The 72,089-nt window shown below is 43.4% G+C and overlaps 1 protein-coding gene across 1 annotated transcript; it reads right to left on the reverse strand.

Annotated features, from left to right (window-relative positions):
- Window positions 1-1,748: 1,748 nt before the first annotated feature.
- On the reverse strand, window positions 1,749-55,830 carry NFATC4 (nuclear factor of activated T cells 4). The gene is made up of 10 exons (XM_060780116.2): window positions 55,471-55,830; window positions 37,712-38,687; window positions 27,415-27,577; window positions 17,522-17,721; window positions 14,776-14,948; window positions 12,773-12,913; window positions 11,981-12,036; window positions 11,073-11,199; window positions 9,397-9,906; window positions 1,749-7,719 (listed from the first exon to the last, which is right to left on the reverse strand). The coding sequence occupies exons 1-10, from the start codon at window positions 55,568-55,570 to the stop codon at window positions 7,652-7,654; spliced, it is 2,514 nt and encodes an 837-aa protein (XP_060636099.2). The 5' UTR covers window positions 55,571-55,830; the 3' UTR covers window positions 1,749-7,651.
- Window positions 55,831-72,089: the final 16,259 nt, after the last annotated feature.

Consider the following 72,089-nt stretch of genomic DNA (forward strand, 5'->3'; position numbering starts at 1 on the left):
GTTTCCTTCACCAGGTGTATTCCAAGATGGTTTGTTGTTGCCTTCCTCTGAGGCTGAGAGAGTATGACGTTCCTATATCCCCCCTCCCTCTCACCCTTTTCCCACTCCTTTCCAGTTCTCCCAGTACCTTTCACTGCACATATCTTATTTGTAGTGCATTTTTTAAATCAATACGATAATTAAAATGAAGAGCAATTTTAACAAATATAAACTTATTAGTATTTCAATGAGAAATGTGGGCCTGCTTTTTGGCTGATAAGACTGTTGTTGTTGTTATTGTTGTTGTGTGCTTTCAAGTAATTTCAGACTTAGGTTGACCCTGAGTGAGGGCCAGGTAAATGACCTTGGAGGGCCGTATCTAGCCCCCGGGCCTTAGTTTGAGGACCCCTGCTCTAGAACATGGTCATACAGCCCGAAAAAACCTAGAACAACCCACTGTTTATAAAGATTTTGCCAGGGGCTGTGAGTGCATCAACACTGCAGATTTAATGCAGTTTGACACCACTTTAACTTCTATGTCTCAAAGCAATGCAATCTTGGGAGCTGTAGTAGGGGGAGGTACCAGCATTCTTTGGCAAAGAAGATGAATAAATACCTGGTAAATATACATCTCCTATGATTCCATAGCCTTGAGCCATGTCGGTTTACGTGACGTGAAATTGCATTAACTCTATAGTGTAGCTGAAGACTTAGACAGCATTCCATAGGGCAGTGTTTCTCAACCTTCCTAATGCCATCACCCCTTAATACAGTTCCTCATGCTGTGGTGACCCCCAACCATAAGATTATTTTCATTGATACTTCATAACTGTCATTTTGCTACTGTTTTGAATTGGAGTTGTAGTTCACCTACATCCAGAGAGCACTGTGGACTCAAACAATGATGGATCTGGATCAAACTTGGCACGAATCTTCAATATGCCCAAATGTGAACACTGGTGGAGTTTGGGGAAAATAGACCTTGACATCTGGGAGTTGTAGTTGCTGGTATTTATAGTTCACCTACAATCAAATAGCATTCTGAACCCTACCAATGAGAGAATTGGGCCAAATTTCCTACACTCCATTGCAGGCATGTAGCCGGGGGGGGGGGGGGGGGGGGCTTGGGGGTCTTCAGCTCCCCCCCCCCCCCAAATTCTGATGGTAGTCCGCGAGAAGGCCTTACTGGTACATTATTTAAACTGCTATGTTTATTCATATCATGATCTGATCACTATACTCAATATATCCCATATGTATGGGGGTATTTGGGGTAATGATACAAAAGGTTTGCTAGGGTAGACCTTCTTTCACTCAGACTCCCCCCCCCCCCCAAACCAAACTCAGCCCCCCAAACCGAACTCACCCCCCCCCCCCCCCGAAACAAAATCCTGGCTACGAGCCTGCTCCATTGTGAACATAAAATACTGTGTTTTCTGATAGTGTTTGACAATCCCTCTGACACCACTTTGCAACACAGACAGACACACACCCTGTGGACCCACCCCCCCCCCCCCCCCACGTTGAGAAACACTGCCATATGGATTCATCTTGGGTTTCTTCTCAAGCTTGGAGCGACTTTTTTCAATGTTGTTTGGGCAGCAAAAACATTGTTTGCGCTTGAATATCGTCAAAAGAGGGACGATCAACCAACTTCCACATTTTCTTCCTTGCTCTGTTTCTGTGAACTTCCCTTTCTTTCAGCTGCCTCCAGCAACCAGAAATGGACATGTACGCACACATAAATACACACACAGTTGCACAAGATGTGCCATTTCCTTTACGTCTTTAATTACAAAAGAACATTCCCACCGCTCCTCGAAATACATATAAAAATATACATATACACATATATATATATTCAAAAATACAACCACCAACTGTACCTCCCTTTGAGAAAACATTGGCACATTTGGTTAAGCTACTTCCTCAGCCCTATGGCTTAAGTCTAGATAGAACTTGGGGCGAGCGGGGGGGGGGGGAGTACTACAAATCCCAAAATCCCCCACCACCACCCCATAAGACACAGGTAGAAATTCTGGTATGTGTAGGAAGCACTGATTGGAAGCACTGATTTACAACTAACGGTATTACCTTTGTAGCAATGTTACGTTTCAAAAGTATTGGTTATTATTACATTCCCAGTACTTTGTTATTACTTTGGATTGAACTGCAAAAACTTTGTCCTTGTGGGACATCCTGCAGCACATTTTGCTATAGTTTTTCAATGACTATCTCATAGAGTCTCAACCAATTCAATATAGTTTGTGGCAGCCACAAAAATGAAGTTTCTGGAGTTGAACAACTACTTTCAAAGTAAGTACTCCACAATAAAACAGGAATGACACTTTCTAACCAGGAACAGATTTTGTTCTTCAAATTTTGTTACATAGTGTTACTGCAACAAGTAATAGAAATGAATCCCTTTTGAAAAGTAACTTTCCAAGTTCTGTTGTTGCTGTTTTTTCTAAGATCTGTTCCTGACACCATGCTAAGGGCCAGGATTCTGGGAAACGGATGGGGAAAACATCTTTTTGCATATTCCCAAGCCTCAAAGCACCCTTTTTGCGCTGTGTGGCACATTTCATTCCCTTCTTCCGGGTTCCCCATCTTTGCCAGTCTCAGCCCTAGACATCCATTTCAAAAGAGAAAGCAATATAAATAATTTTATCCCAGTATCTAGTTTTGATATTCTGGAAAGTTAGCAGTTGTAGTTACTAAGTGCAAAACATTCCATGAATTTCCTCTTCCCTAATTCCTCTGCATCTATACTTGGGAATGAATACAGTTTGACATCTGTTTAACTGCTATAGTTCAATGCTATGGAATCCTGGGAGATGTAGTTTTACAAGGTCTTTAGCTGTCTCTGCCAATAAATTCCGGTGCCATATCAAACTACAACTCCCAGGATTCCATAGAATTGAGCCATGGCAGTTCAAGTGCTGTTGAACTGCATTAATTCTACTGCGTAAATGCACCTCCTCCAAAGTAACTTCTATAGTCAACTTCTGCCAGTTTTAAAGTGAACACAAATGAAAACAATTTTTTTTACCATGTGGAGATAAAATGTCACCCATTTCCTTGCAAAAATACTGATCTGGCCATCTGCAAGGAAACCAAGGTGATTGTTTATAAAGCTACTGCCCTCCCAACCCTTCTATATGCCTGTGAAACATGGACTGTCTACAGACACCACACTCAACTCCTGGAATGATTCCATCAGTGTTGCCTTCGAAAAATCCTGCAAATCTCTTGGGAAGAAAGGCGGACAAATGTCAGCGTGCTGGAAGAAGCAAAGACCACCAGCACTGAAGCAAAGCTCCTACGCCATCAACTCCACTGGACTGGCCACATTGTCTGAATGCCCGATCACTGTCTCCCAAAGTATAGTAACTTACTCCCAGTTCAAGAAAGGGAAACATAATGTTTATGGACAGGAAAAGAGATTTAAAGATTGGCTTGAAGCCAACCTTAAAAACTGGCATAAACGCCGAGAACTGGGAAGCCCTGGCCCTTGAGTGCTCTAACTGGAGGCCAACTGTGACCAGCAGTGCTGCAGAATTCAAAGAGGAATGAATGGAGGGTGAAAGGGAGAAACATGCCAAGAGGAAGGCACGTCAAGCCAACCCTAACTGGGACTGCCTCCCACCTGGAAACTGATGTCCTCACTGCAGGAGAACATGCGGATCAAGAATAGGGCTCCACAGTCACCGACAGACCCACCACCAAGATACTACACTTGGAGGACCATTATCCTTGGGCTACAAGGGATTGTGTAAGTAAGTAAGTACTGACACATAAAGGCAAAAAACGTTGGCCCTATTCCTTTCCTTCGTGTGTCAATCCTTCTTGTACCTGGCCACCAATTTATTTTAGAAAGGATAGTATGCCATTGCAAACCCAAACCCATCTGGAGCAGAGAGACTGGCAGATTGGGGGAAAACAGCAATACTTTTTCAGAAGGTTCATTGCACCACAAAAAGATGGCCCAGAGGTAGAGATTTGTGGGGTTAAACATGCCGGAAGAAGTGAGGAACAGAGGTTCAAGCCATCATTTCCTAACAGAGTCAATAGCTAGGGGTCTCAAGATATCAGCCAAGGAACACATGCAAGGAAAGAAAGTGTGTTCCAGTGTGTACGCTTCGTCAACATAAGGTACGTAATGGGAAATGGAAGAAAAATGGGGGTTGTCTTCCATTACATATTTTAGTCCAACATTTAAGGAGCTTTCTAAGGAGTCCCCGGTTCCATTTAGTATCTGGACTCAGTCTAGTTTATGCTAACCCAGTAACCATCACTGGCTACACAACCAACCTGCACAACTTGATGAATAATAGTTGGCTTCTATAAATCCAGGTGAATGTTTTTATGTTCAGATTTTATGCCATTACACAATTTTTGTTTGATTACATTGGGTTTAATTTATTGATGTTAGGTTCTTATGCTGTTTTGGTAGGTGGGCTTCCTCTGGGATTATTATGTTGGCGATATTTGTCTGTTAATGGAGGTGTTGTATGTTATATGTTGGAATCCACCCTGAGTCCTCCTTAGGGAGATAGGGCAGAATATTAATAAATTATGATTATGATTATGATTATTGCAGGTTAAACAATGAGCTGCTGACCGAAAGGTTGGTGGTTCAAATGGGGGAGTAGAGTGAGCTCCCACTGTTAGCCCCAGCTTCTGTCAACCTAGCACTTTGAAAACATGAAAATGTGAGTAGATCAATAAGTACCACTCTGGTGGGAAGGTAATGCCAACCACATGACCTAGGAGACATCTAGGAGACTTCTCGGCTTAGAAATGGAGATGAGTACCACCCCCCAGAGTCAGACATGACTAGACTTAATGTCAAGGGGAAACCTTTACCAAGGGGTTGAGTCAAAAACCCCTGAATAGATTCAGCAATGGGGTAGTACCTTTACAATTTGGACTAAAACTTAGAGCAAATTTAATGTCACATTGCCATAGAGACACTGTTTTCTGAAGCCACTCACTCAGTTTGTATCACTTAATATCATCTATCAATCAGGTTTGGAACAACGTGATAGTAGGCAAGCCTCTCGGTTTTCAAAAAAGATAGTCCATGCACTACCTCATATACTTAGGTAGAAGTCTAGACATATTAACAAAACAAAAAAATCAACCCCAAAAAACTGGGTCAACTTATCCACATGTCAATGTGAGGATTATACCTGGACTCTTACCAAAAAAGGGACCATCCCCTTCTCTGAATGGCAGAAGTCAAGAGCTAGTCCATTCTAGGAGAACCCAAAAGAAGTACCAATTCCCTCTATTCTCAAAAAAAGTGCCACTTCTGGCCTTTGTGAATGTATGAGTGGGGAAATGGGGAGAGGTTCCCCCTGGCCGTTGGTGCAAATGGCATCATTTTTGAAAACCATCCACAATCTAAAACTACTGTATTCCTTCAGTTCTAAGACACACTTTTTTCCCTATGTAAACACTTCTAAGGACTTCATCACATTGAAGTAGGGAAGTGTTTGGTAGAGTAGAGCTCAGTCACACTCAGTTTGAAATGAAACAGATGATTTCCCTACCTTCATCACACTGTTAAATGTATCAGTGTTACTCAGTTGTACTCAGCATTCTTTCAGTTGATTTTTGCTATCACACTGTAATTGCTATTGTCAACTTCAAAAGGCCACCTACTCGGATCTGCATACATTATTCGGTGATACATCACATAGTCCAACGTATGATCGAATACAAAAGCCAGCATAGTGATCTTGTTTGCTGTGAACCTATCTTGGTGTGTATCAAATAATAATAATGGCATTTCAAATGGGTCCCGACTGTATTTATTCTCCAGTGGAGATGCACCCAGAAAAGGATATGGACCTTAGGAATTATAACTCCAAGGATCGCATAGTATGGAGCTAAGGTATTTAAAGTGGGGTTGCAAAGGCGTTCATTCCATATTATAAATGCATCAAAGAAGAGTATGGACCTTGGGAAACTATTACTCCCATGACCGCATAGAATGGAGCTATAGTATTTAAAGTGGGGTGCAAGGGCATTTGTTCCATATTGTAAATGCACCAAGAGAAGGGTATGGACCTTGGAAAACTATGACTCCCATGATTGCATAGTATGGAGATATGGTATTTAAAGTTGAGTGCAAAGGCATTCATTCCATATTGTAAATTCATCTAGAAAAGGGTATGGACCTTGGAAAACTATGACTCCCAGGACTGCACAGCATGGACACATCGCTTAATAATAACAATAATAATACTGATATTTAAAGTAAAAACTCAGTGAGCAAAAGGTAATGGCAGAACTTTCCCTAACAAGGGTGCTTTGGCTCCTCCCACAATTTCCCCTCCCACAAATTGGGGGGATGTTTAATTTTAAACCTGAGAGGAACAAATGCCATCACATTACAGAACTGGCCAAATATCCGGATCATTATCAAAAATACACTTCCCCAGGACCTCCTGAAATGTTTGAAAAGAATGCTGCCCCTTACGCTTAAAGTATGCAAAGAATGCTCTACCCTAAACTTGACCCCAACCTAATGTGATGAACACAGTAGCTTACCACATTTTAAGTGTAGTACTCAGTGGAATTCAGTAAATGTGACGGTGCATCTTAGAATCACAGGTATATCCCATGTATTTCTGTTGGTAACTGAAATTAGAGTTTGTCTTTCAATCGATGGTGTCTTACAATGGAAGGAATACAGTACTTTTGTACAAAATTAGCACATAGCATTCTTGCATAGAAAGAAAAAATTAGTTTGGGGCAAATTATTGCATGGAGAACAGAACTGTCCCTGAAAAAAATAATATTTTTGTGCAGAATTCTGTGCAGAAAATATTACGATATCACGCAAAATTCATAATTTTCCTTAAAATGAAGTCTTATTTTCTGCAGAGTATGCTATTACCCGCTCAGAAAAGCTATTTTCTGTCCCAAACCCCCACATACATCAATTTCGCACAGAATAAACCTCATTGCAGTTGGTGATTTTGTCAAATAAGCATCTTGATATGTCAAAGCACCTTTCAACTCCATAGTTTAGGACAGTCATTCTCAAACTGAGCTCCTCCAGATGTTTTGGACTTCAGCTCCCACAATTCCTAACAGCTGGTAAACTGGCTGGGATTTCAGGAAACTGAAGTCTCCAAAATACCTGAAAGAGCACAGTTTGAGAAACACTGCCCTAGAAAATTTGCAAATATGCTATGCATCCTTATCAAGGAACCTTAAGCGGCTGAGGGGGAAAAGAAAGGGCCTGAGGTTGTTAGGAATGGTGGGAGTTGAAGTCCAAAACACCTGGAGGGCCCAAGTTTGCCCATGCCTGCTATAAAGTGACAGCAATGGAGCAGACCAATAGTGACAAGAGACCCGTTGATCCAAGGAACTCCCCCTGGACATCATTGGAGGACAGAAAACTTGGCCAGGGGAGTCTCTTCTTTTTCTGGCCCTTTTGAGCTACGCTACATCTTACATAAGCACCAGCAGAAACAAAAGGATGGAGGAACACATAAAACAGTAAGTAAAAAAAAAACCCTCAACAATAAATGTATAAATATCAGGGTCCCCCAAAACCAGCATGATAGTTGCTTATGGCAATCTTTCGATGTCACTGAATGTCCTCCAAGTCAAGCTTCGGATTCCTTTGGAAAGTCCTGGGATATGTTTTCTCTCAACTCCGGCCTCCTTCGCAAGGTGGTTCGGGGAAGTCGCTCAAGTCCCTGCCGATGATCTCAGTTACTGTGTGGAAAATACAAGGCAAACCAACCATGAGATGGAGGATCTAGAAGAAAATTTATCACGTTGGCGCAAAGCATGACAGTTCAAGGCTCAATGTTTTGGAGTCAAACTGCACCTGAGATGCGAATTTTCTAGGTGGTCTTAGATAAACAGTAAATAATATTTTAAAACCTTGCTCTTAGTAGTAGGATTTTAGTCCTGGAGGCCAGGCATTCTCAAAGCTTGCTAACACATAATGAGTTAATTATAATTTATTCCATTCTCTTATCACAAAGGTATAAGCCACGTTAACAATGAGGAACTTGCTAACTCCTTTTGTGATATACATGGATTTTGATGGTGTTGTTGAATTTTACTTACTTCTGCCTCAAAGGTAGGTCCTAGTGAAGAACCTTCTTGTGCTCCAAATTAGAGCTTAACTAACATGGAGCATGCCATAAACCAGCAAATATCAAGGTGATGCATGCCATATGCCAGCAAAAGATGAAAAACACAATAATGGCCATCAGATTGGAAAAAATCAACTTATATCCCCATACCAAAAAAGGGAAATGCTAAAGAATGCTCAAACTTTCATACAGTGGCACTTACTTCACATACCAGTAAGGTAATGCTCAAGATCCTGCAAGGAAGACTCCAGCAATATATGGGGAGAGAGTTGCCAGATGTACAAGCTGGGTTTAGAAAAGGCAGAGGAACAAGAGACCAAATTGTCCATATCTACTGGATAATGGTGGAAGGTAGAGAGTTTCAGAAAAACATCTCTTTCTGTTTTATTGACTATTCTAAAGGCTTTGGCTGTTGCAAGTTCTTGGTGGTATAGGGATACCAAGCCACCTGTCTGTCCCCTGAGGAAGCTGTACAAGGACCAAGTAGCAACAGCAAGAACATGGAACAACAGACTGGTTCAAGATTGGGAAAGGCGTATGGCAGGGCTGTATACTCTCCCCTCCCTATTCAACTTGTATGCAGAACATATTATGTGAAGTGCAGGGCTTGGCAAATCCAAGGCTGTAGTTAAAATTGCTGGACGAAACATTTAACAACCTTAGATATGCAGATGATACCACTTTGATGGCCAAAAGCGAGGAGGAACTGAGGAGCCTTCTAACAAAGGTGAAAGAAGACCTCACTACCTCTGAGGATGCTTGCCACAGATGCAGGCGAAATGTCAGGAGGGAATGCCTCTAGAACATGGCCATATAGCCCAAAAAAACCTACAACACCCCAGTGATTCTGGCCATGAAAGCCTTCAACAATACGTGAAAGAAGATAGTGCAAAAGCTGGGTTGCAGTTAAACATCAAAAATCCCAAGATAATGGCAACCAGACTGATTGCTAACTGGCAAATGGAGCGAGAAAATGTGGAGGCAGTGACAGACTTTGTATTTCTAGGCGCGAATATGCCTGTAGATGCAAACTGCAGTCAGGAAATCAGAAGTCTTCTTGGGAGGAGAGCAAAGGCCAATCTCAATTAAATATGCAGAAACACACTATCCAAGCATTCCAACAGATGCCCTACTTGTGTTTGGAGAGTATGTTCCATATTTTCCAAATACTTTGACTTTATCCCATTTCAAACTTGGAAAATATGGAAAGGTGGTGGATATTTTCCTTTCCTCAAAATGAAGCTCACAGAGAAAGAAGGTTTGGAAATCTTCACACCGCTAGCATTACCTTCCTCCAGCGTGATCCCATGGATGGGCATGTTCTCCTGGAAGCCACCGCCAAACCCCGACTTCCCCTTGGTGCTGTGCTCCTCAGACCCCGGTTCTGGATCTGCCCACTCTGGGGTTCTCTCCCTGCCGCACGTTTCCGCCTGCCCTGGAGGTGGAGGGGCAAGCGGTGAGCTGGGGGGCTGGAAGTGGGGCGGGCGGCATTCCAGAGCGTGGAAGTGGGGCAAGGCCGGTGGGGCGAGCAGCGGGACAGAAAGGTTAGCCCCCCTGTAGGGCTCGTTGGATGGGAACCGGAAAGTGGGGCTGTAGTGCGGTGGGGCTGGGAATGAACACGGATTCCACTCTGGACCATAAGGAGAACAGGGGGGAGAATGGTCGTAAGGGAAGGGTGGCCTTGAGGGGGAGAAATCCATGGTTCCTGGGGATGTTTGTTGTGGGAAATGACTGCTTTGAGAGACATGAGGGAAGTTGTGATGTGGGGAGTCTTGCAGTGGTTCTTCCTTGAAGATCACTGGGGAAGAGAGATAAAATAAGGGGGATGAAAGAAGACATCAGCAATGTGACTCTAGCACAGACATGGGCAAACGTCAGCCCTCCAGGTGTTTTGGACTTCAACTCCCACAATTCCTAGCAGCCAGTAGGCTGCTAGGAATTGTGAGAGTTGAAGTCCAAAACACCTGGAGGGCTGACGTTTGCCATGCCTGCTCTAGAATCTGCCTCTCGTAACAACAACAACAACAACAATAAGATTTATAATCTGCCCTCTTTCTCCGAAGGGAATCATCACATCCTTCTTTTTTTTTCCCCTTTGGCTTACTCATTTTTATCCAGATATAAAGAATACATAGTCACCGTCTACACTGATCATTTAATACAATTGGAAGGTAGCTTCAAATTGCAGTGGGTAGACAACAAACTCCCACAAGAGTGAGTGAAAGAAAACTCTCAATGCGCATCAATGCTTTGTGGCTTCAAACTGTTTCCAGGAGTTCCTATGCACAGGACTGGTTTGAAACTGCATTAAATTGTCAGTGCAGATGGGGACATAGTAAGAGAAGAAAAACTATACAAAAATGGCAGATTTGTATGATATAGTTATCACTATAACTATGGAACAATCTTGCAACATACAACAAAACTAAATTATAGCCAAGCCCTCAAACCAAACATATATCTATATTAACAAGCACACATAAACTATAGGTAAAAGTAAAGGTTTCCCCTTGACGTTAAGTCTAGTCGTGTCTGACTCTGGCGGGTGGTGCTCATCTAAATTTCTAAGCCAAAGAGCCAGCATTGTCCATAGACACCTCCAAGGTCATGTGGCCAGCATGACTGCATGGAACGCCATTACCTTCCCGCCAGAGTGGTACCTATTGATTGACTCACATTTGCATGTTTTTGAACTGCCAGTTTGGCAGAAGCTGGGGCTAACAGCAGGAGCTCACCCCACTCCCTGGATTCAAACCACTGACCTTTTGGTCAACAAGTTTGGCAGTTCAGCGGTTTAACCCGCTGCACCATCGGGGGGTTAAAATATACTAACCTACAAATATAGAGACAATATTATTCACTGCATTTATTATTTCACTCTCTTTTTTAGACAGTACTGTATATCCATACTTCTACTTTTCATAACCTCTTCCTTCATCTTCCACTTGCGTGTGTTCTACCTACCAGGTAAGTATTTGAATGCCTGAGCAGGGCTTCTTTTCCGGCGGCCGTTGGAAACATAAAAATAGGTCTGAACAGGTCGTGATATTCTCTTGTTGTTGTATTCTGGGACTGTGAGAGTTATTGAAGCCTGTGAGAGCAGAGAAAATTGATAAAGACGAGATCATTTCCCTTGTTGGGGTGTTTCTGTTAGCCAGGCATTTTGCAGTTAAGCAGCTTCCCCCTGGCTGTAGTCATAGGCTAGCAGCCTGCTTATCATCGTTGGGGCTTTTGGAACCACCCTTTTCCCCAGGTTCAGGAGGGAAAAGGGGACAGTTTGTTCTGTATTACAGTTTGAAGCCCAACTACAGGACGTGTGAGTTTTTCCCTCCCGTAGAAAAGCTTCGTTTTTTACAAGCTTGGCTGGGGAAGACAATTCTCATAGCTTTACTAAGAAATACAGCACAGCCCTTGTTGGGGTTAAAGAAACAGATCCACAGCATTCGTGGAAAAAATCCAAAGGACTCCAGCTGGAAAATCTTCAGAGTTTTAGCCGGTAAGGTCTACTCGGGTACCCATAAAGCAAAGTGGAACCGGGAGTAGAGCCCCATGCCAGCTAAGCCTAAATGACGGATTGCCCAGGGAGTGGTCGAAAGGATTTCCCTCATAGAAGAAAGAAACAGTTCATGAAGCTAGTTGCCTGTCCATTGTGGACAAGTTAAGAAATATTTGGTTGATTTGTTGAAGATCTAAGAAGTATTTGACTGATTTGTTGCACCAATAAAGAACTTTGTTAAACTTTCCAAGCTTCTAAAGACTTTGTATAGGGAAATTCATAGGGCCTCCCAGCCAAGGCACCCCAGCATCCTGCTGGGCACATAAAGATCTTAATAGACAATTGCTACAGGCCCAGCGTGTGACAGCACACTTACCTCTGTGCTTTTCAACCGATTTACATTTGCCTCTTCTTCCCATTGGAGTTTTCCATCTAAAACAAACATGCAAAGAAATACAATTTATTCACAGTCACAGGAGCTAAAGGACTAGAAATTAGATATCAGACATATAGAGTTACTTTCAGGTTATGTGTAGAAGGTGTATATAAAAATAATTTGAAATTTATGTTTAGGCTTGGGTCCCACATCCATGATATCACGTGATGATACAGAAATATTGCAATAATATTAAACAAATATTATATTTATTTTTATCCCACTTTTTCTCTCCGTAAGGAGACTCAAAGCGGCTAATATTAAAAACATTACAATACAATTTCAAATATACAAATATTAAAACAGTATTAGACATCATTAGTATTAAAAACAATTCTGATCTTAATATTTCTGATAATATTTCTGATACTCAACCCATATTGTAATCTACTGACTTCAAAGTGAGAAGTTTAAAATTACAAAAGATAGTAGTGCATATACATGGTTTGTTTGTTTTGTTCTAGCATGTGAAATCAAATGACATTGATAATCCAGGAACAAAAATCGTGTTACACAGAGTAATGTGCAATAAGGCTATGCAAAATTCTCATTTTTGTATTATTCCTCCCTGTTGTGTTCCCAGAGTGTTGGAGAACCCATTTTTCAGTTGGGAAATGAACTGTGAATATTCCTAATAGCTACTAGCAGGGAACATGCCCCCAGTTTGAAAGCAATCCAGGGCTCCAAAGTGAGCCAAGGGCAAGCAGGAAGGTTACATTATAGGCTGCGTACCAGGGCCTCGCTCAATGAAGACAACCTTGGATTCGGGCAGGAAGTTGGCTCCGGTGATCACCATTTCTTCACTGCCGTGGACGGAGCAGGCACTGAGGCTGTAGTTTTCCACTTGGGGGAGCTCCTGAGCTGAGCGCTGGGCTATATGGAAAAACAAGGAAAGCAGGTGAGAACAAAGAAGGCCTTAGGGATGGAAGGTGAGAGATAAACCGAGCTCATAGTCAATCATGTAATATAGACAAATGGTATAGCAAGTATTTAACTGTTCCATCCACTTCTATCAATGGGACTTGATATAGTGAGGATGGAGTCACAGGTATAGGATGCATAACATCTGGCTTGAGAACAGTCTATGTGAAAAAGATTTAGGAGTTTTAGTAGACCGCAAGTCAAACATGAGCCAACAGTGTGATAAGGCAGCTTAAAAAGCCAATGCGATTCTAGGCTGCATCTATAGGAACATACTGTCTAGATCAGTGGTTCTCAACCTGGGGGTCGCAGCCCCCAGAGGGGTCAATTGGCCATTTGAGAGGGGTTGCATCGCCGCCTCCTTCGGACCCACCCCCTCCACCTCATTGGAATGGCTGCTGGGCCCCCTCTACAAGTTGGCTCCTCCTCCTCCCCCTCCTCCTCCTGCTCCCTCCATGGGGCGGCGGGGAGTCAGAGGAGGTGCTTGGAGACAGAGGCTCATGAGGGAGAAGGTGCCCAAACCTGCTGTGGTGCCTCTGGTGCCCGGCTCTCGTCGCCTGTCAGGCTTGGCAGAGGCACTGAGCTTTCCCGCTGAGGTGCAGCAAAGGCCCAGGAAATCACGGCAGCCTCAGAAGCCACCTCTGCCTATTGCCCAGCAGCCCAGCTAGCATGGCATCCAGGACTCAAAGTCGGCTTGGCCCTGCAAGTCAGGAAGAGGCACCTGCGGCTTGCTCTCCCTGGCCAGCCCTGCCCCTTGTCCTGGCTGTCCTTCCTTTCCTCCTGTTGCTTCCAGTCCTGGGCTCCAGTATGACTTCCTCTTCCTTCCTGGAGCTGCCCTTGGCCCTCCTGGATTTGGGCTGGGCTACCGCATACGGTGCTTGAGAGAGAGAAAGAGTAAGAGAAAGAGAGATGGCAGGCAGAGCGAGAGAAGGAGGAAGAGAGGGATGGAGAGAGGGAGAGAAAGACAAAGGCTGGCTGGCTTTGCCTTCTCCTCCTCCTCCTTTATTTACTGTCTTGATTCTGGTGTTTTTTAATATTGGTAACCAGATTTTGTTCATTTCCATGGTTAGTATCAGATATTTACATTACGATTCATAACAAAATTACAGTTATGAAGTAGCAACAAAAATAATTTTATGGTTGGGGGTCAGCACAACATGAGGAACTATATTAAGGGGTTACAGCATTAGGAAGGTTGAGAACCACTGGTCTAGATCGAGGGAAATCATAGTCCTGACTCTATTCTGCTTTAGTCAGGTCTTACTTGGAATAACCTTGTGCCCAAAACTCAGGGAGGAGATTGACAAGCTGGAACGTGACATGAGAAGGTCAACCACAATGATCAATGGTTTGGAAGCCAAAACCTATGAGGGATGGCTTAGGAAGCTGGGTGTTTTAAGCTTGGAAAAAAGAAGACGAAGAGGGGACATGATAGCCATATTTAAATTATTTGAAAGGCTATCACATTGAGGAGGGAACAAGCTTGTTTTGTGCTGCTCTAGAAGCTAGGACATGGAGCAATGGGTTTTAATTTCAGGATAAGATATTGCACCTAAACATTAGGAAAAACTTCTTAACTGTAAGAGCTGTTTGGCAGTGGAATATGTTGCCTTGGAGTGTGGTGGCATATCCTTCTCTAGAGCTTTTGAAGCAGTGGCTGCAGGGCCATCTGTTGGGAGTGCTTTGATTGAATGTTTCTGCATTGCAGAAGGATATTGGAGTGGATGGCCGTTATGGTCTTCTCCAACTCTATGATACTATCGTTGATTCAGGCAGTTGTCAACCTCACTGTTTTGCCCCCAATGACTACTCACAGCACTCGATGGGTACCGAAGCCACCTGGATGGAAACCACCTTGCCATTCCCTTGCGGCACATGGACCCGGAAGACCAGGCGCACCCGCGTGTTCTTGCGCCCAATGTCCGTCTCGCCCTTGCGCAGCTCAATGTCCGAATTCCGCAGCTTCAAGATCCCAGCACAGTCAATGCTGCAAAGGAAAGGCCAAAGGACTTGCCAAAAAGGGAAGACTAAAACTAGGAAGGAAGATTTTGTCGAGGTAGATTTGCGAGACTGAGGCTGCATCTACATGGCAGAATTAATGCAGATTGACACCACTTGAACTAATAATAATAATAATAATAATAATAATAATAATATACTTTATTTATATTCCGCCCTATCTCCCCAAGGGGACTCAGGGGGGATTACAGTATACATATATGGCAAACATTCAATGCTGTTATACAATTAACAAAGACAGACAGTACATAACCAGAGGTACAGGCTTCCCTTCTTTTTCCACTACCGTGGCTCAACGCTATGGAATCATAGGAGTTCCAGTTGTACAAGAAACTTAGTCTTGTATTCCAAAGAGTGCTAATGTCTCACAAAACTTCAATTCCCAGAATTCCATAGAAAGGAGCCATCACACTTGAAGCAGCGTCAAACTGCATTCATTCTATAGCGTGGATGCAACCTGGGACACGTGAACCTCCTTCCCTGCAATGGGAAAAGCTCTTAATCCTATCCATTTTATTCTCTTACAAACATGTATACTTGGCTCTGATTACAGAATATTACCCTCTACTTTAATACTTCAGTTAGTGTTTTCTCCCCTCTATTCTTTCACCTTTCTATCATTACACTATGTTATTTCTTGTTTAATTGTGTGGTATTTACTTTGAAACTAGTTATTTTACTCTGGCAACTTCATTTTTGTTGCTACCACGAACTACATTGAATTGGTTGAGATTCTATGAGAGATTCATTAGAATAATAATAATAATAATAATAATAATAATAATAATAATAATAATGGTATTGATTAGCACTTAGGCCATATCACAATACCAAACCAAACAACAAGGCTTGATCAGACTTGATTGCTCTCTATGTTGTAAGTTAAAATAGGACACTTTTAACAATACAGTAAATAAATATGATAAGATTTTTTTTTTCATGTCAGGAACAACTTGAGAAACTGCAAGTTGCTTCTGGTGTGAGAGAATTGGCCACCTCAAGGACATTGCCAGGGGACGCCCAGATGTTTGAGGTTTTACCATCCTTGTGGGAGGCTTCTCTCATGTCCCCACATGGGGAGCTGGAGCTGACAGAGGGAGCTCATCTACGCTCTCCCTGGATTTGAATCTACAACCTGTCGGTCTTCAGTCCTACCAGCACAAGGGTTTAATCCATTGCACCACTGGGGGCTCCATAAGATACAATAAAACTAAAAAAATTGAGTATATAGATCATATTTCCTTATCACCCCTACAATTTACCCCAATCAGCCCCACATATGTGGTTCTCAAACGTATTGTTCTGCTCAAATACAGAGCTGTTTATATGATATTTTTGGGTCTTGGCAACACATAAAATATGTTGTTCTGATGTGATATTCCCAATACATTGTCCATTTGATATATGGACCAAAGTAGAAGTCTCTCACCTTCTGATACAATTTGCAATCAAATAATATGTGTGCTATATCCTCAATTTCAGGTGCTCTGTAGATACAAATCCATCCATTATAAAGACTGATGTTAAATCTCCATTATCTGACCATTGCATCAAGCTGATCCAATCTAGCTTGAGAGATTAATTGGAAAACTATTGCAAAATGTAGTGCAGGATGTTATGGCATGGCCTGACTTACCAGGCCGTGGAGGTTGCGGTGTGGGGTGTTCCCCCCCCCCCGCCATTTGGCCTGAGGGGGGCTTCTTCTTCCCAGAAGCCCCCTCACCCAGCGGGAAAGTTCCCGCTGTTTTGATAAGGTGGCCCTATCAGCTGCCGGCCACGCCTCCTGGCAGGAGAGCCCCAGCTGGCCTCTCCTCCCTCGTGGGCACCCTACTTAAGGCTGCCCTTGTGCCCACCATCAGTCTCTGGGCCGGCAGCAGCTGATCCACCCACCCACCCTGCATGGTTCCGGGAAATGTTTATTGTTAGTTTGTTTTGTCAGTTGTCACAGTTACCTGTTCTTGCTGTTGTTCATGCGTTTCGTCACAACTCTGGTTGGCGTGGGCATGGGCCCTGGATCCGGTTTGGTATCCCCCCCTCAGCGGTGAAGGGGGAACGCCTGGTGTCTCAGGGGTGCCGAGTGCATTGGGCCCGGTATTGTGCCGGTGGCACCCCTGTGTGGCTTGCGGTATCGGACAGCAGTGGGCTGCCCGATCTTGATCCAGGACCCATGCATGGCTGCCAACCCTTGTTCCTGTTATCAATAAATGAGTTGTGGCCATTATTTATCCCAATACCTTGTGTGAGTGGTTTTTCTTGGGTTGGCGGGGGGAGGTGTATCGCCCGTGCACACGCAACTGTAAAAACAGGTTTTGCAGTTTAATAATTTTTCCATGTTTTTGTGAAAGAACCAATTGGGTAACGACATTTATAACCCAGAGACAATATTTTTGTATTATATAATCTTATCAGCCTCTTTTTGCCATCCTGGTCAGAGGGTATTTTACCTTCATACTGAATTAGTCTTGCTTAAAGGATCCCTTAAGCAAGGAGGGCCTGGGAAAGATATCTTCACCCTATTGTGTTTGCAAAAGAAGGACTCACTTTGCAGCCATGTTGTTCTCTGGGAGTAGCGACATCTCAAGGACTTTTGTGCCGCTGATGATGGATTCGTAACTGGTGGTGGCCACCATCTTCCCTGTGATGCGGTGGACTTGGTAGAAAGCGTGTGGGCGCAGGTTGCGCTCATCTGCTGTGCCGATGAACATTTGCAGGGTGAGAGGTTTCTCGTCGTAACCTATAAGCTTGGGTCGGAGAAGAAAGGATAACAATATATGTTCAGTCCTTCATATTTTAAAATCCTTTTATCACTCGGTTTCAACCACAGTCTGATTCTCAAGGTTATTCGTAACATAATCATTTCTGTGTTTGGGGATTTCTTGTTTCAAATCTGTCCTTGTCGTGTTGCCAATGCTGAATGAGTTAATGCTTCCAAAATCGTACAGACGAGAGCTTTGTAAGCATTTCAAACTGATGACACACTTTTTAGACATGCATCATTTCTGACACACACAAGAAATCAGTTTTACTAGCAAACCAGAGGTTAAACCAATCCCTTATCAGAGATACAAAGGTAAAGGTAAAGGTTTTCCCCTGACATTAAGTCCAGTCGTGTCTGACTCTGGAGGGTGGTGCTCATCTCCATTTCTAAGCCAAAGAGCCAGCGTTGTCCGTAGGCAACTCCAAGGTCATGTGGCCGGCATGACTGCATAGAGCGCCATTACCTTCCCGCTGGAGCAGTACCTATTGATCTACTCACATTTGCATGTTTTCAAACTGCTAGTTTGGCAGAAGCTGGGGCTAACAGTGGGAGCTCACGCCGCTCCCCAGATTCAAACCTGCGACCTTTTGGTCAAGTTCAGCAGCTTTAATCTGCTGCGCCACTGGCGGCTCTCAGAGATACATACATAAATTACAATAATGAAATGTTTGGGGTCACAACATAATTCACAAAAAACTTTCATTTACATTTCTAAAAATATGTGATTTGTAAGATATCGCTATGGAACACGCTTTTTGTTCCTGGGTTATACATGTCATTTCCTAATTGGTCCTATCATTAAAACATGGAAAAGTTTATTAAACTGTAAAAAAAACCTTTGTTTTTGCAGGCCATCCTGCAGCATATTTTGCTATAGTTTTTAAATGATTGACTATCTCATAGAGTCTCAACAAATTCAACACAGTTTGTGGCAGCCATGAAAACAAAGTTTCTGGAGTATAACAACTACTTTCAAAGTAAATGCTGCACAATTAAACAGGAAATAACACTTTCAAACCAGGAACAGAAAAATCTCTAGGTCCTCCAGCATGAGTTTTGTTAGGCGAGTGGGCTTATTAACTAAAGTCCCTCCCCATTAATGTATAGCAGAGTAACATATCAGCAGCAGCGTGACCCAGCACCAATAGCCCAAAGTGATAAAAAGAACAAAACACAGAGACCAGTGTTATCTCTTTATAGATAAATAATATGGTTGCACTATTTACAAAAACAAGGTTTCCATAACACAAATAAAGATCTTTATGCTTCCTTCTTTGCTTCCATGCTGGGCTTCTTTCTCATGCAGATAAAAAGCTTTGCTCTCACAGGGCATCCTCTCACACCGAAGTTACACAGGAGCTTTACACAGTAGCCTGTCACACACAGCAGCCTTCACACACTGAAGCTTCACACACAATGGTCTTCAACCTGGGGCTTCTCTCACCAAAGCTCACACCAGGCCTTCCTCATACTGACACCTACCTCATACTGAGGCCTTTCTCCCACTGAGGCCTTCTCAGTCTGAGGGCTCCCTCAGACTGAGGCTTTTCTCACTCTGCAGTGAACTAATACTGAGGCCTTCTCATACTGAGGACTACTAACACATTGAGGCACTTCTCCCACAGAGAGCTCTTACACTGAGGCCTAATAACACTTAGTTTTATCTCACACAGTAGCAATTTACACACAGCAGCCTTCACACTGGAGTTTTAGACACAAGGCCATCAACCTGGGCTTCTCTCACTGGAGCCTTCTCACACCAAGCCTCTCACACACTGAGGCCTACTAACTCTGAGGCCTACCTCACACTGAGGCCTACTAACACTTAGGTTTACCTCACACTGAAGCCTCTCTCAGACTGAGGCCTCTCTCATATTGAAGCCTCTTTGTACTGCGGGCAACTAACACTGAGGCATACTAAGCTATAGGCACACCTACTTATATTGAACTGCAGCTTTTGCTGAGTCATTGCATCCACTTAACCCTTTGAGTGCTTGACTCACATTTTTGCAATTAAAAATACCTAGTTAATTTTAAATATTTCTGACAAGTTTATGGACAACCTCTGTTCAAAGTTTTCCACAGAATTACATTAGAAGACTCAGAGATTCCTAGACAGAACATATGCACAAAAACAACAAACTTCACAAAAGTCAAACTCGCAAATGTAGAGAGATAAGCAAACTTTAATTTTGCAACATGATATAAGGGACAACATGTTACATATGTGTATGTCTCCAATTATATAACACTGTATAGAATGAGACTTGAGCAGCCATCTAGAACCAAACCCAACAGGTATCAAGTGCCAACTTTACAGCCATTGCTCTATGTACGACAAAAGTATGTTCAAACTCTTCCAATCACAGATAGAACCAGGACACTGTAAAGTTATCTTTGTTGGACTCTAATATGGGCATTGCAATTCTCACCAGCCAGCATAGCCACTGAATTACAACGCTGAGGATCCAAAAAAGTAGCTGCTGCAAGAACTGAGCATAACACAGATCTGTGTTTTAAAAAATGTTCAATTTGTAGGCATCCTTTCAAACTTCAAAGAAATTCTTAACCATAGGACCCTTGTTTGCCCAAGGCTATACAGCATCACAAAATGGTCATAAACACTAACAGTTTAGGAGAAAGCTTTGATAGATTGGGTATTTCTTTTTTATTCCTGCCACTTGATTATCCTCATTTCAAATCCGATTCAGTGCAATTCAGATTAAGACGGACTTTGTTGTGCTAATTCTCTGCTTAGGTTAATAAACCCTTTAGTAGCAAACTAGCAAATCGGGTCTCCATTCGACGAAAGGGGTCGTTTTATAGCAGCGCCTCTCTTCCATCTCGAACCAGTCGCCCGCTTTGCCACTTGCCACTGCAGTGGGAGACATCCGCCGTTCGGTGGTCTTGCCGCAGGGGCTGCCCAGATGTTCTTAATAAGAAGCCAAGGTTTCCAGCTGCAGTCGATTTCAGCCTTAAAGGAAACACTCCCTTTTTACTCCTTTTCCTCCCTCCTTTTTTGGACCCATCTATGATGCCATATAATGTAGTTAGAAACTGAATAAATGGTCAGTGTAGATTCTTATAAATCAGTTGAGCTGCATGGTCAGTGTACACCAGTCATGGGCAAACTTTGGTGTCTGTTAGGAATTGTGGCCACGACTGGTGTAGACTTATGAGTTCAACATAGACCACAAATCTGTTTGGATAGCAAGACCATCTTGGATGACTTAGACCACATCTACACTGACCATATAATGCAGTTTTAAACTGCATTATATGGCAGTATGGATGTGGTCTATGTCATGCAAGATGGTCTTGCTATCCAAACAGATTTGTGCCAACTTTTCAAAACATGGAAAAGATGAGAACTTTGGGGAAAACGGTGGTTAGGAAAGAGCTTGGAAAGACACCAAGTTGTTGTATATACTCATGTATAAGCCGACCTTATGTATAAATTGATCTCACGTATAAGTGATGGACTTTGACATTGACCCATGAAAAAGTTAAGGGCAAGTTTTGGGGCCAAGTTGATGGATTTTGATATGATCCATGGATAAGTTGAGGGGAAGTTTGGGGTCCAATGTGATGGAGTTTGATACAACCCATGGAAAGACACCAAGTTGTTGTATATACTCATGTATAAATCGATCTCATGTATAAATCGACCTCATGTATAAGTGATGGACTTTGACAACTACCCATGAATAAGTTAAGGGCAAGTTTTGGGGCCATGTTGATGGGTATTGATCTGACCTATGGATAAGTTGAGGGGAGGCTTGGCATCCAGTGTGATGGAGTTTGAAATGACCCATGGAAAGACACCAAGTTGTTGTATATACTCATGTATAAGTCGATCTCATGTATAAGTTGACCTCATGTATAAGTGATGGACTTTGACAGTGACTCATGAATAAGTTAAGGGTAAGTTTTGGGACCAAGTTGATGGATTGTAATATGACTCACGGATAAGTTTAGGGGAGGTTTGGCGTCCAGTGTGATGGAGTTTGATATGACTCAGGGAAAGACACCAAGTTGTTGTATATACTCATAAATCAGTTGACCTTATGCACAAGTCAACCTCATGTACAAGTGGACTTTGACAAAGACCCACAAATAAGTTATGGGTAAGTTTTGGGACCAAGTTAATGGGTTTTGATATGACCACAAATAAGTTTGGGGACCAGTGTGATGGAGTTCGATATGACCCACAGAAAAACACCAAGTTGTGGTATATACCCATGTATAAGTCGAACTTGTGTATAAGTTGACCTCATGTATAAATGATGGACTTTTGACAATGTCCCATGAATAAGTTAAGGGCAAGTTTGGAGCCAAGTTGATGGGTTTTGATATGACCCATGAATAAGTTGAGGGGAGGTTTGGGGTCCAATGTGTTGGAGTTTCATAAGACCCAAGGAAATACACCAAGTTGTTGTATACGCATGTATAAGTCAACCTCATGTATAAGTGATGGACTTTGACAGTGACCTATGGATAAGTCAAGGGGAGGTTTGGGGGCCAAAATTATGGACTTTTGATATGACCCATGGATAAATCAAAGGTCATTCCACAGAGAGGGAATGCACCAGTGCTAGTTGCCCCTGGACACCGCAACCATTTTCCTTCCCAGGCATTCAAAAAGTCAGAAGGAAAATAAGAGTTTAGTCCTTCTTTTAGCTTCTTCTGGGGTTGACTCTTGCCTTTCGCCACTCTGCTCAGAGGATATTCCCTTCTTGATAATAGTTACAGCAGTCACACTGACCCATGGATAACTTTCAAGATTTACACATGAGTACATGAGGGTATATCCTCTAAGGCAAAAGCTGGATCTGGGACACCCACCAAAGAAAAATAGAACTCGTCAAGGAAAAAAAACCCATAGGGAGGTATTTTCCTATATTCTCCCTTGCCAAACCAGCTTGTTATCCCTGTCTTCACCAAGAGTGACGCAGAGGGATGGATGCGGAGGAGACCAGCTCTGCGATTCTGGAATTAGAGCGTGGGAAAGGGCAGACCCAAGATCCCGGTTCCAGGGGAATGCGCTCGGGGAAGGGAAGACTGAAGCCTACACAAAATAAAAGTTCAAAACAGGAGGGTGGGAATAAAAGCGAAAGGGAAGAAAGATTTTTGGACTTGGGAAGAGAAGTTTCCAGACTAGGAAGTCCGAAGACCCTAATAAAAAAACATATATAAAGATCACAAAAGGGTGCAACTATACCGCAGACTTAATGCAGTTTGACAAAACTTTAATCACCATGGCTCAATGCTATGGAGAGCAAGCTAAAGACATTGTAAAACTACAACTCTAATGATTCCACAGCAGTGAGCTATAGTAGATAAAGTGATGTCAAACGGTATTAATTCTACATTTTAGGTGCACCCTATTTGGATTAAATTGAAAGCTGCAATAAACTGTAGGAGAGGTTTCAATTAAGGCAGTGTTTCTCAACCTTCCTAATGCCATGACCCCTTAATACAGTTCCTCATGTTGTGGTGACCCCTGATGATAAAATTATTTTAATTGCTACTTCACAATGGTAATTTTGCTGCTATTATGAACATTAATGTAAAAATCTAATATGCAGGATGTATTTTCATTCACAGGTCCAAATTTGGCACAAATACCCGATATGCCCAAATTTGAGTATTATTGGGGGGGGGGGGGGTTGATTTGTGAGTTGTAGTTGCTGGGATTTATAGTTCATCTACAATCAAAGCGCGTTCTGAATCCCACCAACAATGGAATTGAACCAAACCTGACACACAGAATTCCCATGACAAACAGAAAATACTAGAAGGGTTTGGTTGGCCTTGATTTTGGGTTTTGGAGTTGTAGTTCATCTACGTCCAGAGAGCACTGTGGACTCAAACAATGATGGATCTGGACCAAACTTGGCCCAAATACTCAATACGCCCAAATGTAAACACTGGTGGAGTTTGGGGAAAATAAACCTTGGCATTTGGGAGTTGTAGTTGCTGGGATTTATAGTTCACCTACAATCAAAGAGCATTCTGAACTCTACCAACAATGGAATTGAACCAAACTTGGCACACAGAACTCCCATGACCAAGAGAAAATACTGGAAGGGTTTGTAGGCATTGGCCTTGAGTTTTGGAATTGTAGTTCACCTACATCCAGAAAGTACTGTGGACTCAAACAATGATGGATCTGGACCAAACTTGGCACGAATCTTCAATATGCCCAAATGTGAACACTGGTGGAGTTTGGGGAAAATAGAGCTTGACATTTGGGAGTTGTAGATTTATAGTTCACCTACAATCAAAGGGCATTCTGAACTCCACCAACAACAGATTTGAACCAAACGTCCCACACAGAACCCCCATGCCTTGAAGGGACTCGCTGGCATGAGCCTCCGTCCAGCCTCGCACACTCTCCCTTGCCCCGCACATGTGCTTCTCTCTTTATGATAAGCAAACTCATTCTTTCCCCTCTCCCCCCAAAACCAACCTTTGCATTTACTCAACCTAAATTTAGCAGGCATCTGTTTCGCAATTCATTATAAACAAAATCTGTGCCGTTTGTTGTCCTCTTTTCGTTCTTTTTCTGGGCTTCTTGCGTGCACATGCAGTCAGGAAACACTTTGAAGTGGGAATAGTTTTCATTTTTTAAATTACTGGAGGGATGCTTTCAAAACTGTCCCACCCTGCCCATGAAAGGAAAATGAAAACAAAAAAAATGGAGAAGGAAAATAAGTGGGGAAAGGTTCTCTTTTCTGGGTTGTTGTAAGTTTTTTCGGGCTATATGGCCATGGTCTAGAGGAATTTTCTCCTGACGTTTCGCCTGCATCTATGGCAAGCCTCCTCAGAGGTAGTGAGGTCTGTTGGAAGTAGGAAAAATGGGTTTATATATCTGTGGAATGACCAGGGTGGGACAAAGGACTTTTGTCTGCTGGAGCTAGGTGTGAATGTTTCAACTGACCACCTTCAGGACTAGCTTTGCAGAAAATGTCAAATTAGAATACGGCATTTAAAAGCCTTTTGGAGATATTGCCCTTGCCTCAACTTGTGATCTCCCCAATTTTTGAAAACATTCTACTCATGCTCAGAGGTACTTTTGGCCCATGAACAGGGTTTACATTCCACTCTCTGACCACAAGGAGGCGCACCTGTCCAGTATGTAAGTAGTGAAATGAAGTTAAGGTCATTTCTGTCATTATTGTTGAGAAGTTTAAGTCATTTCCGACTTCTGGTAACCTTCTTGGCAAGACTTGCTCAAGGGGAGTTCCTCTGAGGCTGAGAGAGTGTGACTTGCTCAAGGTCACCCAATAGGTCTCCATGTCTGAGTGGCAATTTGAACCCTAGGGCCCTTCCAGGTGGGCCCCACATCCCAGGATCTAATCCCAGGTTTTCTGCTTTAAACTGGATTATATGAGTCCACACTGTCAGGAATAAACAGAAAACCCAGGTGAACGACAACTCCAAAATTCAAAGTCATTGCCCACCAAACCCTTCCAGTATTTTCTGTTGGTCATGGGAGTTCTGTGTGCCAATCTTGGTTCAAATCCATCATCGGTGGAGTTCAGAATGCTATTTGATTGTAGGTTAACTATAAATCCCAGCAACTACAACTCCCAAATGACAAAATCAATCCTCCCCCCCCCCCCCCCCCCCCCCCCCGGCCCAACCTCACCAGTATTCAATTTGGGCATATCGGGTATTTGTGCCAATTTTGGTCCAGTGAATGAAAATACACCCTGCATATCAGATATTTACATTACGATTCATAACAAGAGCAAAATTAAAGTTATGAAGTAGCAACTAAAATAATTTTATGGTTGGGTGTCACCACAACATGAAGAACTGTATTAAGGGGTCGCAGCATTAGGAAAATTGGAAAACACTGATCTAGACATTATTCTCCCACTGGCTTTTTAGCTGTTGCATCATATTATTGTCTCATGTTCAACTTGTTGACTACTAAGACTCCAAGACCTTTGTCACACAGACTGTTGTTGAGCCAGATCTCATCATCTCGGTTTGTGACATCATGGGAACATTAAAGCATCCACCAAGTTTAAGAAATATCTAGCAATCATTATATATAAACAATCAGGGTTCTCTTCTCTCTTTATTTAAGCATGGTTTACAGCAGTGGTTCCCAACCTTCTTTTGACCAGGGACCACTTTGACCAGGGACGACTCTCCAAAATTAGCACCAAAAGAGTTACGAATCAGATTCGGTTACGAATCAGATTTAGAGTTACGAGATACAAATCAGATTAAGATTCGGTTTGGTTATATGGGGTGCTGACTCCAAAAATTGCATTGGATAGACCACATCAGCTCTAGTTTCTGATACAGAACATATGCCATCCAGTAGTCACCATCAGCTCACCCACAGAAAACCAAATTTAATATTTATTTATTAATTTACTTCATTTGTATACCGCTATTCTCAGCCCTAAGGCGACTCACAGTGGTTAACAACAATCAAGCAAAGCAACACAAGGCAAGACAATTCAATGCGGCATCAACAAGGTATTTAAAAACAATTAACACAGAAGCAGACTAAACAATTAAACAGTAGCAAACATTCAAGTGGAGTCTCATAACTAGAATCATGATTCAAACTCGTCAATCGTAGTTCCATTTCCTGAATTCATTGCACTGCCTATTCAAACGCCTGTTCAAATAACCAGGTTTTGACTTTTCTCCGGAATACCATCAATGAGGGAGCCAATCTAATGTCCGTGGGAAGGGCATTCCACAGCCAAGGGGCCACCACCGAGAAGGCCCTGTCTTTCGTCCCCGCCAGCCGTGCCTGTGTTGCAGGCGGGATCGAGAGCAGGGCCTCCCCGAAGACCTCAAAGTCCTAGTGGGTTCGTACGCAGAGATGCGATCGGATAGGTAACTTGGGCCAGAACCATTTAGGGCTTTATAGGCCAAAGCCAGCACTTTGAATTGGGCCTGGTAGCAAATTGGTAGCCAATGTAGCTGGCGCAACAGAGGGGTTGTATGCTCCCTGTGTGCCGCCCCTGTTAGTATCATGGCTGCCACACGTTGGACCAATTGAAGCTTCCGAGCCGTCTTCAATGGCAACCCCACGTAGAGAGTGTTGCAGTAGTCTAAAAGGGATGTAACCAGAGCGTGGACTACCGTGGCCAAGTCAGACTTCCCAAGGTACGGGCGCAGCTGGCGCACAAGCTTTAACTGTGCAAATGCTCCCCTGGTCACCGCTGAAACCTGGGGTTCGGGGCTCAGCGATAAATCCAAGATCACACCCAAGCTGTGAACCTGCGTCTTCAGGGGGAGTGCGACCCCATCCAGCACAGGTTGTAACCCTATACCCTGTTCGGCCTTGCGACTGACCAGGAGTACCTCTGTCTTGTCTGGATTCAATTTCAATTTGTTCATCCTCATCCAGACCGTCACAGTGGCCAGACACCGGTTCAGGACCTCGACAGCCTCCTTAGTAGCAGGTGGGAAGGAGTAATAAGCCTCGGCACATGTTTATAGCCACGTTTATACCCCTGCTCCAAAAAGTAAGGTGCCCAGTACGTGGTTCTCTGAGACAATGACTGGTCCAAGGCCAGTAAGGCAACCTTGTGGCCAAGTGGAGCTATGAACCCAGTCCTCCCAGTCAGCACTGCAACCACTACACTACACAGTCCCTTATGCCAGGTCTTCTCCTCATACTGCTTCCCGATATTACCTTCACCACAGGATGTCCTCCCGGTGCAGCCTTCACAGCTCCCCTGCTGCCTTCCGTTTCATAATGGGCTCGGTGGTAGTTTCGAGGCTGCACTTCGATCTTCAGCTCATACTGCTCATATTGACTGGGGAGGGGCCAGTCCAGAGGTGGTAGAGTAGAAGACCTGAAGGATGTGCAAAGAGGATGTTTAGACACGAAATGTGCACTTGCTAAGCTTCCTCTTACCATTCCTACCCAAATTAACAGCATGCAAAGACAAAGGGGCTTTTGCACCTTTAATAGCAATGGTGAAGGGGACAGGAATAGAAGACGCTGCCTTATACTCAAGACTGGACAATGTACATTTGTGAATATAATTTTCTAAAATGTTTTGCAGAAAAGTTGTTTCCAAGTTCTGCCTTGGACCAATTCAGGTCAATATTTACATCGAATTGTCTCAGGTAGGAATCTTTCACACCACTTTGTATGTGAGCCTTTTAATAGAATATATTCCATGCACAAAAACCATCTTTTTGTATAAAAGATCTATATGTCTCTCTGTTTCCTCGAACTAGGACTGCCAGACTGGAAATGCAGCCAGCAATAGCACATTTTAATGGTTGTGCAAAAGAGGGGGATTTCAGCAGGTGTTGCTGGTTACCTGGTTGCATGACAACCAAGACCTGTTTTCTATATAACCATTAAAAGGACAGAAGCCAGCTCCGGTTTTCTCTTTGGCAATCCAATCTGGAATATTTCAAGACATGAGCATCTTGGGAGGAAACTGAGCAAAAGTCTCACTGCTCTTTTAGTCTTTCCAGCAGGGTTTCCCAACTGTCAGGAAACCTGCTTTTTGAATAGGAAACGGATAGTAGAGCATATTCTTTCCATCCCTACTGTTTAGCATTAAATATATAGCCCTCTTTTTCCAAAATCTAAAATGGATTTCCAGTCGTTTCCAGTTTTATTTTCTCTCTTATACTTTTGGCAGTCTGTTCAATTTCTGGATTGATGGGAAACTGGTCCCCAAACCCATTATAGTAGCCTGCCTTTAATTGTTTATTTATGTTTTGCTTGACTCTTATAGTGTTTTATTTTTATACTAGCTGTATCTGCCACGTGTTGCTGTGGCCAACCTTTCCTCCCTCTTTCTCTCCTTTTTTTCTCTCCTTCCTTCCTTCCTTCTCTTTTTTTCTTTCCTTCTCTCCTTCCTTCCTTCTCTACCTTTTTCCTCCTTCACCTCCCCTTTTCTTTCACTCCTTTCTTCCTTCTCTACCTATTATTGGATTGCAACTCCCAGCACTCCTCCTGATTGAACTATCTACCTACTATCTATCTCGATCTAATCTATATATCTTATCTATCTGGAGGATTGGAAATATGTACAGATTGGGATGCTTTCAAAGAAATCCAAGTAGAAGCTTGGAAGCAGTGCATTTCGAGCATCCTCCTCCCCTAAAGGGCCTGGTCTAGGGGATGCTGGGGGCTGTCATTTTTGTGCATGCGCTGTATCATTGTTTACCTTTTGGGGGGTTTTTAAGTCCTTTCTGCTGTTTTTAGGGAGGAGTTTATAAGTGATGGTCATTCGTTGGTATGTTAGGGATGTAGTGTCCAAATTTCACGTCAATTCATCCAGTGGATTTTAACTTATGTTAATCCCACAAATGAACATTACATTTTTATTTAAATAGACTAGCCATCCCCTGCCACGCATTGCTGTGGCCCACATGGCTGTTCTGTGTGGGAGTTTTGGCCCAATTCTATCGTTGGTGGGGTTCAGAATGCTCTGTGATTGTATGTGAACTACAAATCCCAGGAACTACAACTCCCAAATGTCAAGAATCTATTTTCCCCAAACTCCATCAGTTTTCAAATTTGGGCATATTGAGTATTCGTGTAGAGTTTGGTCCAGATTCATCATTGTTTGAGTCCACAGTGCTTTCTGGATGTAGGTGAACTACAACTCCAAAACCAAAGGACACTGCCCACCAAACCCTTCCAGTATTTTCTGTTGGTCATGGAAGCACTGTGTGCCAAGTTTGTGCCAAGTTCAATTGCATCGTTCGTGGGGTTCAGAATGCTCTTTGATTGTACATAAACAACAAATTCCAGAAACTAAAACTCCCAAATGGCAAAATCATTTTTTTGAGTGAAGGACATACATTGGACTGTTAGGTGTCTTGTGTCCAAATTTGGTGTCAATTCGTCCAGTGGTTTATGAGTTATGCTAATCCCACAAACAAACATTACATTTTTATTTATATAGATGTTGACTTTTGTTTGACTATGTACTATATTTTAATATGTTTGAAGCTAATTGCAGTGGTCAACTGCAGCATTCACGATTACCTCTGATGAACAAGAGTTATTTCTCCCACACTGGACAACCTCTGAGGATGTCTGCCATAGATGTGGGTGAAACGTCAGGAGAGAATGCTTCTGGAACATGGCCATACAGCCTGGAAAACTCACAGCAACCCAGTGATTCCGGCCATGAAATCCTTCAACATTCTCTGCATGAGAAAGAAGCCCAGCATGGAAGCAAAGAAGGAAGTATAAAGAACTTTATTTGTGTTATGGAAACCGTGTCTTTGTAAATAGTGCAACCACATTATTTTGCTATAAAGTAGGTGTGCTTGTATCTTAGTATGCCTCAGTGTTAGTTACCCTCTGTACAAAGAGACTTCAGTATGAGAGAGACCTCAGTGTGAGAGAGGCCTCAGTGTGAGGCAAACCTCAGTGTTAGTAGGCCTCAGTGTGAGGTATGCCTCAGAGTTAGTAGACCTCAAGGTGTGTGAGGCCTGGTGTGAGAAGGCTCCGGTGAGAGAAGCCCCAGGTTGAAGGCCTCGTGTGTAAAGCTCAGAAGGCTGCTGTGTGCAAAAGGCTACTGTGTGAAGCTCCTGTGTAAGTTTAGTGTGAGAGGAGGCTCTGTGAGAGTGAAGCTTTTTATCTGCATGAGAAAGAAGCCCAGCAAGGAAGCATAAAGATTTTTATCGGTGTTATGGAAACCTTGTTCTTGTAAATAGTGCAACCGTATTATTTTGCTATAAAGGAAAGCCTCCAATGGAAGAGATAACATGGTCTGTGTGTGTTTGTTCTTTTTATCACTTTGGGCTACTGAGGTTGGATAATGCTGTTGCTAATAAGTTACTCTGTTGTACATTTATGAGGAGGGTCTTTTATTAATAAGCCTACTCGCCCAACAAAACTACAACTCCCAAATGTCAAAGTATATTTTCCCCAAATTCCACCAGTGTCCACATTTGGGAATATTGAGTATTCCTGCCAAGTTTAGTCCAGATCCATCATTGTTTGAGTCCACAATGCTCTCTGGATGTGGGTGAACTACAACTCCAAAACTCAAGGTCAATGCTCACCAAACCCTTCCAGTATTTTCTGTTGTTTATGGGAGTTCTGTGTGCCAAGTTAGGTTCAATTCACTCGTTGGTGGAGTTCAGAATGCTCTTTATTGGTAGGATAACTATAAATTCCAGGAGCTACAACTCCCAAATAACAAACTCAATCCCCGCAACCCCACCAGTATTCAAATTTGGGCATATTGGCTATTAGTGCCAAATTTCGTGCAGTGACTGAAAACACATACTGCATATCAGATATTTATATCACAATTCATAACAGTAGCAAAATGACAGTTATGAAGTAGCAACAAAAATAATGTTATGGTTGGAGGTCACCTCAACATGAGGAACTGTACTAAGGGGTCACCGCATTAGGAAGGTTGAGAAACACTGCTCTATTGTTTGTAGCTTGGGGGATTTCTTATACTTCTGTTCCTTCAGATAAAGGATACTCAACCTGTATAATTCAATGCTTAGGAAGGTTTTTCAGACTCTCCTCTAGAATCCCTCGGCTTTGGCCACATTAGCTAGGGGATTTGGGAACAATAGCCCAAATGCTTTTTCCAAGTCCTGCATGTAATGGACATATCCTGCAGCAATTTTTTTTTGCATTTTCCTAAATTGAATAGGTTTCAGTGTTTTGAAAAAGATTGTAGTGGGAGTAGTAAGTTGGACGTTGTCTGTGCCAGATGGAGGCAGCTTTCCAAAGCTCCTCAAGAGCTCTTTCGGTGCCAAGCATTGGCACAGGATGCTGCCAGAAGATAAATTTCATTGGGGAGAAATGGTGCAGCTGACGACTCACAGCAGGAAAATATTACAGCCCTTTCACTGATAGTTCCACTGATGAAAGCACCAAGGCGTTGACAGCTTTGGCCCATCCTCTGTTCAAATACCAGCCAACATGCCAATGCCTTACATCAAGAAACAACTTCCTAAGATCTACAGGGATATTCGCAGGAACACCTCAGCAAACAAGAGTCCAAAAGAGGCAGGCTAAAACCCAGCACCACAATCAGTGCCTAAGACCGGATGAGAAACTCCTTCCTGGGCACACAGAAGGCTGTGCAATCTGGCTGCGCTCTGGCATCATGAGATGCAGAGCCAACCTTAAGAAATGGGCTACAAAGTGGAGTCCACGACATGTGAGTGTGGAGAAGAGCAAACCACAGACCACGACCACCTACTACAATGCAACCTGAGCCCTGCCACATGCACAATGGAGGACCTTCTCACAGCGACACCAGAGGTTCTCCAAATGGCCAGCTTCCGGTCACAGGGCATTTAACCTAATGCCAAGTTTTAAACTTTGTGTTTTTAAATGCATTTTAACTGTACCCTCCATCTCCCTTCAGACATGATAAATAAATAAATACTTATGGTTCCTACATCCCTCATAAGCAATATCCGCTGACATTTAATTCTTCCCAGACTATCCATGATTGGTGATCAGACGTCCCATTGCAAGGCTAGATGATATCCAAAGGCAGGTGATAGCCTCTCAAGGGTTATATAGTGCAGAAGCAAAGGACGAACAATCATATCGCACCAGTGTAACTCATCCTTCCCTTATGAAATTGCGAGAACACTTTTATAACGGAAGAAAACTCACCCACTTGGTCTATTCCTAGCCTCCCTATCTCTTCTAAGCCTCAAACCATCATATATATGGGAATTTTTAAATACTGTTTATATTTAATCCTGTTTTAACGCTTGTATATTTGCATATTATAAATGGTTATGCTGATGCTTTAATGCTAAGCTGCTTTGCGTTCCTTTCGAGGGAGATAAAGTGGAGTATAAATAAATAAATAAAGCTAAAGGTTTCCCCCTGACATTAAGTCCAGTCGTGTCCGACTCTGGGGGTTGGTGCTCATCTCCATTTCTAAGCCAAACAGCCAGCGTTGTCCGTAGACACCTCCACGGTCATGTGGTCAGCATGACCACATGGAGTACCGTTATCTTCCTGCCAGAACGGTACAATCATAGAATTGGAAGAGACCTCATGGGCATCCAGTCCAACCCCCTGCCAAGAAGCAGGAATATTGTATTCAAAGCACCCCTGACAGATGGCCATCTAGACTCTATGTAAAAGCTTCCAAAGTAGGAGCCTCCACCACACTCCAGTGCAGAGAGTTCCACTGCTGAACAGCTCTCACAGTCAGGAAGTTCTTCCTAATGTTCAGATGATCTACTGATCTACTCACATTTGCATGTTTTTGCACTGCTAGGTTGACAAAAGCTGGGGCTAACAGCGGGGGATCACGTCGCTCCCCGGATTCGAACCTGCAACCTTCCTGTCAGCAAGTTCAGCAACTCAGCGGTTTAACCCACTGCGCCACCGGGGGCTCAATATAATAATAATAATAATAATAATAATAATAATAATAATAATAATCTGCCTGTGACAAATAACTGGTGGGATCACAAGCCTGAAAAAGTTACAGAAAATGAACATGTCAAACTACTCTGGGACTTCCGAATTCAGACTGAAAGAGTTCTGGAGCACAATACTCCTGACTTCACGATTGTGTTAAAAAATAAAGTATGGACTGTCGATGTTGCAATCCCAGGTGACAGCAGGATTGAAGAGGAACAACAGGAAAAGCTGACATGATATGAGGATTTAAAGATCGAACTGCAACGACACTGGCACAAGCCAGTAAAGTTGGTCCCAGTGGTGATTGGTACACTGGGTACAGTGCCTAAAGACCTTGGCCTGCACTTAAACATAATTGGCACTGACAAAATCACCATCTGCCAGCTGCAGAAGGCCACCTTACTGAGATCTGCACATATTATTCGCCAATACTTCACACAGTCCTAGACACTTGGGAAGTGTCTGATAAGTGATCCAATACAAAAGCCAGCATAGTGATCTTTATTTGCTGTGTACTAATGCTATTATTTATTACATAATAATATAATAATAATAATAATAATAATAATAATATCAAGCTGCAAAGACCACCTGTAAAGGTGGTCCTAGTGGTGATCAGAACGCTGGGTGTGGTGCCTAAAGATCTTGGCCTGCACTTAAAAACAAATTACCATCTGTCAGCTGCAAAAGACCACCCTACTCAGATCTGCACGCATTATTCGCCGATACATCACACAGTCCTAGACACTTGGGAAGTGTCAGGCGTGTGATGCAATACAACAGCCAGCAGATCCTGTCTGCTGTGGACTTGTCTGCTGTGATCTTGTCTGCTGTGGACTCATATTGTTGTGTTTCAAATAATAATAATAATAATAATAATAATAATAATAATAATAATTTGACTCCTTTTCTACACTGAATAGTTGTTAGCAATTGACTAATATGCCAATGAAGGAAGTACTACAACAGGCATGGTCAAACTTGGGCTCTCGAGGTGTTTTGGACTTCAACGCCCACAATTCCTACCAGCCTCAGTCCCTTTCCTTTCCCCCTCAGCCACTTGGTGGGTTCACAATAGAATTAGCGTTCTATTGTGAAAAGTCTTCGGAAGAGTTCCATGACCTAAAAAGTTTGCGAACCGCTGGTCTAGACATTAATAACCAGTAAACAAAAATCCATCATGGAAAGAAAGACAATGAATGGGTTTTGGCATGAAAGAAACAGAGCTTGGCCAGTGGGGGAGAGTCAGGGAAGCTGCCATGATAAAGCCAATCCACTGCCATGGTGGAGGAATTCCTCCGACCCAGTTGCTTACCTTAACAGGGAAGGAGCCACGGCATGTTTATGCCAGCTCCCTCCCACCACACACCCGGGTCTGGGATGTGTAACTGGAGACACCAGCCCTTCTTCTGCCTGGGCTGGCTTGACAAGTTGTTTTTATACAACAGAACCTCTGGCAGCCAGACCAAAGCGCGGAAAGTGCAGCTGGCAAATTCAGACCGGCTGGAAGAAGTGGGTGGAAGAATGGGGATCCAAGCCTTTGCTTTCTCCTGCCTGCAACCCAATGCCTTCCCAGTTAGTTACTCCATCTCTCACCAAGGCGCGTCTGGGGGAGCTTGGGGTGCATCCACACTGTAAAATTAATGCAGTTTGACCCCACTTGAATCGCCATAGCTCAATGCTGTGGAATCAAGGGGACTGGGAGTTGGCCATAACGTTGCCAAGCAGACGTTCCCAAACTGTGTCAGCGGAACCAAAGGATTCCGCATAAAGCATCATAGTGGTTCCGTTAAGAAAAAAAATATTAAAAGCCAAATTTAAAATAAATTTGGAGAGCAGCATAGTGCAATAGGCAGCCACAAATTGTACCATGATTGGAACTGCTCCTGGATTATGACTTTGGATTTTGTGTTGTCTTAACAGTTTATTTTAATGTACTGATATGTTATTATTTTTCCGATTCTCTAGTGATTTTAATGTATGGTCTATCTTGTATTAGTATGTTTTTTGTAGGAGTTTTTCTGCATTTGTGCAGTTCTTGTGCTCCTAACTGCAGTATATGGGAAGATTGTGTGACTTATATCTTTGTATTGTGTGTTGTTCAGCTTACAAAATCTGTTGGGAGCATGTAAAAATCAGTTGGTGAGTGTGTTAAGTGGAAAATGCAAAGCACGAAGCTGATTGGTTGGGCTATGCCTGGAGAAGCTAGCTGAACCTGGGAGTTTTGGAAACAGTTACACTTTTAGGTTTTCTGTGCAGGAGTTTACCAGGTCAGTTTTGTATTTTTCCTTCTGGGTTGCTGGAAGAAGATCTTTCACATGGACATTCAAGGACCTTTTGAATCTTTCTCAAAGGACATTGTGCGAGTCAATGCAACTGTTCACATGACTATATATATATATATATATATATATATATATATATATATATTGCTCTGCATAGCAAAAAGTAAATACCTTATTCTTTACTGATAATCTGCGTGACATATCTTTTCTCTAGCAAGACAGTGTGTGGATTGGTAAAGACGTGAACTACATGTGATTTTCATTCCGCCCTCTTCGTCATCCTTCTTGCCTGACAAGGTCTCTATTAATCTCCAACCCAATATTTAATATCCTTAACACTGTTAATCAGTATCAATAGCATTCACTCATTCCTGTCTCCCACCAAGTTACAAGCTAAGAAGTTAAAAGAGCAAGAAAAAGCAATAGGGAGCCCTTGTTCGTTTTCATAGCTTCCGTCACCTTGCCAAAAATTGGCTGCAGGGTAGTTGAAAAAAAAACAACACCCACATTTTTGTGGTAGAACAAGAATTATGATTCTTGAAACCCTTTGGCTTTTTTGATGCAGGGAAGTTTCAAGACAATTTTTAAAAAACCCATTAAAGTGTTCCTTCCTGGCCCTTCTGCCACTAATGTCCACACCAGGATGTGGTGGAGACCAGTTCACATACATGGTGATGAGGCCATATAAATAAATGATGTTACTGCAAGAGTGGAATTCTCAGTATCCCTAACTACTGGTTGTAGTGCAGTGTTTATCAACCTGGTGGTCGGGACCCCTGGGGGTATTGCGAAGGGGTGCCAGAGGGATCGGAAAACACAATATTTTCTGTTGGTCATGGGGGTTCTGTGCGGGATGTTTGACCCAATTGTCTCATTGGTGGGATTCAAAATGCTCTTTGATTGTAGGTGAACTGTAAATCCCAGCAACTACAACACCTAAGTGTCAAGGTCTACTTTCCCCAAACTCCACCAGTGTTTACATTTGAGCGTTCGTGCCAAGTTTGGTCCAGATCCATCATTGTTTGAGTCCACAGTGCTCTCTGGATGTAGGTGAACTACAACTCCAAAACTCAAGGTCAATGCCCACCAGAACCTTCCAGTATTTTCTGTTGGTTATGGGAGTTCTGTGTGCCAAGTTTGGTTCAATTCCATCGTTGGTGGAGTTCAGAATGCTCTTTGATTGTAGGTGAACTATAAATCCCAGAAACTACAACTCCCAAATGACAAAATCAATCTCCCCTCCCAACCCCACCAGTATTCAAATTTGGGCGTATCGGGTATTTGTGCCAAATTTGGTCCAGTGAATGAAAGTACACCCTGCATATCAGATATTTATATTGCGATTCATAACAGTAGCAAAATTACAGTTACGAAGTAGCAACAAAAATAATTTTATGGTCGGGGGTCACTACAACATGAGGAACTGTATTAAGGGGTCATGGCATTAGGAAGATTGAGAAACACTGTTGTAGTGGCTAGGAATGATGGGAGTTCTGTCTTCCAATATCTAGAAGGCAGTATGCTCTGTTTTTCTAGTGGAACACTCTCTTCCAAGTCTGTGAGTCTATTATTTCTATGAAAATGATCAAAGGTCTGAAAGCCAAGCTCTTTGAGGAGCAGCTGAAGGAGATGGGCATTGTTTACCTCGGCAACATAAAGCTGAAAGGGGAAATAATAGCCATTTTTAAATATTTGAAAGGATGTCACATTGAGGAAGAAGCAAACTTGCTTTCTGCTGCGCTAGAGACTAGAACACAACAGGGCAATGGATACAAGTAAGAGCTGCCAACAATAGAATATGCTGTCCTGAAGTTCCCTAGCAGAAGATTGGATGACCATCTGCCAGGAGAGCTTTGATTGTGTTTTTCTGCATCACAGGTGATTGGACTGGATCACCCTTGTGGTCTCTTCCAACTGTTATATCAATCAGTCAGGGCCAGCTAACACCTCCCAACAAATGATCCCCCAGGCAGCAGCCAGGCAGGCTTTGAAGCTGCAAGGCCATTCAATGCTAATCAAGGTGGGCAATTGCAACATTCACCCTCGCCTCAAGCAGACAAGAGTCTTTCTCCCATCCTGGACAGTTCACAGATATATAAACCCCACTTGCCTCATTTCCAACAGTCCTCACAACCTCTGAGGATTTCTGCCATAGATTTGGGTGAAACGTCAGGAGAGAATGCTTCTGGAATGCTTCTGGAACATGACCATACAGCCTGGAAATCTCACAGCAATCCACTGTTCTATGATTTTATGATTAATTCTATGGTTTTATGTTTGGTGTTGCTTTTTATTACCTGAATATGGGACTGTGGCCTCCAATCCGAGCCTTAGACCAGGCCAGCGGTGATGGTACAGCGAGGTAATCCATCCCTTCTTTCCGGGCCATTCCAAGTCCAAACCCATTACCAGCATCCTCTCCATTGCAACTCCCATCCTCTTTCCGGGTCAGTGCCACCGTCTGCTCCGTTGAAGTCTTCCGAGCTTTTTGGGGAATACTTTCCACCAGCCGGGCTCCAGTAGAGTTGAAGGTGGTTCCATCTCCACTTGCTTCCACAGACTCCCCTGTGGCTTCCTCACCAAGGCTGCCCCTCCGGGACAAGCATGGAGATGCTGAGGAGTGTGTTTCCGAGCTGGAATAACGCCGCTTACCGCAAGGAGAAGCTGGGCGAGGGCCCAGAACCATCCAGCCATCCTCTGCTCCACGACTCGGGGAGTAGTTGACCCCATAACCCGGCCAAGACTCCTCGGCCGACGACCACGGCTTCGGAGAGCCCCGAGGAGAACCCAAGGGGGAATTGAGGGCAAATCGGGCAGCCGCCTCATTCAACTCATGCTCCACATCATCTCCGGCAGGGGTTTCGTCATCTGAGAAAAAGCTCCACGGCGATACACTGCCACTGCTGGCCGGACTCGGGGTAAAGAAGCCAGACGATGGAGTCGTTTCTCGGTACCCCCCAAAAGCCTCCAGAAGGAGATAATCACGGGGGGAAGAGTCCCAGTCGTCTTCCTCGCACCGTCGGCTTGGAGAAATGGTGGTGATCTGGATGCTGGGGCACTCCAGAACCCGGGAACCTCCGAGACAGACTCGTCGAGCTGGTTGGCTCTCAAAAGTGTCGCCATCTAAGTCGGCTGGACGGGGAGGAGGAGAATGCATACCTGCACGGCTGCTACTAAGATGCAATGGACATGGGATGCTTAGAGGAGAGGCATAGGGCGGCGGATCACCCAAAGCAAGGGAACAATAGACAGGGAGGTTGTCTGCATCCAGGTCTGGAAAAAAAAAGAAGAAGCACGGAATCAGCACCTATATAAATCCTACATTGGATTAAATCTAAGGTTGAGAGGGGACATGAGAGCCATATTAAAATATCTGAAAAGGTTGTCACATTGGAGTGGACAAGCTTGTTCACTACTGCTCAGAAGACAGAGCAATGGATTCAAATAGCAGTAAACGGTTCTGGCCCAGACTACCTTTCCGAACGTATCTCCTGCCATGAACCATCATGAAGTTTAAGATCTTCAGGAGAGGCCCTGCTCTCGATCCCACCACTATCGCAAACACGATTGATGGGGATGAGAGACAGGAACTTCTCAGCAGTGGCCCCCCGCCTATGGAACACCCTCCCTAGAGATATCAAATTGACCACCTCCCTTTTTGTCTTTTAGAAGGAAAATCAAGACCTGGTTATGGGACCAAGCATTTGATCACTGGAAGAAGATCACACAACTTATGGCAATGAATTGACCCGGAGTGGTTTTTGGATTTCGATTTTAATGGATGTGTCTTAATTAATTGTTTTAATTGTTGTTTAAATTTTAGGGTATATTTTTATTGTACTGTGGTTGTTTTTATGATGCTAGTATCGTATGATGCTTTTGTTAGGCCGCCCTGAGTCGCCCTTCGGGAGGAGAAGGGCGGGGTATAAATATAGGAAATAAAGAAATTCCACCTAAACATTAGGAAGAATTTCATTTGACAGTGGAATATGTTACCTTGGAGTCTCCTTCTCTCTAGAGTAGTGGTTCCCAACCTGTGGTCCATGGGCCACCAGTGGTCCGCAAGAACAAGAAGATGGTCCACCGCCTCAGTATTACTACACCATTGCCTTGAAACCACACAGCAACGAAAGTGACTGGTCTCATGTAACCCTCTTATAGTGCTGAGGCAATGGGGATGTTGGGAGGGGAGAGACTGACTAGTAATGTAAGATTACTACTACCACATCAACCAGACTTGGCACACAGAACTCCCATGACCAACAGAAAGTACTGGAAGGGCTTGGTGGGCATTGATCTTGAGTTTTGGAGTTGTAGTCCACCTACATCCAGAGAGCGCTGTGGACTCAAACAATGATAGATATGGACCAAACTTGGCACAAATACTCAATATGCCCACATATGAACACTGGTGGAGTCTGAGGAAAATAGACTTGACATTTTTACGTGAGTGAGCAAATGGCGACTACTGGATGGCACATGTTTTGTACCAGAAACTAGAGCTGATGTGGTCCATCCAATGCAATTTTCTGAATCAGCACCCCAAATAATCAAACCAAATCTAAAATTGACCAAAAAATTGATGCATAACCCTTTTGGTACTAATGTTGGAGAGTGGTCCCTGGTCAAAGTAGTCACTGTTCAAATGGTTCCTGTTTAAGTGGCCCCAGTTTAAGTGGTCCCTGGTCAAGTGGTCCCTAGAAAAAAAAGTTTGAAACCATTGCTCTAGATCAGTGTTTCTCAACCTTCTTAATACCGCAAACCCTTAATACAGTTCCTCATGTTGTGGTGACCCCAAACCATAACATTATTTTCATTGCTACTTCATAACTGTAATGTTGCTACTGTTGTGAATCGTAATTTAAATACTTGATATGCAGGATGTATTTTCATTCACTGGACCAAATTCAGCACAAATACCCGATACGCCCATATGTGAACACTGGTGGAGTTTGGTGAAAATAGACCTTGACATTTGGGAGTTGTTGTTACTGGAATTTATAGTTCACCTACAAACAAAGAGCATTCTGAATTCTGCCAACAACGGAATTGAACCGAACTTGGCACACAGAACTCCCATGACCAACAGAAAATACTGGAAGGGTTAGGTGCGCATTGACCTTGAGTTTTGGAGCTGTAGTTCACCTACATCCAGAGAGTACTGTGGACTCAAACAATGATGGATCTGGACCAAACTTGGCACAAATACTTAATATACCCAAATGTGAATACTGGTGAAGTTTGGTGAAAATAGACCTTGACATTTGGGAGTTGTAGTTGCTGGGATTTATAGTTCACCTACAATCAAAGAACATTCTGAACCTCACCAATGATAGAATTGGGCCAAATTTCCCACACAGAACCCCCATGACCAACAGAAAATATTGTTTTTTCTGATGGTCTTTGGTGACCCCTCTGACACCCCTCCGTGACCACCCCCTAGGGGTCACAACCCCCAGGTTGAGAAAAGCTGCTCTAGAGGCTTTTAAGCAGAGGCTGGACAGCCTTCTGTCGATAGTGCTTTGATTGTGTCTTCCTGCATGACAGAAAGAGGCTGGACTGGATGGTCACTGGAGTCCATTCCAACGCTATGATTGTCTAATTCACTCATTTTAGTCTCCCCTCTAACAATCAGCAGTCAAGTCGTTGAGGCCTGGCTTAATGTAATCTTGGTTAACATACAGCTCTTTTGTAAGAGAACAGACATTCTATTATAACTGTTTAAAAACATCTGTTGGTAATTTAAAGCCTCTTTTTGATTGCTTTTTTAAAAAGTAATTCATTCATCATTATCTGACCGCAAATATGTCTCTTTAAAAAAAAAGAACACTGTAATGTCCAACCTGACCTCGCACCACAGATGGAGACAGAAATTTGGATCCCTGTCATTGGGGCAGAGGGAGACAGTAGGCTCAGACGGCATATTTGGGGCAAAATGAAAAGGCTGCCAACTTTGGAGTTCCTAATTTATTATCATCACATTTTTTACTGCCAGGGAGAAAGGGAGGTGGCTGTGGGGTTTTATGACGTGGGTATCAAAATAACTTGATTGGCCTCAGGAACGATATACCTTGACCAGAGCAGGGTGGAGTGCATACCTAGTTTATTACAGACAGCAAAATCTGGAGGGTGTCCAGTGCTCGTGGCTGAGAGCAGGCAGGGGCAAACGTTCTAAGTCGGTGGCCACATGCTAGGACTCCCTGCCAGGAGGACTGGCTGCCCAGGGATGGAAGGAAGGATGAAAGGAAGGAAGGGAAGGATGGAAGGAGAAAGAGAGAGAGAGGGAAAGAGGGAGGAAAGAGGGAAGGAAGGAAAGACAAAGGGGAAGGAAGGATGGAAGGATGGAAGGGAAGAAGGAAGGAAAAAGAGAAGGGAGGAAGGATGAAAGGGAGGAAGGGAAGGATGGAAGGAGAAAGAGGGAGAGAGGGAAAGAGGGAGGAAAGAGGGAAGGAGCGAAAGACAAAAGGGAACGAAGGATGGAAGGGAAGAAGGAAGGAAAAAGAGAAGGGAAGAAGAATGAAAGGGAGGAAGGGAAGGATGGAAGGAGAAAGAGGGAGAGAGGGAAAGAGGGAGGAAAGAGGGAAGGATCGAAAGACAAGAGGGAAGGAAGAATGAAAGGGAGGAAGGGAAGGATGGAAGGAGAAAGAGGGAGAGAGGGAAAGAGGGAGGAAAGAGGGAAGGAGCGAAAGACAAGAGAGAAGGAAGGATGAAAGGATGGAAAGAAAGAAGGGAAGAAGGAAGGAAAAAGAGAAGAAAGGAAGGATGAAAGGGAGTAAGGGAAGAATGGAAGGAGAAAGAGGGAGAGAGGGAAGGAGGGAGGAGGGAAGAAGCAAAAGACAAAAGGAAAGGAAAGATGAAAGAGTGGAAGGGAAGGTTGAAGGAAAATGAGAAGGAAGGAAGGATGAAAGGGAGGAAGGATGGAAGGAGAAAGAGGGAAGGGGGAGGAAAAGAGGGGAGAAAGGAAAGACTAAAGGGAAGGAAGGACGAAAGTGTGGAAGGGAAGGATGGAAGGAGGAAGGAAAAAGAGAAGGGAGGAAGGGAAGAATGGAAGGAGAAAGAGGGAGAGAGGGAAAGAGGGAGGGAGGAGGGAGGGAAGAAGCAAAAGACAAAAGGGAAGGAAGGATGAAAGAGTGAAAGAAAAGGATGGAAGGAAAGAAGGGAAGGAGGAAGGAAAAAGAGAAGGATGGATTGATGAAAGGGAGGAAGGGAAGGATGTAAGGGGAAAGAGGGAGAGAGGTAAGGAGGAAGGAAAGAAGGAAGGAGCAAAAGACAAAAGGGAAGGAAGGATGAAAGGGTGGAAGGGAAGGATGGAAGGAAAGAAGGGAAGGAGGAAGGAAAAAGAGAAGGGAGGAAGGACAGACACATAGAGCTAGGAAGTTGAAATCTGTCAGATGGGTATAAATAGCAGGTTTTATTTGTTTAAAAACAAAAACCACCCACAGCGCACAAGTGAAATAGAGAAAGCAGGGATTCATTCTCCTTAAGCAAATAAATATTTGGAAACCACATACAAAAAAGGCTAAAGTTGCCTCCCTTCCCTCTTTCCTCCTAGTCCTCCAACCTGCTCATCCCCAGGCTCCTGCTTCTAATTTTAGGGTTGGAGGGGTTTTTTGCTTTTTCAGATTATGGTGCCTTATTTGCTTTCTCAAATGGCCAGGTGGGAAAATGTGGTCTTTTGGATGTTTTTCATCCACATTTCCCATATGCCTTTATTATCAGCTGTGGCAACAAGGATTGATGGGAGTTATAGACCAAAAAGAACTTGGAGAGTTATAGGTGTCCCCTTTTGGAGTAGGTCCATACCAGGTATGGGCAAACTTGGGCCCTCCAGATGTTTTGGACTTCAACTCTCACAATTCCTAACAGCCGGTATGTATTGACTATTCTAAAACCTTTGACTATGTGGATCATAGTAACTTGTGGCAAATTCTTGGTGGTATTGGGATACCAAGTCACCTTGTCTGTCTAATGAGGAATCTGTATAACGACCATGTAGCAACACTAAAAGGAGACCACAGAACAACAGACTGGTTCCAGATTGAGAAAGGAGTATGGCAGGGATGTATACTCTCACCCTACCTATTCAACTTGTATGCAGAACACATCATGCAACATGTGAGTCTTGATGAATCCAAGGCTGGAGTTAAAATTGCTGGAAGAAACCTTAGATATGTAGATGATACCACTTTGATGACCGAAAACAAGGAGGAGCTGAGGAGCCTTATCACCAAGGCAAAAGAAGAAAGTGCAAAAGCAAGATTGTAGTTAAACATAAAAAAACAAGATTATGGCAACGAGACTGACTGATAACTGGCAAATAGAGGGAGAAAATGTGGAGGCAGTGACAGACTTTGTATTTCTTGGTGCAAAGATTCCTGCGGACACAGACCACAGCCAGGAAATCAGAAGATGTTTCTTCTTGAGAGGAGAGCAATGATAAAATAGTGAGGAGTAGAGATATCACACTGGCAACGAAGATCCGCATAGTAAAAGCAATGGTATTCCCTTTAATAACTGATGGATGGGAGAGCTGGACAATAAGGAAAGCTGAGCGAAGAAAGAGAGATGCTTTTGAACTGTAGTGCTGGAGGAAAGTTTCGAGAGTGCCTTGGACAGCGAGAAGAGCCAACCAGTCCATTCTTCAGAAAATAATGACAGACTGCTCACTGGAGGGAAGGATAGTAGAGGCAAAGATGAAGTATTTTGGCCACATCATGAAAAGAAAGGAAAGTTTGGAGAAGATAATGATGCTTGGGAAAATGGAAAGAAAAAGGAAGAGGGGCCGACCAAGGGCAAGATGGATGGCATCCTTGAAGTGGCTGGCTTGACCTTGAAGGAGCTGGGGGTGGCCATAGCCGACAGGGAGCTCTGGCGTGGTTGGTCCATGAGGTCATGAAGAGTCAGATGCAACTGAACGAATAAACAACAACATGTACAGTTGCCTGTCTTGTCATTGTATAACGGCATTGGAAATTTGCCATGTATGTGTTCTGTGATCCGCTCTGAGTTCCCTTCGGAGTGAGAAGGGCAGAATATAAATACTGTAAACAAATAGGTTGTTGTAGGTTTTTTTGGGCTATATGGCCATGTTCTAGGCTTTACAGGCCAATGGATACTCCACCACAGACATAAGAAGAGCTACAAGACCGAGAACAAGCTATGAGAATCAAGACAAAGATCCACCCAGAGGAAAAGTGTTCTTGCCATACATCAAGGGAACCACTGACCGCATAGGGAAGCTGATGAGGAAACACAACATACAAACTATCTACAGACCCACTAAGAAAATCCAACAAATGCTACGTTCAGCAAAGGACAAGAGGGATCCTCTCACCTCTGCAGGAGTCTACCGTATACCATGCAGCTGTGGACAAGTCTACATAGGGACCACCAACTGCAGCAGCATTGCCTCAACATGAATCAAGGAACATGAAAGGCACTGCAGACAGGCCCATAGCCAGGATTTTGTTTCGGGGGGGGGGGGGCTGAGTTTGGTTCGGGGGGGGCGAGTCTGAGTGAAAGAGGGTCTGCCCTAGCAAACCTTTTGTATTGTTACCCCAATACCCCCATGCATATGGGATATATTGAGCATGGTGATCAGATCATGATATGAATGAACATAACAATTTAAATAATGCACCAATAAGGCCTTCTCGCGGACCACCATCAGAATTTCGGGGGGGGGGCTGAAGCCCCCCAAGCCCCCCCTCCCCTGGCTACATGCCTGACTGCAGACTAATTCAACTGAGAAGTCAGCCATAGCAGAGCACTTGAGGAACCAACCTGGGCACTGCATATTATCTGAGAACACAGATATGCTGGACCACTCCAACAACCACCATGTCAGGCTAGACAGAGAAATCATTGAAATCCACAAGCATGTGGACAATATCAACAGAAAGGAAAAGACCATGAAAGCAGCATATAAAGAACAACACTCAAACACAGGGGAACTCCAGACAAGAAGCAATAAGGGACATCTAATCACCTCTCAACAAAGGATTCCCCCAGGCAGTAACAAGCCACACCTAAAACCTGTCAGGCCATCAAATCAAGGTGGCTAATCAAGGTGGCCAACTGAAACATTCACACCTAACTCCAACAGACAAGAGTTCTTTCTCCCGCCCTGGACTTTCCACAGATATATAAACCCAATTTTCCAAGTTTCCAACAGACCTCACAACCTCTGAGGATGCCTGTCATAGATGCAGGCGAAACGTCAGGAGAGAATGATTCTAGAACATCATCATCATCATCATCATCATGGCCATACAGCCTGAAAAACCTACAACAACCCAGTGATTCCAGCTATGAAAGTCTTTGACAATAAACTGTAAATAAAATTAAATAAATAAGTAAATATAGTTGGGCCCCTGTATGGATAAAGCCATATAGTTTTCTTAGAGTTTGCTGGAGGGAAAGCAGGAAGTCAATGTCACGCCATAAATAGCAACAAATAATACATGTTTTGTTTCGAAGAGGGATGTTTTTGCTTTTTTGCTCCACAGGGGTGGGAGGACTTGTAACCCAGTTGCAACATCTGGCAGGTTACCATTGCCACCAGGTTGGCAGTGGCTAATGGGAGCCGGAGTCTGACATCAGGAGGAACCTAATGTGCTTCTATTCTCAATCCTGAACTTGCACTTTGCTTCCATCCAAGGAAGGGAGAGTAGAAGAAGAAAAAGTCCAAAAGCTCCCCCCTTTTCCACCTTTGAAACAAATACTTTCGGAGAACTTTTGGCAAAGGGAAAGGGGGTTTAGAAAGTTTCCCCCAGCCTTGGGCCAATCTTCTCCAGGCCTCCACCCTGTTTTGTGGACAGGAGACAAACCCCAGGATTCAGAAAGGGAGAAGGTATGAAGGCAAAGAGGGGGGTAAGACTGCCAAGGAGGGGTTGCCATCTGAACCCAATTAAAGGGCCATTTCCCAAAGCCCCAGGCTCGCTTGGCAAGGACCCCAGTTGCTGAGGAAACAAGACGAAAAGGAAAATTGCACTGTTGCAAGAAGCTAGTTGAAACCGTATGCAAGAAAGAAAGAGAAGGGGTGTGTGGGGGGAAAGGCATCTCCCCTTCCCCATTTGCTGCCATTTCTTTCCTTCTCTCGTTTCCCCCCTTTCTTTAATTCCACCTCTGCTCCCCTCCGGTGGGGATTTCAAGGCTTTGGACCAGGGCCAGTCTAGGGAGGGCTCAATGCTGTGGGATCCTGAGGCCCTTTTCGGCTCCCATCTGGATTTCATTTGAACCAGACGCTGCATGCCCAGAGACGGTTTGACCTTTCTCGCTGGGAAAGGGGGGAAAAATATCCCAGTTTCCTACCTCCGCCTTTCCTACGGGTTCTATGGGGTTGCCAGTTTCTACAGTGCCAGGGCAAAGATATTTGGGGGCACAATGCTGGCTCCAACTGAGCCCCTTTATCCTTTCCATGATCATCATATGGCCAAACCCAGAAAGAGCACAGAAACAGGCAGAAATTACAAAACATTTTACAACAACCCTATAGAATAGGAAAGGATTAAGCCACCAGACGTGCAGCAGCCAAGGGTCACCGCAATTGGTCTTATAGTTCATACAAGATTGTTAATTTCTTCAGTGCCAAGATAAGGATAATTTAGGGACACAGACTTGGCTGCAACTGAACCCCTTTATCCTCTCCATGATCATCATGTGCCCAAACCCAGAAAAGGAACAGAAACAGGCAAAAACTGCAAGATATTTTACAACAAACCTATAGAATAGGAAAGGATTAAGTCACCAGATATGCAGAGGCCAAGGGTCGCCACAAACTGTCCTATAGTTCATATAGGATTGCTAATTTCTTAAGTGCCAAGGATAATTTAGGGACACAGACTTGGCTGCAACTGAGCCCCTTTATCCTCTCCATTATCATGATGTGCCCAAACCCAAAAACGGCACAGAAACAGGCAGAAATTACAAGATATTTTACAACAACCCTGTAGAATAGGAAAGAACTCAGTCGTCAGACATGCAGTAGCCAAGGGTCACTACAAACACTCCTATAGTTCATATCATTTTTAAGTGCCAAGATAAGGATAATTTAGGGACACAGACTTGGCTGCAACTGAGCCCCATTATCCTCTCCATGATCATCATGTGCCCAAACCCAGAAAAGGCACAGTAACAGGCAAAACTTGCAAGATATTTTACAACAACCCTATAGAGTAGGCAAGGATTAAGGCACCAGACATGCAGCAGCCAAGGGTCACCACAAACTGTCCTATAGTTCATATAGGATTGTTAGTTTCTGCAGTGCCAAATTCAGGATAATTCAGGGACACAAACTTGGCTGCAACCAAGTCCCATCATTCTACCATAGTTGGTTCTACACTGCTCTATGTCCCAGAATCTGATCCCGATTATCTGCTTTGAACTGGATTATATGAGTCTACACTGTCAGATAGTCTGGGATAAGCAGATAATCTGAGATCAGAACCTGGGATATAGGGCAACATAGACCCAGCCCTTGACAATCATAGGCCCAAACTCAGAAAAGACACAAAGTCAACAGGAAATTAAAGATGTTAAAGCAGCGTTTCTCAACCTGGGGGTCAGGACCCCTGGGGGGTTCATGGGGGGGGGGTTGTCAGAGGGGTTACCATAGACCATCAAAAAACACAGTATTTTCTGTTGCTCATGGAGGTTCAGTGTGGGAAGTTTGGCCCAATTCTATCGTTTGCGGGGTTCAGAACAGTCTTTGATTGTAGGTGGACTATAAATCCCAACAACTAAAACTCCCAAATGTCAACGCCTATTTTCCCCAAACTCCACAGGGGGTTCACATTTGGGCATATTGAGTATCCATGCCAAGTTTGATCCAGATCCATCATTGTTGGAGTCCCAGTACTCTCTGCATGTAGGTGAACTACAACTCCCAAACTCAAGGTCAATGCCCACTAAATCCTTCCAGTATTTTCTGTTGGTCATGGGAGTTCTGTGTGCCGAGTTTGGTTCAATCCTATCATTGGTGGAGTTCAGAATGCTCTTTGATTGTAGGCGAACTATAAATCCCAGCAACTACAACTCCCAAATGACAAAATCAATCCCCACCCCCAACCTCACCAGTATTCAAATTTGGGCATTTTGGGTATTTGTGCCAAATTTGGTCCAGTGAATAAAAATACATCCTACATATCAGATATTTACATTACAATTCATAACAGTAGCCAAATTAGAGTTATGAAGTAGCAATGAAAATAATGTTATGGTTGGGGGTCACTACAACATGAAGAACTGTATTAAGGGGTTGTGGCATTAGGAAGGTTGAGAAACACTGCTGTAGATGAAAAGGGGGCCTCTGTCTGTGTGTTTTCTGTCATTGTTGTTAATCGTATAACTGCATTGTATGTTTGCTATATATGTATTCGGTAATCTGCTCTGAGTCCCCTTGGGGAGATAGAGCGGAATATTAATAAAGTATATTATTATTATTATTATTATTATTATTATTATTATTACCTGCAAGTAAACATGGAGCTCTGTGTGATCCAAAAGCTACCTTTTTCTGTCTCTCTAGACACATCTACATTGTAGGATTAATGCAGTTTGACCTCACTTTAACTGCCATGGCTCAATGCTATGGAATCCTATGAGTCTTAAGTTGGTGAGGCATCAACACTCTTCAGCAGAGGAGGCTAAAGACCTTGCAAAACTACAGCTCACATGATTGCACAGCACTGAGCCATGGTGGTTCAAAGTGGCGTCAAACTGCATTCATTTGACAGTGTAGATGCCGTCATCCCAACTGTGAATTGTGAGAAGTGTATGGAGAATGGCAAGAACCAGCTTGGGGGGGGGGGGGAGTTCCAAATTCCATCTTGGAAAAGAGAAAAAGCATAACAGAGAAAGGGGAAATGCACTCCGTGTTGCCGCCACCGCCTCCGCCTCCTCCCCATCCCCTCCCTTGCTCATTTTTCAACTACGCCTGTAGAAATCCATGTCACGCAACCCACATTTTTCCATTTTGGAAGGCAAAGCCTGGATTTCCAAACGTGATATTTTGAGTTTTAAGTTCGCCGCCTGACGTGACCGCTTTCCAAGCATCCGACAGCAGTGGGGTTTGGCCCACGAAAGAAGGGCTCGCATCCTACTAAATTTGTTAAAGGTGCCGCAGCAGCAGATCCAGCCAAAATAACAATACCACTGAGAGTTCGTCCGGAAAAAAAATTGGGAGAGGAGCAGCTTGACTTTGAAAGATGAAGAAAGCATCAGGAAAATAAAAGACAGTTAAGAAAAGAAAAGTTTGTGGGGAAAGCCTTGGAAATGCAATCATTTACCCAAATGATTGCAATAGATGTGGGCGAAACATCAGGAGAGAATGCTTCTGGAACATGGCACAGCAACCCAGTGATTCCAGCCATGAAACCCTTCGACAACACATTTACCCAAATCCTGATGGGCATTAGGGAAGCTTTTCTGATTTTGGCACTTGCCTACAAAAACATACATTGATTTGGGGCCTATCACTACGTAATAGGATTTTAGTTCCTGGGTTATAAATGCCATTTCCTAATTGGGTTCTGTCATGAAAACATAGGAAAGGTTTTTGCGGGACATCCTGCAACACATTTCACTATAGTTTTTCAACTCGTATCACACAAAGTCTCAACCCATTCAACATACAGTAGAGTCTCGCTTATTCAACCTTCGCGCGTCCAACGTTCTGTATTATCTAACGCAGTCTCCCTCCAGCACGGATCCACACCTGTTTCAATACATTGCAATGTTTTGGTGCTAAATTCGTAAATACAGTAATTACTACATAACATTACCGTGTATTGAACTGCTTTTTCTGTCGATTTGTTGTAAAACATTATGTTTTGGTGCTTAATTTGTAAAATCATAATGTAATTCGACTTTTAAAAGGCTTTTTCTTAATCCCTCCTTATTATCCAAACTTTTCACTTATCCAACGTTCTGCTGGCCTATTTATGTTGGAAAAGCAAGACTCTACTGCAGTGTTTCTCAACCTGGGGTCGGGACCCTGGGGGGGGGGTCGCAAGGGGGTGTCAAAGGGGTCGCCAAAGACCATTGGAAAACACAGTATTTTCTGTTGGTCATGGGGTTTCTGTGTGGGATGTTTGACTCAATTCTATCATTGATGTGGTTCAGAATACTCTTGGATTGTAGGTGAACTATACATCCCAGCAACTACAACTCCCAAATGTCAAGCTCTATTTCCCCCAAACTTCACCAGTGTTCACATTTGGACATATTGAGTATTCGTGCCAAGTGTGGTCCAGATCTATCATTGTTTAAGTCCACAGTGCTCTCTGGATGTAGGTGAACTACAACTCGATAGCTCAAGGTCAATGCCCTTCCAAACCCAGTATTTTCTGTTGGTCATGGGAGTTCGGAGTGTCAGGTTTGGTTCAATTCCATCGATGGTGGAGCTCAGAATACTCTTTGATTGTAGGTGAACTATAAATGCCCAGTTTGGACAGGTTCCATCATTGTTTGAGTCCACAGTGCTCTCTGAATGTAGGTGAACTACAACTCCAAAACTCAAGGTCAATGCCCACCAACCCCTTCCAGTATTTTCTGTAGGTCATGGGAGTTCTGTGTGCCAAGTTTGTTTCAATTCCATCATTGGTGAAATTCAGAATGCTCTTTGATTTTAGTTTAACTATAAATCCCAGAAACTACAACTCCCAAATGACAAAATCAATCCCCCCTCCCAACCCCACTAGTATTCAAATTTGGACGTATCGGGTATTTGTGCTAAATTTGGTCCAGTGAATGAAAATACATCCTGCATATCAGATATTTACATTACGATTCATAACAGTAGCAAATTAAAATTACGAAGTAGCAACGAAAATAATGTTATGGTTGGGGGTCACCATAACATGAGCAACTGTAACCACAAGGGGTTGCTGCATTAGGAAGGTTGAGAACCACTGCTCTACTGTATGTGTTGTCGAAGGCTTGCATGGCCGGAATCACTGGGTCGCTGTGAGTTTTCCAGGCCGTATGGCCATGTTCCAGAAGCATTCTCCCCTGACGTTTCACCCACATCTATGGCAGGTATCCTCAGAGGTTGTGAGGTCAGTTGGAAACTAGGCAGATGAGGTTTATATATCTGTGGAATGATGTCCAGGGTGGGAGAAAAAACAATTGTCTGTTTGAGGCTGGCGCGTGTTGCAGCTGACCACCTTGATTAGCATTGAATGGCCTAGCAGCTTCAAAGCCTGGCTGCTTCCTACCATAGATAGGGTATAAATACAATAATAATAGTAGTAGTAGTAGTAGTAGTAATAATAATAACAATAATAATAATAATAATAATAATAATAATAATAAGATTGCTGTGAGTTTTCTGGGCTGTGTGGCCAAGTTCCAGGAGCATTCCCTCCTAACGTTATGCCCACATCTATGGAAGGCATCCCCATAGGTTGCGAAGTTTGTTGGAAACTAGGCAAGTGAGGTCTATATACCTGTGGAATGATGTCCAGGGTGGGAGAAAGAACTCTTGTCTTTTTGAGGCAGGCACGCATGTTGCAACTGACCACCTTGATTAGCATTGAATGGCCTTGCAGCTTCAAAGCCTGGCTGCTTCCTGCCTGGGGTAATCCTTTGTTGGGAGGTGTTAGCTGGCTCTGATTGTTTCATGTCCAGAATTTTCCAGTTTTCTGAGTGTTGCTCTTTATTTACCACACTAATTTTAGAATTTTTAAAAAATACGGGTAGTCAAAAGCCATTGAAATCCACAAGCATGTGCACAATTTCAACAGAAAGGAGGAAACTATGAAAATGAACAAAATCTGGCTACTGGACTCAGATAAGCCACTTCAAAGCAGATATTGTGGATGATCTGCCTTGATATTCTGGGTTATCTGGCTGCGTGGAAGGGCCTGAAGAGCCCAATATCTGGCCAGAACCTGGAATGCCTTTATTACACCACTTTCAGACAGATGTGAACAACAATGATCATGGAAGCCTAATTCACGAACTATTAAAATGTTCTGGAAAAGCTGCCATGCCATTATAATAATAGTCTGGCTGCGATATTTCACAATATTTTCCATCACCAGTGCCTGGGCATGCTCTTCCCACCATGATTGCTACCATGCTGCATACTTTTCAAACAAGCCCAGATTTATGGAACTACTTTCTCTCCCTCGGACATTGAATATGCTTTGCAACAGGCCTGGGCAAACTTGGGCCCCCCAGGTGTTTTGGACTCCAACTCCCACAATTCCTAACAGCCTACCGGCTGTTAGGAATTGTGGGAGTTGGAGTCCAAAACACCTGGAGGGCCCAAGTTTGCCCAGGCCTGCTTTACAACAACCTGACAGAGTCGGCAAGGATTCAATCGCCGCATTGCAGCCAAGGCTAGCAGAGCATGGGTCACTTAAAACCAACAGACGTGTTTGTAACAAGACTTATCATTAAACATACCTTATCATTAAACAGCATGACTTCTCTCTTTGTACAGACACATAGCATCTGCAAAAACCAGTTTAGCCATCCCTTTGACATAGAACTCTGCCTCTTCTTTCTTTCTCTCTCTCTCTCACTCTCTCTCTCTTTGGGGACATCTGCACTGTAGGATTAATGCAGTTTGACCCCACTTTAACTGCCGTGGCTCGATGCTATGGACTCAAGGGAGCTGTCGTTTGATGAGATCCCAGCACTCTTTGGTAAGGAAGGCGAAAGACCTTGCAAAACTACAACTGCCAGTAATCCACAGCAGATAAGGTGGTGTCAAACCGCATTAATTCCATAGTATAGATGCACCTTTAGTCAAAAGTACAATAAGATACATCTCTTGCTGACTATTTCGCTCACATTCTTCCCTGTGATTAAAAAAAAGCCTTGGAAGAAACACTCTTCTAAAGTTTTCTGGGCTGTATCGCCATATTCGAGATGCATTCTCTCCTAACGTTTCACCCACATCTGGAGCATTGAATAGCCTTGCAGCTTCAAAGACTGGCTGATTCCTGCCATAGATAGCAGGGTATTATTGTTATTATTATTATTATTGTAAATTACGACAGCAAAACAGAGAGTAAACAATCAGGCACATCTAATCACCTCTCAACAAAAGATTCCCCCAGGCACTGCCAAGCCATCAAATGCTAATTAAGGAGGTCAGTTGAAACATTCACACCTAGCTCCAGCAGACAAGAGTCCTTTGTCCCACCCTGGTCATTCCACAGATATATAAACCCATTTTCCTACTTCCAACAGACATCACTACCTCTGAGGATGCTTGCCATAGATGCAGGAGAAACGTCAGGAGAAAATGCCTCTAGAACATGGCCATATAACCCGGAAAAACCTACAACAACCCAGTGATTCTGGCCATGAAAGCCTTTGACAATACATTGTTGTTGTTGTTGTTGTTGTTGTTATATTTATACCCTGCTATCTATGGCAGGAATCAGCCAGTCTTTGAAGCTGCAAGGTCATTCAATGCTAATCAAGGTGGCCATTATTTATACCCTGCTGTCTTTGGCAGGAATCAGCCAGTCTTTGAATCTGCAAGGCCATTCAATGCTAATCAAGATGGCCAACTGGAACATTCATACTTGCCTCCAACAGACAAGAGTTCTTTCCCCAACCCTGGACCTTCCATAGACATATAAACTTCACTTGCCTAGTTTCCTACAAAACCTCACAACCTCTGAGGATGCCTGCCATAGATGTGGGCAAAACCTCAGGACAGAATGCTTCAGGAATATGGCCAGACAGCCCAGAAAACTCACAGCAAGCCTATTATTATTATTATTATTATTATTATTATTACTATTAATTATACCCTGCTATCTATGGCAGGATTATTATTATTTTATTTATTTATATCCTGCTATCTATGGCAGGGTTATTATTATTATTATTATTATTATTATTATTTATACCCTGCTAACTATGCAAGGGTTGTTGTTGTTATTATTATTATTATTATTATTAATACCCAGCTATCTATGGCACGATTATTATTATTATTGTATTATATATAATGGCGCACCATGCAGTCATACCGGCCACATTTCCTTGGAGGCGTCTATGGACAATACCGGCTCTTTGGCTTAGAAATGGAGATGAGCACTACCTCCCCCCCCCCCCCCACCCCCCAGAGTCGGACACGACTAGACTTAATGTCAAGTGGAAACCTTTACCTATTATTACATTTATTTATACCCTGCTATCTATGGCAGGAAACAGCCAGGCTTTGAAGCTGCAAGGCCATTCGATGCGAATCAAGGTGGCGAACTCCAACATTCACACTTGCCTCAAACAGACAAGAGTTCTTTCTCCCACCCTGGACATTTAACAGACATATAAACTCCACTTGCTTAGTTTCCAACCGACCTCTACGCAGAGACCCTCACTGATTGACTTTGCAGCTGGAAGCCCATTCGATGCTACTCAAAGTGGCCAATTTACACTTGCCTCCAACAGAAAAGAGTACTTTCTCCCACCCTGGACATTATTCCACATAGAAACCTCACTTGCCTATTTCTTAATAGCCCTCACAACCTCTGAGGATGCATATAATAGATGTGGGAGAAATGTCAGAAGAGAATGCTTCCAGAACATAGCCATACAGTGCTTTACACTTGCCTCCAACAGACAAGAGTTCTTTCCCCCACCCTGGACATTATTCCACGTAAAAACCTCACTTGCCTATTTCTTAATAGCCCTCACAACCTCTGAGGATGCCTACCATAGATGTGGGAGAAACGTCAGGAGAGAATGCTTCCGGAACCTAGCCATGCAGTCCAGGAAACTCACAGCAACACAGTGATTCCTGCCACGAAAGCCTTTGACAATGCAACACACCTCACTCATCTGTATGAAACGCCTGCAAATATTAATTAAGGCTAAATTACCATTTGGGGTTTTGACTAGGCGCATTCTCAAGCTGTGTCGGAAGATGGGAGCGTTCACTTTGACCCTAAAATACAATTTCCTCGCTGCATCAGCCACATCAGAACATATTGCATTAATTGCAATACAGAATTAAGCACATGTTGCATTAACTTCAAAGAAATATTTATTATTATTATTATTATTATTATTATTATTATTTGTTTACCTGAATCCAGGGGGACTCCCATAGCAGGGGGTTCTTTCTCTTCCTCTCCAAAAATCAGCTTGAACTCCAGGTCTTCATCTTCACAGTTGGCTGCTCCCATCCTGAGTTCTTCTTTCTTCCCCCAAGAAGTGGGGGAAATGGGGCAATGGAACCTAAGGGAGTGATCCACTTTGGTGTCTTGACCTTCCCCCACCAAAAATTGAAATTGGGGACCAGGAGAGGGTCTAATGCCTCCTCCTCCTCCTCCTCCTGCCTTTAATACTTAAATAAAAGTTTCAGGAGAGAGAGGAGGGGCGAGTTGGGAAAACTTTTCCCTCTCCTCCAAGGACTCCCCCCTCCCTCCCTCTCTGCTGCTCCCTCCTAATTGGCTGGGCTCTCAAATAGGAAGCCAAACCATGCCCCCATATGTCAAATTAAGCCCCGCCCACTTAGGGAGGGGGAAGTGTGGGATGAGGAGGGAGGGGGGGAAAGAATGCGAATTGGGCTGGTCTAACAGGAAGGAGGAGAGGAGGAGGAAAAAGGAATCTCGTCCTCCCCCCTTTTCTCCTTCCGAATGGAACAGCCCACCTGGAGCCTCATTGGGCGGTGGCTTTCAACGCCACACCCACCTCTAGGGGGGGAAATAAAGCCACGCCCACTTTGGTATAAAAGCCTTGGAGCTGGCAGGCAGATCTATACTAAAGAGTGATATATTATAATATTGCAATATATATTATAATGTTGTAATATAATAAAATAACATAGTATAATATAATATATATTATGGTACAATAGTATTTATTATATATTGTAATATATATATATATATATATATATTATAATATTGTAATATAATATAATAACATAGTATAATATAGTATATATTATGGTATAATACTATTATATTTTTTCGATAGAGTTACAAGCTGGGTAGATGCGGGGAATGCCGTGGATGTAGCATACCTGGATTTCAATAAGGCCTTCGACAAGATCCCCCATGACCTTCTGGCAAGGAAACTAGTCCAATGTGGGCTAGGCAAAACTACGGTGAGGTGGATCTGTAATTGGTTAAATGGACGAACCCAGACGGTGATTCTCACCAATGCTTCCTCTTCATCCTGGAAAGAAGTGACGAGCGGAGTGCCGCAGGGTTCCGTCCTGGGCCCGGTCCTGTTCAACATCTTTATTAATGACTTAGATGAAGGGCTAGAAGGCAGGATCATCAAGTTTGCAGAGGACACCAAATTGGGAGGGATAGCCAATACTCCAGAGGACAGGAGCAGGATTCAAAACGATCTTGACAGATTAAAGAGATGAATGGCCAAAACTAACAAAATGAAGTTTAACAGTGACAAATGCAAGATACTCCACTTTGGCAGAAAAAATGAAATGCAAAGATACAGAATGGGGGACGCCTGGCTCGAGAGCAGTACGTGTGAAAAAGATCTTGGAGTCCTCGTGGACAACAAGTTAAACATGAGCCAACCATGTGATGTGGCAGCAAAAGAAGCCAATGGGATTTTGGCCTGCATCAATAGGAGCATAGTGTCTAGATCTAGGGAAGTCATGCTACCCCTCTATTCCGCTTTGGTTAGACCACACCTGGAATATTGTGTCCAATTCTGGGCACCACAATTCAAGAGAGATAATGACAAGCTGGAATGTGTCCAGAGGAGGGCGACTAAAATGATCAAGGGTCTGGAGAACAAGCCCTATGAGGAGTGGCTTAAGGAGCTGGGCATGTTTAGCCTGAAGAAAAGAAGGCTGAGAGGAGATATGATAGCCATGTATAACTATGGGAGAGGAAGCCACAGGGAGGAGGGAGCAAGCTTGTTTTCTGCTTCCTTGGAGACTAGGACGCGGAACAATGGCTTCAAACTACAAGAGAGGAGATTCCATCTGAACATGAGGAAGAACTTCCTGACTGTGAGAGCTGTTCAGCAGTGGAACTCTCTGCCCCAGAGTGTGGTGGAGGCTCCTTCTTTGGAAGCTTTTAAACAGAGGCTGAATGGCCATCTGTCAGGGGTGATTTGAATGCAATATTCCTGCTTCTTGGCGGGGGGTTGGACTGGATGGCCCATGAGGTCTCTTCCAACTCTTTGATTCTATGATTCTATGATTCTATGATATAGTATATACTATAGTACTGTATAATATTATTATGTTATATATTATAATTTATATATATATATATATATATATATATATATATTATAATATAGGAATATAATATAATAACATACTATGATGTAGTATATACTATAGTACTGTATAATATTATGGTATATATATATATACTATATAATTTATATATAATAAAAAGCAATGGTATTCCCCATAGTAACCTCTGGATGTGAGAGCTGGACCATAGGGAAGGCTGAGCAAAGGAAGATAGATGCTTTTGAACTGTAGTATTGGAGGAGCCTTCTAATCAAGGTGAAAGAAGAAAGTGCAAAAGCTGAGTTGCAGTTAAACATTAAAAAAACCCAAGATTGTGGCAACAAGAATGATTGACAACTGGGAAATAGAGGGAGAAAACATGGAGGCAGTGACAGACTTTGTATTTCTAGGTGCAAATGTTACTGCAGACATGAACTGCAGCCAGAAAATCAGGAGACGCTTACTTCTTGGGAGGAGAGCAATGTCCAGTCTTGATAAAATAGTGAAGAGTAGAGACATCAGACTGGCAACAAAGATCCGCCTAGTCAAAGCCATGGTCTTCCCTGTAGTAACCTACGGATGTGAGAGCTGGACCTTAGGGAAGGCTGAGCGAAGGAAGATAGATGCTTTTGAGCTGTGGTGCTGGAGGAAAATTCTGAGAGTGCCTTGGACCCCGAGAAAATCCAACCAGTCCATCCTCCAGGAAATAAAGCCCGACTGCTCATTCGAGGGAAGGATACTAGAGACAAAGATGAAGTACTTTGGCCACATCATGACAAGAAAGGAAAGCTTAGAGAAGACAATGAGGCTGGGAAAAAATGGAAGGAAAAAGGAAGAGGGGGCAAGATGGATGGATGGGATCCTTGAAGTGACCGGATTGACCTTGAAGGAGCTGGGGGTGGTGACGACCGACAGGGAGCTCTGACGTGGACTGGTCCATGAAGTCACGAAGAGTCAGAAATGACTGAATGAATGAACAACAACAGGGTGCACCTAAAATGTAGAATTAATAGTTTGACATAACTTTATCTACTATAGCTCACTGCTGTGGAATCATTGGAATTGTAGTTTTCCAATGTCTTTAGCTTGCTCTGCTAAAGAGTGTCGTTTCCTAACCAAACTACAGATAGATCCCAGCATTGAGCCATGGCGATTAAGTGGCTGAGGGGGAAAAGGAAAGGGCCTGAGCTGTTAGGAATTGTGGGAGTTGAAGTCCAAAACACCCGAAGGGCCCAAGCTTGCCTATGCCTGGCATAGAGCCATGACAGCTAAAGGGACATCAAGCTGCATCCATCCTACAGTGCAGATGCACCTTGGTTTAGAGATCAGGAAAAAACGAGTTAGAGGAAATATCCTAGATCTAATTTCCCCAGTCGAGCATCCTCAGACAAATTGGGCACATGTTCCTTATTATAGGAGAGCTCCTCCATTTGTGTGGTGCAGAGCTTTTCCTTTTATGTGCGCTAAACTAGATACAAAAATAAATGTCATTATTTCAGAGTCTGGGCTGGCTATAAAGACCAAAATGTGTGTGTCATTTAATTGGCAAATGCAGACAATATGTTAACTTTAACAGAGAACTAAATGGGTAGGTTAATTGATGTTAGAACTATTATTTTGGCATTTGGGGCAGAACGCAAGCGGGCCTCGGCTCCAAGACACCCCTTCTTCTTCCCCTGTGGATACCAAAACCCATGGATGCGCAAGTCCCATTATGTACAATGGCATAGAAAAACAGTGCCCCCTATATAAAAGGGCAAAGACAAGAGTTACTTTTTCAAATTGAGGAAAAATGCATATTTTCAAGCTGTGGATGGTTGAATCTATGGATTTGGTTAGCGCAATGCTTCTCAACTTGGAGGTCACAACCCCTGGGGGGAGGTTTCAGAGGGGTCGCCAAAGACCACCAGAAAGCACCTATTTCTGATGGTCTTAGGAACCCCTTTGGCAGAGAAGGCTGAAGATCTCTCTGCCTGTACTTCTCTTCCTTTTTTGGTGTTGGTGAACAACAACTCCCAGAATTCAAAAACACACACACCCCTCCAAAACCCCACCAGTATTCAGTGTCAGCCATGCAGGTAGTGTGCCAAGTTTGGTGCAGATCTATTGTGCGCTGAGTTCAGAGTGCTCTTTGATTGTAGGTTAACTATAAATCCCAGCAACTACAACTCCCAAATGTCAAGGTCTACTTTCCCCAAACTCCGCCAGTGTTCAAATTTGGGTGTATTGATTATCCATGCCACATTTGGTCCAGATCCATCATTGTTTGAGTCCACAGTGCTTTCTGGACGTAGGTAAACTACAATTCCAAAACTCAAGGTCAATGCCCACCAAACTGTTCCTATTGGTCATGGGAGTACTGTATGCCAAGTTTGATTCAGTTCCATTGTTGGTGGAGTTCAGAATGCTCTTTGATTGCAGGTGAACTATAAATCCTAGCAACGACAACTCCCAAATGTCAAGGTCTGTTTTCCCCAAACTCTGCCAGTATTCACATTTGGGCATATTGAGTATTCGTGCCATGTTTGGTCCAGGTGTATCATTGATTGAGTCCACAGTGCTCTGGATGCAGGTAAACTACAACTCCAAAACTCAAGGTCAATGCCCACCAAATTGTTTCTGTTGGTCATGGGAGTTCTGTGTGCCAAGTTTGATTCAATTCCATTGTCGGTGGAGTTCACAATGCTCTACAACTCCCAAATGACAAAATCAATCCCCACCCCCAACCTCACCAGTATTCAAATTTGGACATATTGGGTATGTGTGCCAAATGTAGTCCAGTGAATGAAAATACATCCTGCATATCAGATATTTACATTACGATTCGTAACAGTAGCAAAATGACAGTTAAGAAGTAGCAACGAAAATAATGTTATGGTTGGGGGTCATAACATGAGGAACTGTATTAAGGGGTCGTGGCATTAGGAAGACTGAGAAAAATTGTGTTAGAGAATAGAAATAGAGATTTTACATGATAGCGCGATGATAGCGAATCTTGCGTTTAATATGACTGGGTTGGAAAGTGTGATTTTAAAGTGGGAGTGTAGTTTGGGTGGGCAGCAGGAGGTGAAAGACCTTGTGAAACTACAAAATCCATGCTTCCATATCCTTGAGCCATGGCAGTTCAAGTGATGTCAAACTGCATTCGTTCTACAGTGTAGCTGCGCCCTGGGGGAGCGATGGGCCAGCTGTTTCTCTGTGGAAAGAGGGTGACGTGTCTGTCTTTGGAGAGCTTGCCAATGACCCTCTCTGGAGAGTCAGACTGGTCCCTTTGGTGCAGCAGCATTTGGTGCCGCAACGGGAAGCCAGACAGTGGGACTCTCCAAAGAGCCAGCCTGGCTGCTGCTTGGCTATGGGGCACTTGCCACAGACAGAAAGGGGCCAGCCCAATGAGAGTCTCTGGAGCAAGAGCGGAAAGGGCGGCCAGACTCTTTGGAGACCCCACCCAGCTGTTCCCCAGCTGCAGAGCAGCCACCAAGGCAACCGCCTCTCAAGCACAACTGCCTGAGGCCGGGTTCATTGCCTTGCCTCACTGGAGGGCAAGCACTAAACATTGGACTTCAAGCACCAATGTTCACTTTGTTGGGTTTTGTCTTGGAGTTTGGTGATGCAGCAAATTCAGGGACCTGGTCATCTTGTATGGAGCAATATATGGACATCATCCTCCCACGCTGAAAATGTTGAAGCTGAAGAATCTGTATTATGCATTGTCAAAGGCTTTTACAGCTGGAATCACTGGGGTGTTGTGTCGTTTTCGGGCTGTGTGGCTGTCTTCTACCAGCATTTCCTCCTAACGTTTCACCTGCATCTGTAGCTGGCATCTTCAGATCCTCTGAAGATGTTAACAACAGATGCAGGAGAAATGTCAGGAGAAAATGCTGCTAGAAGATGACTATGCAGCCGAAAACCACACAACATGCCAATCTGTATTATGTTTCTACTGGATGTTCCCTGTCAAGAGATGTGGGGCACAGTGCAATATGTTGTCAAAGGCTTTCATGGCCAGAATCACTGGGTTGCTGTGGTTTTCCGGACTGTATGGCCATGTTCCAGAAGCATTCTCTCCTGACATTTCACCCACATCTATGGCAGGCATCTTCAGAAGTTGACGGGTCTCTCACACAATATCCCAATCTGTATTATGTTTCTACTGGATGTTCCCTGTCAAAGAGATATGGGGCAGAGTGCAATATGTTGTCAAAGGCTTTCATAGCCAGAATCACTAGGTTGCTGTGAGTTTTCTAGGCTGTATGGCCATGTTCCAGAAGCATTCTCTCCTGATGTTTCACCCACATCTATAGCAGGCATCTTCAGAAGTTGGCGGGTCTCTCCTGATGTTTTGCCCACATTTCCAACAGACCTCACAATCTGCTATCTATGGCAGAAAGCAGCCAGGCTTTGAACCTGAAAGGCCTTTTGATGCAGGAATCAGCCAGTCTTTGAAGCTGCAAGGCCTTTCGATGCTAATCAAAGTGGCCAGTTGGAACATTCACACTTGCCTCAAACAGACAAGACTTCTTTCCCACACCCTGGACATTATTCCACAGATATATAAACCCCAATTGCCTAGTTTCCAACAGACCTCACCACCTGTGAGGATTTTTTTTTTTTTTTTGTCGTGTCAGGAGCATCCTGTTGTGAGAGAATTGGCCGTCTGCAAGGATGTTGCCCAGAGGACGCCCGGATGATTTTGATGTTTTATCATCCTTGTGAGGATGCCTGCCCTAGATGTGGGCAAATGTTAGGAGAGAATGCTTCTGGAATATGGCCATACAGCCTGGAAAACTCACAGCAACCCAGTGATTCCTGTCACGAAAGCCTTCAACAACACTTCCAGTGCTGTTGGCGATGCCTCTCTTTGCCTGCTCTAAAATGATATAATTATAAAGATGGAAAAGACCACAAAGGACATCCGGGAAAACACAATAAAAGCACTCCCAACAGATGGCCATCCAGCCTCTGTTTAAACCTCCTTGAACTTTCCTAGCAGTCTCAAACCCATTGGTTTAACCTCCGGCCACAGTTTCTCGTTTTCCCTGGAACACGAGGGAGAGTGACGCATGTGCCCTTTTGCAAAAACAGAACTCCATCCCAGGGCCGGAGCACGCGTTTGCCTCCTTTTTCATTAACTTAATCAAAACCACCCGTCCTCTAGCATGCAGGCTCGCGGAGGCGGGATGTGGGCCTCCTTTGAAATCCTTTTTGGGGGAAAGAAGGGGGGCTTGTGGTCTGAGCTGGGCTTTTTGGGTCTTTTGGGAACCTCGCTGCCCCATCCTCGAGAGAAGGCTGTCTGGAGGACCCTCCCTTCCTCCTTTCTGGCCCACCAACCGAACCTCAATCGGCCCGTCCAACTCTCCCCAATTTTCGGTGTCTCTTTCCGAGTCCAACATCTGTCTGGCTTCTCTCTATTAAAAAAAAGCCATGTTGCAAGCAGCCTGACATGGAAATTACTTCTCAGTAAATCTCTCCCTCCCCTCCTTCTTTCTTTTTCTTCTTTCTTTTTTTAACAAGCTAGGCAATCCCAGGGTTTCCACCAAACTGAACGAAACAGAGAAGGAAGATTTGCAGTATCTATGTATGACGAGCATGGTCCAAGGCTGGAAGAGGTCCCTCTGTGGAATCATCAGTGAAGATCTTGGAGTCCTGGTCTCTTAATCCCCTGTTATTTTCTCCATCACTTTTCCTTTCACTGAGCCAGAATGAAAAGTACGTACTGTCTCTTCTTCGTAACGTCTGGATCGATGGACCTTTTCTCTATTTCGTGTTGTTTCCCCCAAGTTCAACCATTAAATCACCCCTGCCCTGATCTTTCCATCTTCCAGTAAGCAGGACGGGACCATTTACGTATTCATTTTTATGAAAATAATTGTTTGTTGTTGTGTGACTTCAAGTTATTTCCAACTTTGTGGGTTTTTATGAGGCTCAGAGTATGTGACTCACTCATGGGTTTATATGGATGAGGAATTGACCTCTGGTCTTCAGAGTCATATAGTCCAAAGCTCAAATCATTACACAATAGTGTGAGGTGCTTTGCATCTCAATCACAGAGATAAATGCAGGATTCAATAATAATAATAATAATAATAATAATAATAATAATAAATCTGTCAACTGCAAAAGGCTACCTTACTTGGATCTGCGCGTATCATTCGAAAATACATCACACAGTCCTAGACGCTTGGGAAGTGTTCGACTTGTGATTTTGTGATACGAAATCCAGCATATAGATCTCGTTTGCTGTGACAAACTGTGCTTTTGTGTTAGTAAAATAATAATAATAATCTTAGCAGAATAATAGGAATATAATATGATAATAATTAATAATTAATATAATAATATAATAATCACAGAATAATAATAATAATATACTATTATTATAATAATAATTAATAAGTAATAATAATATTTATTTATTTATTTATTTACTTCACTTGTATACCGCTCTTCTCAGCCCTCAGGCGACTCAGAGCGGTTAACAACCAATTCAACAGTACAAAACAGATCATTAGTCAATTAAAACAGCAATATCAATTAATTAACATCAAAACATCAATACAACAATACAACAAAATAAAATAATAAAATAATAATAATAATAATAATAATAAAAGAAGAAGAAGAAGAAGAAGAAGAAGAAGAAGAAGAAGAAGGCTCTCCATGGACAGTTCCTGGGATGAGGAATCTAACAACAAAAGTGGTGGTGATAACATATTAACTCTAGAACTTCTATAGTAGAATTACGGAGATTTCTTTCCTTAATTTGAGATGCAGATAAATATTAGAAGAAGAAGAAGAAGAAGAAGAAGAAGAAGAAGAAGAAGAAGAAGAAGAAGAAGAGTGTCTGCTGTGGACTCATCTTGTGTTTATAATAATAATAATAATAATAATAATAATGTAAAAAACACAATCCAGAGCAGAAGAGAAAACTGGCAAAAGAAGGCTCTCCATGGATAGTTTTGGCAAAAATTGAGAGCCAAATTGACAAAGAAAAAACATGGTTGTGGCTCACAAATGGAACTCTGAAAAAGGAGACGGAGGGCCTGATTCTGGCAGCCCAAGAACAAGCCATTTGAAGCAATGCCATCAAAACCAGAATTGAAAAGTCAATGACAGATCCCAAGTGTAGACTCTGCAAAGAAGAAGATAAAACAATAGATCACATCCCCAGCTGCTGCAAGAAGATCATGCAGACAGACTACAAGCAGAGGCACAACACCGTTGCTCAGATGATTCATTGGAACCTGTGCCACAAAGACCATCTGCCTGCAACAAAGAACTGGTGGGATCACAAGCCGGAAAAAATTACAGAGAATGAACACGCCAAACTCCTCTGGGACTTCTGGATTCAGATAGACAGAGTTTTGGAGCATAATACTCCTGACCTCACAATCGTGTTAAAAAACCAAGTATGGATCGTCAATGTCGCAATCCCAGGTGACAGCAGGATTTTAGAGAAACAACTGGAAAAGCTGACATGATATGAGGATTTAAAGATCGAACTGCAAAGACTCTGGCACAAGCCAGTAAAGGTGGTCCCAGTGGTGATTGGCACACTGGGTGAAGTGCCAGAACTGTTGGGATCACAAGCTGGAAAAAGTTACAGAGAATGAACACATCAAGCTACTCTGGGACTTCCGAATTCAGACAGACAGAGTTTTGGAACACAATGCTCCTGACCTCAAAACAGTAGCAAAATTGCAGTTATGAAGTAGCAATGAAAATAATTTTATGGTTAGGGGTCGCCACAACATGAGGAACTGTATTAGGGGTCGCATCATTAGGAAGATTGAGAACCACTGTTATAAGTGGTGGCATTTCCTGGGAAATACTTCAGGATGTGGTAGATGCCAGGTAAATCTCCCTTCACTCAAAAAAATATCAGAAAGGATTGGAAATAAGTGAGGAACGTTGGTTTTTCCAGTCCATCCAGACAAGTCCTAAGAGTACAATATGAGTTCATCAAGATAGCCATCTTGGTGAACTCATATTACACTTTTGGGGCTGAAGGCTAGTGTTGCTGACACGAGGCCAGCTGAAGCCGTATTGAATCCCCTCCCTGCCTAGGAATTTTGGAAATGGCTTAGGACTACCTTGTCCCTGGCTTGACTTTCTGCTGGCATGATGGCTGTGTCCCTGAGCCGGAGGCAGTGAGGATTTGGCATCATCTACTCCCTTTCTCCAACTCTTTTAGGCACTTTTTCCAGTTCCTTCACTGGCTGATCTCAGCTAACAAATCCTTTTGCCAGTTTAAGCTCATACTGGAAGTTAAAAAAAAAAACCTAGACAGATGAAGTACAGATATCACTTGCTCTTTGGTTACACTTCTCTGCTTCTTTCTTTGGTTACCGTCTTCAAGATTTCTTATTTTTTTTCCTACCTTGCTTAGGAAAAGGGGAATCCATGGGACTCCAATCCCAATAATGGATGCTAGCTTATACACAGGTTTAAGGGCTTTTCAAATCAGGAGGTGCATCTTTTTGGAAAGGCATGGCCTTTTAGAGATTACAACCTTTTGGGAAACTAAAAATCTCCATAGCCTTTCGGAAATGTAACCCTTTTGGAGATTAATTGACATTCACAATATTTGGAATAATTATAATTTTTTTTTGTAAAGTATGATCTTCCTGAGAAGAGTTAAATACTTTTCTGAGTGAATCTTCTCCTTAGTGGTAAATATCCACCAGTATTCATGCAAGGCAAATTAGATTTCTCAGTTGTTAGACTGATATACCTGGTTATCTCTGAACTGTTAGGAACAAAGATATGCCAATGCCCAAAATATATAGCAGATCTCCAGAAGTGTTATTTCAGTTGCCCATAGGCATCGATTCCCCCATAAAATATATTGCTTTTATATAAATCACAAATAACTAGTATAGGAGGCTTATAGAAGATTGCAATTTCCAACAGTCTGCACTGTAGAATTAATACAGTTTGACATCACTTCAACTGCTTGGCTGTTGTAGTTTAGAGACTTACTTACTTACTTACTTAGGCGATCCCTCGTTGGACGAGTAAGTTTAGAGAGGCACCAGCACTCTAGAGCAGAGAAAACATTGAAAGCATTGTAAAACTACAACTCCCTGATTCCAAAGCAATAGGCCACGACAGATGAAGGGATGTTAAAAATGCATTTGTTTTACAGTGTAATTGTGTATGTGTTGCATCTCAATTTCATGGTGTTTTCTTAGGCAAGGGATGCTTAGGGTTAATTTTGCCACTTCCTTCCTCTGAAGTCAAGCCTAGAGCACCTGGACTTTCTGGGAGGTCACCCATTCAAATACTAACCAGAGCTGACACTGCTTAGCATTGAAGATCAGACTGGATCTGGTGCCTTTAGGGCAGGCATGGGCAAACTTCGGCCCTCCAGAAGTTTTGGAGGGTTGAAGTTTGCCGATGCCTGCCCAGCTGTTAGGAATTATGGGAGTTGACGTCCAAAACACCTGGAGGGCCGAAGTTTGCCCATGCCTGCTTTAGGGTATTGACACTGTCCTTCTGACCAGCGACTATCCCTCCCCTTCAAACATCAACAGGCCAGTTCAGCCAGCACAAGAGGCTCTTTTGGAGTTTAGGATTGCGCTGTAAACAAAAGCCACTGACTCATGCACATCCAACCTTGGTGTCCTGGCCGCAAGGCTACATGTTGTAATTAATGTGTGGGTGTTTGCTGCTCTTGTTGTTATAGTTTCGCTGCCATGGATGTCACCTTGAATTCTTTGAAGGGAAAATGGGACACAAATGTGACCCAGCAAAGAAAAGTATGCGCATGAATGAGACGCGGGGGTGGCCGCTTTTGGCACGCAGACCCCAAAACAGCCTCCGCTGTTGCCAATCTGCCAGAACAAAACAAAAACCAAACCACAACCTCTGTTCTAATCCTTTTCTGCTTGTGGAGACATTAGAGGGGGAAATGCCTGCTACATTTTATCCATCATTAGGATGTTGTTGTTGTTGTTGCGTGCATTTAAGTACACTGTGATTTACGGCAATGCTGTGAAATGCCTTTTGAGGAGGTTTCCCACTGTGTTGTCGAAAGCTTTCATGGCCGGAATCACTGGGTTGCTGTGAGTTTTCCGGGCTGTATGGCCATATCCCAGAAGCATTCTCTCCTGACGTTTTACTCACATCTGCGGCAGGCGTCCTCATAGGTTGTGAGGTCTGTTGGAAACTAGGCAAGTGAGGTTTATATATCTGTGAAATGTCCAGGGTGGGAGAAAGAACTCTTGTCCATTGGAGGCAAGTGTGCATGTTGCAGTTGGCTACCTTGATTAGCATTGCATGGCCTTGCAGCTTCAAAGACTGGCTGATTCCTGCCTGGGGGATTCAAGGTGGACAATTGCAACATTCACACTTGCCTCAAGCAGACAAGAGTTCTCTTTCCCACCCTGGGCATTCCACAGGTATGCCATTGATTTCCTCTCGCTGTATACATTGTAGAATCAGCACAGTTTGACCCCACTTTAACTTATACCATGTTTCCATGCTATGGAATCACGGGAGTTTTACAAGGACTTTAGCCTTCTCTGCCAAAGAGTGTGGTCTCACCAAGCTACAAATGCAGGATGCCATATCATTAAGCCATGGCAGTTCAAGTGATGTCAAATTGGGTTCATTCCACAGTGTAGATGTACCTTCAGCCTCAAATGGGCATAACAGCAAAGCCTCACGGGAGAAAACATGCCAAGAAAACCCTGGGATAGGGTTGCCATAAGTCAAACAACTTGAAGGTGCACAACAATAGCGAATATCAGCTTAGGGTTGCTGTGGGTTTTCTGGGCTGCATGGCTATGTTCAAGAAGTATTCCCTCCTGACGTTTTACCCACATCTATGGAAAGAAGCATCCAGTCTTTGAAGCTATAAGGCCATTCAATGCTAATCAAGATGGCCAATTCCAACATTCATACTTGTCTCAAACAGACAAGAGTTCTTTCTCCCACCCTGGACGTTGCAAAGGCATATAAATCTCACTATACAGCCCAGAAAATTCACAGCATCCCAGTGATTCTGGCCATGAAAGCCTTCAACAACACACTATTGGCTTCATTGTAACTCAGTGGCCTGAATTCCAACGATAGCTCAAACTAGAACAAACCTCTTTAATCAGTGGAATTTACCTTTATATTAACTCAGCATCCTCTGGACATGAGAGATGGACATGAGAGAAGCCTCCCACAAGGATGATAAAACATCAAATCATCCGTGTGTCCCCTTGGCAATGTCCTTGCAGACGGCCAAATCTCTCACACCAGAAGCGACTTGCAGTTTCTCAGGTTGCTCCTGACACAACAAAAAATCCCCTGGAATATTCTTAGGCTTTGTGTTTTACACCAGAAGGGCAGTTTCCTGGGAGTGACAGTCAAAATGCATCTGTTTAAATTGTTCACATATTTTGCAATGCATAGAATGAGTTAACATGGAAAGTCTTCTCCCAAAGGTATGAAGTCTGAAATAGACCGCCTAGTCCTTCTATAGCTGTATTGTTTATATTCGGGCAGAGATAATTAACTGCAGACTATCCCTTTAACTCAATCCAACCCAACTTCTGTATGTTCATGCATAGAGATGGGGAGGAGACATTATGTGGTTTCCAGCCTAGTACTCACTTTCTAAGAGTAGACAGCAATTTCCAAGAAGGGAGCAAACAAAGCATACAAAGTTTTAACCGTACTTTACTATAGTCCTTGCAGCAACTGCTATCCACTGATACACTGCCCCTGAACACGAAGGTTTCACATCAACAGGACTGTTCAGGAGCTTCAAATGGTCCAACGGGCAGCAGCCAGGGAGCACACAACTCCTCTGTTGCGCCAGCTCCACTAGTTGCCAGTTTGCTAATGGGGACAATTGAAAGTGCTGACTTTAGCCTTTAAAGGCCTAAACGGTTCCGACCCAGTTTACCTGTCCGAACGCATCTCTCCCTATGAACCATCTAGGCACTTACGATCGTCTGGTGAGGCCCTGCTCTCGGTCCCGCCCCCTTCGCAGATGCGACAAGAGACAGGGCCTTCTCAGCGGTGGCCCCTCTGTTATGGAACACCCTCCCTAGGGATATTAGATCTGCCATAGAGAGTTTCATCTATGCAGACTATCGCATCATCACCGCTCAAGCAGGCAGCTTTGAAATGGTTGAACAGAAGCTCTCCGAGGCTTTAGGTGTTCTTACTGTCTGATACAAGAAAACCAGCTGATTCCTAATCAGTCTAGAAAACAGACGAGTGCTTTCCATCTTAAGAACAGACAAGCATCTTGAGCTCTGAGGATCACCTAGGAAGGAATCCCACTGGAACACATCAAAATACCTGGGAGTTACTCTGGACTGACTACAAGAAGCACTGCTTGAATATCAAGCAAAAAGTGGGCTCTAGAAACAATATCATACAAAAGCTGACTGGTACAACCTGGGGATCACAACCAGACACAGTGAAGACATCTGCTCTTGCGCTTTGCTACTCTGCTGCTAAGTACGCATGCCCAGTGTGGAACACATCTCACAATGCTAAAACAGTGGCTGGGGCTCTTAATGAGACATGCTGTATCACTACAGGATGTTTATGCTCTACACCAGTGTTTCACAACCTTTGGGTCCCCAGGTGTATTGGCCTACAACTCCCAGAAATCCCGGCCAGTTTACCAGCTGTTAGGATTTCTGGGAGTTGAAGGCCAAAACATCTGGGGTCCCACAGGTTGAGACCCACTGCTCTACACCTCTGGAGAACTTATACTGTTTAGCCAGTATTGCACCACCTGACATCCATTGGGAAGTAGCCGCCAATAATGAAAGGGCCAAGACAGTGACATTTCTGGCCCATCCTTTGTTTGGATATCAGCCAGCATGCCAATGCCTTAAATCAAGAAACAGCTTTCTAAGATCTACATACTTGCAGGAACACCTCGGCAAGCAAGAGTCCAAAAGTGGCAGGTTAAAACCCAGAAGCCCAATCAGTGGCTGATACTGAATGAGAGACTCCCTCCTGGGCACATGAAAGGTTGAAGCGACTTGGAAGATGCTGGACAGACTGCGCTCTGGCACCATGAGATGCAGAGCCAACCTTAAGAAATGGGGCTACAAAGTGGAGTCCACGACATGTGAGTGTGGAGAAGAGCAAACCACAGACAACTTACTACAATGCAGCCCAAGCCCCGCCACATGCACAGTGGAGAACCTTTTCACAGTGACACCGGAGGAACTCCAAGACATTTAGTATAATACCAAGATTTTAACTTTGTTTGTGTTTGTGTTTTTAAATACATTATAACTGTACCCTCAATAAATAAACAAACAAATCTTGCCAGATATGGGACTACATTTCCCATCATCATACTTGCCCATGCCAAAAAGCCGATGGGAGTTGGACTCCAACTATGTCTAGAAGTGACACAGGTTTCTCGCACTGATGCTGTCATAAAGGAAGCATGGAAAAATTCCCTGCCTTGCCCAATTCCCTATTCCTTGCTGCCATCTAGTGAAAAGAGTGGCACATAACCGTTTATAATGCATTCATTCACAAAGAAGCAATCAGGGTCGGCTAATCACCTCCCCAGGAAGGATTCCCCCAAGCAATAAGAAGCCAGACCTTGAAACTGCTAGGCCATTAAATGCTAATCAAGGTGGCCAATTGCAACATTTACACCTACCTCAATCAGACAAGAGTTATTTCTCCCACCCTGGACATTCCACAGATATATAAACCTCACTTTCTTAGTTTCCAACAGACCTCACAACCTCTGAGGATGCCTGCCATAGATGCAGGAGAAACGTCAGGAGAGAATGCTTCTGGAACATGGCCATACAGCCCGGAAAGCTCACAACAACCCAATGATTCTGGAAAGCCTTCAACAATACATTTATTTATATAATTCTTCGTGCCCTTCATTCTTCTATCTGCCCAATGGAACATTTCTGCACACATTGAGACATTATTTCACTATCACTAAGCATGCTCCATTGTCACTGGCCCACTTTAGGGATTGTTTTCACCCTTTAGGGATTCCCCACCTACAAGAAGTGACTTTCCTTGCTATTTCTGTATATCTGAGTCACACCTTCTGCGTGGGTGACTTCCGTGGGCGCAGGGGCAACTTTCTGTTGCTGGAATTCACCAGACTGCCCAAAATAAATATATTAAATAGTACAAGGGGCATGACATATATTTAGAAAGTGACATACTAAAAGTCTGTCTTTTTTCTCTCTGTCTTAAGGGGTGGATCTACATTGTTGAATTAATGCAGTTTGACACCACTTGTACTGGCATCACCATGGTTCAGTTTATGGAATCCTGGAATTTATAGTTTGGTGCTACTCCAGCACTCTGTCAAAGGAGCCTAAAGACCTGGCAAAACTACAACTCCCAGGATTCCATAGCACTTTGCCATGGCAGTTCAAGTGGTGTCAAACTGCCAATTCCAACAGGTTAAATGCACCCTTAGACCTCTTCTACACTGCCATATAAAACCCAGATTATCTGCTTTGAACTGGATT

The sequence above is a fragment of the Anolis sagrei genome, chromosome 6 (genome assembly GCF_037176765.1).
Source record: "Anolis sagrei isolate rAnoSag1 chromosome 6, rAnoSag1.mat, whole genome shotgun sequence".
NCBI lineage: Eukaryota > Metazoa > Chordata > Lepidosauria > Squamata > Dactyloidae > Anolis > Anolis sagrei.

What these genes read in the sequence shown, in the direction of transcription:
- NFATC4 (XM_060780116.2), bottom strand. Translation starts at nt 55,570, where the DNA reads ATGGGAGCAGCCAACTGTGAAGATGAAGACCTGGAGTTCAAGCTGATT. An exon ending in GGGAGTCCCCCTGGATTCAG is followed by an intron (nt 38,688 to 55,470) that starts GTAAACAAATAA and finishes TTTTTTTTCCAG; the next exon opens with ACCTGGATGCAGACAACCTC. An exon ending in ATCGGTTGAAAAGCACAGAG is followed by an intron (nt 11,200 to 11,980) that starts GTAAGTGTGCTG and finishes CTGCTCTCACAG; the next exon opens with GCTTCAATAACTCTCACAGT.